The 60948-nt window shown below is 37.3% G+C and overlaps 7 protein-coding genes, 2 long non-coding RNA genes and 1 pseudogene across 12 annotated transcripts; 6 read left to right on the top strand and 4 right to left on the bottom strand.

Moving 5' to 3' along the window:
- The first annotated feature begins 3561 nt into the window (after positions 1-3561).
- Positions 3562-5708, top strand: LOC114825261 (dihydroceramide fatty acyl 2-hydroxylase FAH1-like). Its single transcript, XM_070821651.1, has 5 exons — positions 3562-3860; positions 4002-4094; positions 4223-4425; positions 5126-5231; positions 5586-5708. The coding sequence occupies exons 1-5, from the start codon at positions 3807-3809 to the stop codon at positions 5706-5708; spliced, it is 579 nt and encodes a 192-aa protein (XP_070677752.1). The 5' UTR covers positions 3562-3806.
- A 627-nt stretch (positions 5709-6335) lies between these two features.
- Positions 6336-6830, top strand: LOC139196260 (uncharacterized). Its single transcript, XM_070821940.1, has 2 exons — positions 6336-6527; positions 6651-6830. Exons 1-2 carry the CDS (start codon positions 6336-6338, stop codon positions 6828-6830), a joined length of 372 nt encoding a protein of 123 aa, XP_070678041.1.
- Positions 6831-7405: 575 nt separating this feature from the next.
- Positions 7406-10629, top strand: LOC103412368 (dihydroceramide fatty acyl 2-hydroxylase FAH1-like). Of its 2 annotated transcripts, none has more exons than XM_029103034.2 (7): positions 7406-7709; positions 8629-8695; positions 8997-9089; positions 9220-9416; positions 9528-9633; positions 9970-10116; positions 10307-10629. In XM_029103034.2, exons 2-7 carry the CDS (start codon positions 8645-8647, stop codon positions 10424-10426), a joined length of 714 nt encoding a protein of 237 aa, XP_028958867.1. In that variant the 5' UTR covers positions 7406-7709; positions 8629-8644; the 3' UTR covers positions 10427-10629. The 2 variants fall into 2 exon arrangements, with proteins under 2 accessions (XP_028958867.1, XP_028958866.1); XM_029103033.2 differs by having other exon boundaries at positions 8626-8695.
- A 1252-nt stretch (positions 10630-11881) lies between these two features.
- Positions 11882-18498, top strand: LOC114824992 (uncharacterized). Of its 2 annotated transcripts, XM_070822747.1 has the most exons (9): positions 11978-12117; positions 12195-12250; positions 12356-12470; positions 12904-14408; positions 15054-16411; positions 16576-16703; positions 16813-17453; positions 17590-17702; positions 17862-18498. In XM_070822747.1, exons 2-9 carry the CDS (start codon positions 12197-12199, stop codon positions 18193-18195), a joined length of 4248 nt encoding a protein of 1415 aa, XP_070678848.1. In that variant the 5' UTR covers positions 11978-12117; positions 12195-12196; the 3' UTR covers positions 18196-18498. The 2 variants fall into 2 exon arrangements, with proteins under 2 accessions (XP_028958865.1, XP_070678848.1); XM_029103032.2 differs by having other exon boundaries at positions 11882-12250.
- Positions 18499-19674: 1176 nt separating this feature from the next.
- On the bottom strand, positions 19675-20235 carry LOC114825169 (berberine bridge enzyme-like 22). The gene has a single exon (XM_029103563.1). The coding sequence runs from the start codon at positions 20233-20235 to the stop codon at positions 19675-19677; it is 561 nt and encodes a 186-aa protein (XP_028959396.1).
- Positions 20236-22916: 2681 nt separating this feature from the next.
- Positions 22917-25447, top strand: LOC139196550 (uncharacterized). Its single transcript, XR_011581593.1, has 5 exons — positions 22917-23131; positions 23215-23374; positions 23480-23548; positions 24247-24305; positions 25317-25447. It is a non-coding gene; the product is annotated as an uncharacterized lncRNA (long non-coding RNA).
- Positions 25448-29244: 3797 nt separating this feature from the next.
- On the top strand, positions 29245-31904 carry LOC139196551 (uncharacterized). Of its 2 annotated transcripts, XR_011581594.1 has the most exons (5): positions 29245-29440; positions 29524-29683; positions 29789-29857; positions 30556-30614; positions 31626-31904. It is a non-coding gene; the product is annotated as an uncharacterized lncRNA (long non-coding RNA). The 2 variants fall into 2 exon arrangements; XR_011581595.1 differs by lacking the exon at positions 29789-29857 and having other exon boundaries at positions 29252-29440.
- Positions 31905-32589: 685 nt separating this feature from the next.
- Positions 32590-34167, bottom strand: LOC103455007 (tetrahydroberberine oxidase-like). Its single transcript, XM_029103562.2, has one exon. The coding sequence runs from the start codon at positions 34165-34167 to the stop codon at positions 32590-32592; it is 1578 nt and encodes a 525-aa protein (XP_028959395.2).
- Positions 34168-34836: 669 nt separating this feature from the next.
- On the bottom strand, positions 34837-36518 carry LOC103415167 (berberine bridge enzyme-like 26; annotated as a pseudogene).
- A 7484-nt stretch (positions 36519-44002) lies between these two features.
- LOC103455003 (monolignol oxidoreductase AtBBE-like 15) lies at positions 44003-46067 on the bottom strand. The gene has a single exon (XM_017337189.3). It carries the CDS (start codon positions 45863-45865, stop codon positions 44279-44281), a length of 1587 nt encoding a protein of 528 aa, XP_017192678.2. The 5' UTR covers positions 45866-46067; the 3' UTR covers positions 44003-44278.
- Positions 46068-60948: the final 14881 nt, after the last annotated feature.

The following is a 60948-nucleotide window of genomic DNA, read 5'->3' as shown; positions in this document are numbered from 1 at the left end:
ATCCACCTTGTTCCCAAACATGTGCAAAGTTACAAGTCCTTGTGATGTTTGTCATTTTTCTAAGTTTACTAGATTACCATTTACTTCCTCTTTGTCTAGGGCTAGTAATCCTTTTGAAATCGTGCATTCCGATGTTTAGAGACCAATTCTAGAGTCTTTTGATGGATACAGATATTTTGTAACTTTTGTGGATGATTTCACAAGGATTACTTGGTTGCATATTTTGAAATGTAAAAGTGAAGTGATGGAAATTTTTCAAGATTTTCATAGACTTGTGGCCACCCAATTTGCTTCAAAAATTCATATATTACGATCGGATAATGACACATAATATATGTCTCATAACATGTCACACTACTTGAGCACGCATGGTATATTACACCAAACAAGCTGTGTTGGAACACCTCAACAAAATGGGGTGGCCGAGAGGAAGAATAGAGATCTACTTGAGAAGACTAGAGCTCTTATATTTCACATGAATGTGCCTAAGAAGTTTTGGTTTCAAGGAGTTCTTACTGCGGCATATATCATCAATAGATTGCCTAGTAAAGTGTTGAATTTTAAATCACCTTATGAGGTCTTGAAAAATAGAAAGATCAACTTTTCCCATTTGAGAGTCTTTGGGTGTACATGATTTGTTCACATTCAAGCTCAAAATCGTGACAAGCTAGACCCAAGGGCTGCCAAATGTGTCTTTCTAGGTTATTCATCTACCCAAAAAGGTTACAAGTGCTATAATTCAACAACTAGAAAAATGGTTGTTTCAAGGGATGTTAAATTTGAAGAACATGTTCCTTACTTCTCACAATCACTGGATTACTCTAGACATGGGGAGAATTTGATGGACTTATTTCCTTTTCCATATCCAAACGGAGAAGATGCAACATGCACTCCTAGTGATCATGTGCCGGATGATGTTAATCTTCACTCGGTGGAACATCTTGAAGATGAAACCCCTTCCTCATCGGAGATTCACACTGCACCCTCCAGTGATCATTCCAACCATGATGTTGTTCAAATACCTGTAGTTCAATCTCTTACAGTTCGTCGCAATCCTGCACGAGAGAGGAAACTTCCATCTAAGTTGCATGATTATGTGACCTACACTGCCAGGTATCCCGTGACTGATGTTATTGACTATAGCAAAGTCTCATCTTCTTTTGCTACATTCCTAAGTGTCATTAATGAAGCTCGAGAACCTCAAAGTTTTCAAGAAGCCAATCTTCACAGTGAGTGGAGAAATGCTATGGCAGAAGAGCTTCAAGCCCTCCATGAAAATAACACATGGACTATAGTGAAACTTCCAAAAGGAAAGAAGGCAGTGGGGAGTCGTTGGGTGTACAAAACTAAATTTCATTCAGATGGCACAATCGAAAGGAATAAGGCTCACTTGGTTGCTCGAGGTTTTACACAAACCTATGGCGTCGATTATAAAGAGACATTTGCTCCGGTGGCAAAAATGAACACTGTTAGAGTATTGTTGTCGGTTGCAATTAACAATGCATGGCCTCTCTTTCAAATGGATGTTAAAAATGCTTTCCTGCATGGTAAACTTGAAGAAGAGGTTTACATGAAGTTACCCCCTGGTCATCCTCAATCAAACAATCCAGAAATGGTGTGTAAACTCCATAAATCCATTTATGGTCTCAAGCAAAGTCCACGTGCATGGTATGCCAAGCTCAGTCATGTTCTGGAAAGGGTTGGTTTTTGTCGAAGTATTGCGGATTCTTCCCTATTTGTTCGTTCCAGCTCAGTGGGTAAACTAGTTGTGCTTATTTATGTTGATGATCTAATTATGACAGATGATAATATGTCAGAGATTAATGCTCTTAAACAGTATCTCAACAACAAGTTTGCTATCAAGGATCTTGGCATTCTCAAATACTTTCTGGGCATCGAGATGGCACACTCTCACAAGGGTTTCTTCCTCAAGCAACGCAAGTATGTCATGGATCTTCTTCACGAAGCAAAAATGACAGATTGCAAGCCTGCTCGTACCCCATTGGATAACAACTTTAAGCTAAAAACTCACGGTGATCCAGTTCCCAATTTAAGTTACTATCAAAGAATGGTTGGCAAACTCATTTATCTGACTATCACACGTCCTGATATATCATATACCGTCAGCATTGTTAGCCAGTTTATGCACTCTCCAAGCATGGATCATTTGAAGATTGTTCATTGTGTGCTACGTTATCTTAAGGGTTCCATTGGTAGAGGAATTCTTATGCGCAACAATAGTCACACTCAGATCTCAAGCTATACCGATGCTGACTGGGCAGGCAATTCTCTCGATCGCAAGTCTACCACTGGGTTTTGTACGTTTGTGGGAGGCAACCTAGTTACCTGGAAAAGCAAGAAACAAAGTGTTGTTGCACGCTCTAGTGCAGAGGCAAAGTATCGTGCTATGGCGTCGACTGCTTGTGAACTTATTTGGCTCAAAAGCCTTCTGTTGGCTTTAGGTTTTCCTCATCAACAACCCATGTCCCTACACTGTGATAATCAGGCCGCGATGCACATTGCATCGAATCCTGTATTCCATGAGCGAACTAAACATATTGAAGTTGATTGTCACTACGTCAGAAATCAAGTTCAGTCCAAGGTGATCGATACTCACTACACGTGCAGTCATGATCAACTTGCGGATATTTTCACAAAAGGATTAACCTCTGCTAATTTTCAGCGTCTTTTGTTCAAGCTTGGATCAATTAATCCCTTTGATCCAGCTTGAGGGGGAGTATTGGAAGAAAGAATGGCAACTAGGGTTAGGTTAGGTTGCATGTTCACCGTACAAAGGATTTTAGGGTGATAGATAGTGTTGTCAATTCCCTTGATTCAAGGGATGTGTCTTATTTGTCTTGTTGTCAATTCTCTTAATTCAAGGGATGTGTCTTATTTGTCTTGTTGTCAATTCCTTTAATTCAAGGGATGTGTCTTATTTGTTCTTTTTTTGTTAGCTTTAGACGTAAATTAAGGAGGGATAGATAGTCTTGTTTTCTTCCCTCTAGCACATATATATTTGCTATCTCTTGTACCTGATTGTCTCATGATGAATATACCATTCACAAAATTCAATAAATTCTTATCAACTTTTCAACTTTCTTAATGAGCCAAATCTGCAGATATGAAGCCAACATTTATATATATATATATGGATAGGGGAGCAAGACATTTCTTAATCAGCTTAAAAGGTTGGCTAGTAGCTTAATTTAGCTATTCCGTGAGCATATACATGGAGAGGGGTGCAAGACATTTCTTAATCAGCTCAAAACTTTGGCTAGTGGGCTAATATCATCTAGGGTCCGTGTGTTTATGTATATATGGAGAGAGATGAGTTACATATCTTAATCATGAGCTCAAAACGGTCATCAAGTGAGAAGCAAATTGCGCTAGAGGTAGAGTACGTACTGATCTTCATGGATTAGAGAAAGAGAGAGAGAGAGTGAGAGAGTGAGAGAGTGATTAAGATGTGTTTTATTGGGTATACCTGTATCTGAGGTGATACTCTCACGAATACTATTCTTGTATAAGGTCGGCTCTTATCAAACTACGCTGGTTTCGGTTTTATTTCTCGATTACTCATTTTCATACGACAAACATTTGTGTCAATCTCTCTTAGAAACATAAGGTACATGATGAGAGAAGAAATGAGAGAAGAAAAAGAATAGGAAAGAAAAATCAACAACATTAATAAGAATATAGTGTAATTACGGGGACATGGTAGTATTCTTTCCTATATATTTACTTCTGGTTTTGATTTGATTTGATTTTATTTTGTGACTCCAGTTACATAAGAAGGTACAAAGATGGTAGATGACTACTCTTTTACTGTGGACTTGAATAAGCCTATTGTCTTCCAGGTTACATATCTAATTACTCTTTGCTTTAATTAGCATGGATTTTTTCTTATAGTGTTAACACTCCTTCTACTTGTTTTTTCCTAATTACTTCTGGTTTTAAATGATTTAACTTCTTACAGCGTTTTGGAACTAATTTTACAGGTTGGCCATCTTGGGGAAGCTTACTATGAATGGGTTCATCAACCTATTATTGACAAGGAATGCCCCAGATTCTTTGCAAATGACTTTTTTGAGGTATTAGTTTAATCAAGATCATATAATATGGACTTTAAACTTGCAATTATTCCATTATTTTATCAAGTTTTAGAATGCAAATCTTGGTAAAACTTCTCTACTAAATATCATCAACCTGAAATTGACAGCTTTTGACCCGCACAGCATGGTGGGTGGTTCCAGTTGTTTGGCTGCCTGTAGCATCCTGGTTTATTTCCAATTCTTCTCGAATGGGGCTTACTGATCATCCCGATCAGCTTGTTTTAACTGTGGTTAGTGGCATCTTTGTTTGGACCTTGGTGGAGTACATCCTTCATCGCTTCCTTTTCCACATGAAAACAAGAAGCTACTGGTTGGTTTTTGTATCCCTCCCTTCATTCATCCATGCGATCAACATAATAAAACTATTTGTACGATATTAAGTGACTGCATATTTAAACTTATTACAAACTCTTTAATAGGCTTATTCATTCAAATTAAAGCAAATCCATGCAAACTACATATAGACCTATTATACTCTTTGTGGGTTTCATTTTTATTAAAGATCGATGTTAAGTAGGTCAGTTATGATGATATTAGCATCTCTATACTTTTTGAATATATAAATGTGTTTGTACGTTCTAATCATAGAGCGACTGTTAGAAGTTAAAATGGTAGTTTGAAAATAGCTATGTACACTCATAGTTGGAGTGATAGAAGTTAAACTAACCAAACCCTAGATGCATCTGCATGAGTCTCATTTTGATTATAGAGAGATTGACGACAAATGCTTAATTGAGATGGTAGCTATTAACTACATTAGAAGAGACATGAAACTATCCAAATTACAGAAAAGAGGAAGATGAAGATTCAGAAGGAAATCAAAGCTTGTAATGATAGTTACAGAAAATAAAAGAGAATTTACAATTTATACTAGCCTACGAAGTAAATAACTCTAACCTTCGAACAAACTATTCCTAGACCAATCTCCACCATTCAATCATTAATCAATCTCCACCATAGATCTGTTAATAGTAGCAGCACTCAGTTTCTTAATCACTTTTAATTTGTAGGCGAAATACCATTCATTATGCTATACATGGCTACCATCACAAGTACCCTAAGGATGCAATGCGACTTGTTATGCCCCCTCCAGCTGCCGCTGCTCTAAGTGTTCCGGTATGTTCCATCACCCACTCCCTTGTAATTAGCGCTTCTCTCCTCAACTTAATCAACGTGTATGTATTCTATTGCATGGTCTGCTCGTGTCTGATAGTTTTGGTTACTGTTTAAGGTTTTATCACCTCCATCAGTAGCTCCTGCTTTGTTTGGAGGCGCTGTGTTGGGATATATAGCATATGATCTCACTCACTATTACCCGCACCATGGAAAGCCTTCTAAAAAATCTACTCTAAAACTCAAGGTAATTAATCATTTTCTGAGGCTGTTTTATTTTCTATTTCATTAATTAATAATCCTCTCTTGATTTAACTCTAAAACTCAAGGTAATTAATCATTTTCTGTGATTAACAGAGGTATCACTTGAACCATCACTTCAGAATTCAAAGCAAGGGATTTGGGGTCACTTCCTCCTTATGGGACTATGTTTTTGGAACAGTTCCTTCCACAAAAGCTGCCGAGAAAAAACAGAACTAATTAGGCCATCCTAACCGATGGCTGGCCAGATGGCCCGTTTTAGCCTTTGTCCCCCCAAGATTCTCCAAGATATTAATATTTTAATGAACAGTACATGACCATATTTGTCTCCATCTCCAACCGAGGGCCAGAGGGCCAGAGAGCTCGTTTTAGCCCTTTCATAAAAAACCGTCTCCAAGCGAGGGCCAAAGGGCCATAGGACCAAACATAATTTATTATTTAAAAACTACAACTTAAATTCAAATCCAATGGCTAAGTGACGTCAGCTAGCTGTTGGATTTGAATTTTTTTTTGCTATAAATAGGGTGGATATTGGGATATAATTCACACAACTTTGAATTCAATCTATTTAAATTCAATCTCTTTCAATTCAAGTTTGCAATGAATTCCAACTTTGGATCCTCTTCAGATTCCAACTGGGGGTCCTCATCCAATTCCAAAAGAGAAGCAAAATGGGCGCAAATGAGACGAGAAGATGAGGAGTCTGATGAAGAAGTTCAAGTAAGGCACAACAAACAAAACATAGCAGCAGCCATGGCTGCGGCCATGGTGTGTCAGCCAACTGAGGAACAACCTCAATGAGGTGGCTCTATTGTTAGTCGCTTTTACAAATCACGAAACAGAGCGATGACGCATGCCAATCTGATGAACAACTACTTCGACCCCAACTCGGTGTACACAAAAGAGGATTTCAGACGTCGCTTCCGGATGAGGCGTCATGTCTTCGAGCGTTTACTTTGTGATGTCCAGCAGGTCAATCCGTACTTTCGACAGAAGCAGGACAGAACAGGCCGCCCTAGTTTCTCACCTCATCAGAAGGTTACTGTTGCACTCTGAATGATGGCCTATGGCTCCCCAGCTGATTCGATTGATGAAACCCATGGTATGTCTGAGTCTACATGCCTTGATACTCTTCAAGAATTTTGTGACACAATTGTTCAGCTTTACAAAGACGAGTACCTCCGCGAGCCAAATCAAGAAGATCTGAATCAGCTCCTTCGCAAAGCTGAAGACTGTGGGTTTCTGGGCATGATAGGGTCATTAGACTACATGCATTGGGATTGGAAGAAATGTCCCACTGGATGGCAAGGAGGCTTTAGCGGAAAAATTTACATTATATGATCATCATCATGACAACCTATGTTAATGATACAACATATCATTATATTATTAGTACGAAATGTTAGTGTAGTGATGCACCCGCCAAAATTGAAAACCCTCCCTATAGTCATCATATGATGAGTAGAGAGAATCTCTAGTCACAGTTGGGAGAAAACGATAGACATTTTTTTTTATAAACAAAAAAAATGTGGGAAGTTTCGGGTTTGATGTTCCGAGCTGGTAAGTCTGTTTGACTGTGATCATAGATAAGGTGAAATTTTCCATAACCTCTTCAAACAAAAAAAGAATGGATATCCGTAGTTTAACATAAGTTGTTTTTTTATTTTTCTTGAAAAGGACGATAGACATGTGGCTTAACCATTAGTTAACCAAAACAGTTGGCGCCGATTGGCAGTTGATGCAGACCAATGGGAACGATTGCCCTTCTCCTACAAAAATATCTCATGTGCCCAAAATGCCCGAAAGCCCCAACCAAATTCCCCTAATTAACAAAGTTACCATAGCGGGACCCACAAGACCGTTTTTTACCCACACACTCCGCTGTAAAAAGAAAGTTGTTAACACAAACTTGAAACAGTGCCAGACTGGCCACACAGTTAGAAACTTGGAATCCAACGTGAGGATCGCTGGCTGATTCTCTGACGCCCGTATAAAACCGACGGCCCAGATCTTCCCATCTCGTAAAATCATCCGTCACCGTTCGACTTGAATTCCACAAAAACGGAGAGAGAGACTCAGATTTTCCTCTGCCGCTGCACCAACGCTGAAACCTCTTCTAGTGGTGGTGCGGGCGGTTCACATTCTAGAGGGCGAGAGGAACGAAAGGGTGTTCGTGTTCTGTTGTTCTCTTGCATTGGATCCGACCCGGGTTCTCAATAGGTTAGCCATTTGCTCTCCCTCGTCTGATTTTTTTTATTTTTTTATTTTTTGTGCGATTTGTAGATCTGGGTCTGTTTGTTTTTCGTGTTTTGGTTTGGAAAATTGTGGCTTTTGGGGTTTGATTTGTGGGTTTTGAATCTGGGTTGGATACGTGCATTGTGTGTTTTCTTTTTCTTGTCGAACAGTGTGATTTGTTTTGATTTTATGATGCAAAATGCTGTTTGGTTGGTGAAAAATTCTGAGAAAAAGAGGAAGAAATCATGGGGTTTGAGACTAAAGCATTAGTCTTGAGTACTCTTGAGACTGTTTGATATTGTGTGGGGCCGTTATTTGCAGAGTGAGATTATCTGGGATTGATCTGTTTGGTAGCTGGGAAAGTAGAGGGGAAAGGGGAAAGCTAATAAAGTTTTTGTCTTTAAGAAAAAAAAAAATGGATCTCTTATGAATTGATTAATTGCGAACGAGCATCTGTGTGGAAATTTCTTTCATGCATTTTGTTCTGGATACCCTGGCTCGCTTTGTTGTCAAGATTCGTCGTTTTTTCTCATGGATGCATGTTAAAATTGATTTGAAGAAAATTCGAGGTTTAGATCATTCGCGATTTACATCAATTCGGCAGTAAATCCATTTTTGTTGGTGATGCTTGTTACTGCTTCAGCTTGATAAGTTTAACTTTTGAGGAAGTTAAAGAGAACTATCCTTTAACTTGTTATTGTCAGTCAGACTCGGTCCATAAGATTAAACTAGAGATGATATTATAATCAGATATAGTATCATATACCAACCCATCGCATGTTACAATTTTTTTAATATTAATATCTGAATCCTTACGCTGCTGTCATTAGATCTTTTTGGTTCTTGCGCCTTATAAATCCGCATCATTGAACTTAACGTATTAGTTTTGATGTTTCTCCAGCAGTGTTATACGTAACAAGATGGTTGCGCAGGACTTCCAAGTTGATTTGAATAAAGCCCTCGTGTTTCAGGTAAGGCTCCCAGTGTTTTTGTTTTTTATTCTTTTATGTGAGCCAATTATGTGCGCTAGATTGCTCCATTTGGATCCGAGGCTCTAAACATTTCTTGACCCACTTTGAAGATCTTCAGTCTCTTTGCACGGGGACATTTACTGCTTATATTTGGCACCTCCTTTTCCTTCTCTGAAACTTCATAGCATGTTATTTTATTTTTTATAAATATTTGATCTTGTCGCCTGTCTCACTATATTGTATTTGATGATTGTATTGAATTTTATTGTTGTAACTTTTAGCTTTTTACAATCTTTCACAGGTTGGCCATCTTGGAGAAGCATACCAAGAGTGGGTTCACCAGCCGATTGTCAGCAAGGAAGGCCCTCGATTTTTTGAAAGTGAATTTTGGGAGGTACTGCCTCCTCTTGTTAATCCATTACAATTTAGTTTTCATATACTCTTATGGTTGCACAATGCACGTGCACCTAGATTGTGTGACTTTGCGGAGCTCCACTTCTGACTCTATTTTCTAATTGAAACAGTTCTTAACCCGCACTGTGTGGTGGGCAGTTCCTGTCATATGGCTACCAGTTGTGTTTTATGCCATCTCAGTGTCTGTACGGATGGGCCATACATTCCCTGAAGTTGCTCTGACAGTTGTTGCTGGCATTTTTGTCTGGACATTGATGGAATACACGTTGCACCGCTTTCTTTTCCACATTGAAACAAAGAGCTACTGGTTTGTTTCTTACAACTCTTTCTCCCACTGTTGATGTTCTTGTTTACGTATATACCATATTGTTTGAATTTCTCTGAGACTAATGCACTTGTTTTGCTGAAACTGCTTCAGGGGGAACACTTTACATTATCTTCTTCACGGCTGCCACCATAAGCACCCAATGGACGGCCTGCGACTTGTTTTCCCTCCTGCTGCGACAGCTATTTTATGCATTCCAGTATGTCTATTCTTCCATGTCCCTTCTTGTCCTGCCACGTTATCATTATGTTTTGTTTAAGAATACTGTGGCTAATGATTATTCTGGGTCAAATTACTTATTTTTGTAATGGAAAGCAAAATTACATGTCCTAGGGCCATGACACATTGCCTTGAATTTGATTAGATAGGATAGCTGAGTTACTGTTCTGGGTATTAAGATTGCATAATTGTCATCTTGAGGTTTACTTAGACGGACCCTAACATAATTACTATTGCATCAATTTGTCTAGGATCGTTTTATATGAAAAGAAAAAAGTTCATTACCAATCGTAACTCTATTGTCATTTGTTGCCAGTTCTGGAACTTGGTGAAGCTGATGTCTTCTCCTACTTTTGCTCCTGCTTTGTTTGGAGGCGGTTTATTGGGCTATGTGATGTATGATTGCACCCATTACTATCTTCATCACGGTCAGCCAACAAGTGAGGTACCCCGAAATCTGAAGGTAAAGATCGGTACACCTTTCATCCTTGCAAGAATTTTACCCTTTTAGACCTAAACCTCTGTTTGCGTTATGGTCATCATAAGAAATTACAAATCTTTTACGCTAGAGCATCTGAAAAAACAGAAAGTTTCTGCATTCGGGAACTAGTCATTGCTGACGAGAATAACATGGGCTTTGCTTGTTTTTGCAGAGATACCACTTGAATCATCACTTCAGGATCCAAGATAAGGGCTTCGGAATAACTTCAAGCATATGGGACAGGGTGTTCGGAACACTTCCACAACCGAAGGCAGCCAAGAAAGTTTGTTAGGATAAGCAGGTGAAGGGGAATTTCGACATTAATCTTGTTTATTTTTGCTGTCTCCTAAATTTGTTGTACGCATGATTTATTTACGTCTTCGGGGTGGCATGGCATGGCATGTGGATGGAGGTGTCAATTTTGGTGGTGCTGTCTTGTATAAATTAACATGATTATTGTCCATTGCTTGGTTTATGGAAGGAGACTTTATCCTAGTTGTCTACGTTGCCTTGGCTCTCAAGCTATCTTCTTGCATGTTTTCCTAGTGGACTTTTTCAAAGTTTGCAATCAATCCCAAGTATTATTCTACCTCGTTTGTTGACTTTAGCTAAAGCTTTGAGATTGTTAATTGTATGGTCCCAACTTAGAGAGAATTACAATCGAGAATATATTCTCGTGTGTTACGACATTCATAATTATTGATCAAAAAACAAAATCCGTCATGACATACTTGGTGACGCTACAGATTTTCATCTTAAGTAAATAAGATGCAATTCTCAATTAGTCTCCCACGATGCTGGAATGAGGGGATAATTGTGGTTCGGCACTAGTTATCCTTCTAAAAAAAAATTGGCATTGCTTTCAAATTTGGAGCAAAGTCGAGAATGTCAATTCATGTAGAATTTTGGCATCACCTTGAGCCATATATATTTTTGTAAAAACAATCCACCTGAGAATTTTGATACCTTCTTTGAAGATGTTCTTATTCTCTATTTATGCTAAGTAAACATGCCATTGAATGTCTCAATTACAATAACGAAAATAAGCTTCAAAATGTGTACTAGAAAAAAAAAGTTCATTGAAAGGACAATACTAGAAAAAAAACAGTCCACCTGAGAAATTCAGGAGTTATAGCATGGAACGTGGCGCGTTCATGGTCTTGACCAGCCAACGCTCATTTCCATACGTAATGACATGAACCAATAATACTGCAACACTTGTCCCCCTAATTTTGAAATATATCTCCACCAGGTCCACTCATATTCGACTTTGCATCCCGTATTGGGCTGGGCTGATTGCTGGTTTGAAATGGACTTGGATTTGATTTTGGGCTGATACCAGAATGAAGTTTGGTCCAAGACCTTTCGTCAATTTGGGGTTCTTTAAATTTTTAACTTACATTTTCTAGTGATCCACACACACAGTGAGAATTTATTTATTTAAATATATTTTTTTTAAAACGATATTATTTACATTAAGATAATAATATAGACTCAATTTGACAATATGCAAGTATAATATGATTCATGTTTACGAGAATCGAATTTAAGATCTTTTACGTAAATATCACTAAATCGTAGTACTAAATGACAAATAAATTAAAAAAATACAAATAATAATAAATACGCTTTTCTTTTTACCTCCAACTCTCCAGGACATGTTTTTTAATTTTATCCTGTAGTTCTGTTTGATTTATTTAATTTGTGAAAAGTACTTTAAAAAAAAAAAAGATCTCGTGGGGTTTAAGGATCCGATTAGGAACCGGATTTACCGACCCAAAACCATTTAGGGTTCCTCTCTCTCACTGCCGGTATTTCAAAAGTCAGTTGTGAATGCTAGTAACATAGGCGGTTGCGTTCTCTTCTTATTCAGATTCTCGCTCTCTTTTGTATTGAGAGATTCATCAACGATTTGGGGATCTAGGGTTTTTACTGCTTGTTAATGGGCCACTTCAACTCCTTCATCCCACTGCAATAGAACCAGTACGACTCTCTCTCTCAATTCGTTAACTTTTCCCCTCTCATTTCGAAAGCTTTTTGCCTTGCCGACATGATTGCAGCAATGGCGGCAGACGTGCCAGTGAATGCCCAGGTGGTCAATTCGTGCTGTGCTACGGTAAAGATTTCAAATTTTCAATTTTTTATTTAGTTTTCAAAATTTTCAATTTATTAAATTGGTATTCGATTTCATTGTTCACCCAATTTTATGCTTGCTATGCAGTGGAAACAGAAGTACTCGAAGCTCGAAAAGGGACGGAATGCACTGCGGGAAGCTGTGCACTTACTTCAACAGGAGGTTGAAAGAGCTCAAGCCGAGAATTCCAATCTCAAGACAGGTAAATTTTTTAGGATCCTTCAGACATTAAAAATTTAGTATTGTTAAATAAGCTGTTGAAATGTTAATACTTTCTTAACATGGGTCACTTGGATTGTGGATTTGATAACGAGTTTCATGACTGAAGCTCCTTTCGGGTAGATGTAAATTGGGTACCTGTTTGGTTTATGTTGAAAAGTTTTAAAGTTTAGTTATTTGTCAAAGCAGTTTATGGTTTTTGGAGTTCTCTACCTGTTAGATTTGTATGTTTCACGTTAAACACTATGGTTCTCTCTTGTGTCGAAATTTAGAACCAGATGCAAAACTAGGTTACTTAAATGAACTCTCAGTCAATATGCAATGTTAGTTTGTATATAGTTATGATAGAGAGTGTGGTGATAACTTTTCCAAGTGACTAACCTCCTTTTCTTGCTTTTGTAACTCTGTACTTTCAGCACTCGAGGAAGAACGATCACGGGCAGATATTGAGAAAGAGGAGAAAGAGAAAGCATCTGCTGCTGGGTTATCTTTGGAGAAAGAAATTTCTAGGTTGAAATCTGAGATTTCCGTAAAGCCGAGAGGAAATGTAGATGCCCAATATAAAGGTGAAATAAACCTTCTCAAAGCACAAGTTTCTGACCGGGACAAGGAAATTAATTGTCTCAAGGATCTTATTGAGAGAGAGAAGAAAAGGGAAGACTCAGCAAGTAAGAATGCCCATGTTGAGAAAGAGGAGAAAGTAAAGGAAACTGCTGCTAGGGCATCTCTGGAGAACGAAATTTCTGAGTTGAAATCTGAGATATATTCTCTAAAGCAGAGAGGAAATGCAGATGGTCAAGATAAAAGTGAAGTAAACCTGCTTAAAGCTCAACTTGATGACTATGAAAAGAAAATTAATCAACTCAAGAAGCTTATCGAGAGAGAGAAGAAAAGGGCAGACTCAGCAAGCAAGAATGTAGAAGTGGAGAAGAAGAAAGCTTCCGAAGCACGAAAATCTGCTAAAGCTGAAAAAAGTAAGACTGATGACGAAAGGAAGCGTGCCAATATTGAAAGAGAGAAGGCTGAGAATTATGGGCTTCAGTTGGAGGTACTGAAGAAAGAAGCTCATAAAGTAAATTCTGATCTGGCTTCTGAGACATTGAAGCTTGTTGAGGCGAACCGGAAGCTTGAGGGAGAAAAACAGAAGGTGGTCAAGGAGAGAGAGATTGCAAATTCAGAGAAGGCCAAGGCTGATGAACACAGGAAGTTTGCTGAAGCCAATAGGAAGATGACTATGGAAGAAAAACATCGTGCTGAACGTTTATCTATGGACCTGGTAGAGAGTAGGAAAAGGGTTGATGAGTTACAGAAAGAGATAAATGAAATTAGGCCTTTAAGAGAATTGGATGAGGCTCCAAACGCACAATCGTTTAACAATAGAAGTGGTGTAGCTTTCCAAGAGAGTAAATCAGATGAATTGAAATTGGTTTTGGAGCATCCAAATTTTGAGGAACTGAACAAAAGGTATGAAATTGAAAAACAGAAGGTAATCAAGGAGAAAAAACGGGCAGAATCAGAGAGGGTGAAAGCTGAAAAGCAGAAAAAGCTTGTGGAAGTGAATTGGAAGAAGGTGATGGAAGAAAAATCTCGTGCTGATCATCTGTCTAGACAGTTGGAAGATGCTAAGAAGAAGATTGAGGAATTATCCTCCAGAAAATTAATTGATGCATCGGCTGTCGAACTTCGAAAAGATAAGGTTGATGAAAGTGCAAAAGTGAAACACTTGAAGAAACAACTTAAGTTTGAGAAAAAGCAAAGAAATCATGCTAATGAAGTGGTCAAGCTGGAAAGAAGTCGGAACAGCATCTTGCAACAGGAACTAGGTCGCATGGAAGTGGAGTTTGATCAATTTTCACAGCGCCTGGGTATGCTAAATAAGGCTTTTTCTCATAGTGCTGAAGGTACAGATGACCTAAAAAAGGTTCGTTTTTTTCAGTCTAATCTCTAGTGCTACCATATTTCAATTTGATTTTGTAGATAATAACTTAGTATTGTTAGCTTTCATGATATTGGTTAGGAATCTAAACTTGGAGCAAAACATGCGTGTTTTAGGATTTGCTATAGCTACTGTTGATTTATTTTCTTTTTTTCAGTCGTCGTTGATGACAAATGAACCTTATTCATCTGATGGCTCTTAGTGTTGTAATCTGGTGGGTAGAGAATAAGTGTGCTCATTATTCTACTTTGATGCTTGGAAAGTTCTAGACTAATACCATAATAACACTAATATGGTTTAAAAATAGGTGTCTTAAGTTGGTGAGTCATTTGTTTGAACTCCACCCTCCAGCCCTGAAACATTTCTTCTACCTATTGTACTAGTCTAGTTGTAGTTTTGTGTCAAATAGTCATGTTTCCTTGTACATGTGACTTAAGTCAGTTAGCCTTTCAAATATTTAGTTTTGCTTCTAATGCATGGATTTTGATTGAATGTTTATGGGGATGTCTTGTCTTTAATAAGCACAATTTTTCTTTCTTGGCTTTTACATTATTTACCCCAATGTTATCAGTAGTTTCACAACATTGTAGTCTTGTTCTGTTTACTGAAATGGGCTTGTGCAATTTGTAGATGAACCTTCAAAGTGGAGTTAAGCGTCTCAAGCCTGGTTGCCCAGTTTTGGATGCAAGAGAAGCCACACAACATACTGCACCGTTTCTTCTTTTATCTGGAGGAAACTGCACTGATTCTATTTCAGGTATTGATTCTATACTGGAGTCTCCAGTCAGAGGCTCTAACCGAAAAATGTTACAGAGTTCTGCAATACATTCCAATAGGGAATCTTTTTCTGATAGACAGTTGGTGGGCTCACAGGAAAAATTGGTTGAGGAGAATGTGCAACCAACAATATCCAACTTATCTGCTGAGGTTACCAAAATAAATTGCAATGAAAATGCTGCTGTGGTTGCCGAAAACAGTGTCAGAAGTCCTTTTAGAACTGATGGGGTTGGAAAAGTTAATGAGCATAGCAGGAAAAGAAAGAGGATACTTCATGTGGTTGAATCAATTGAGGATTTATATACAGAGGGTAAGAAGTTGCACATGCGGATAGAGGAAAACCTTTCTGTCATGCATTGTTTGTTGAACAAGCAAATGGAAAAACATTATGAAGAAGGGAGATATCTGCTTCCTAGTCTGCAGGGTAATGCAATGCACGGAAAGCTATATAAAAAGGGAAATGAAGGTATTGAAGATAAACTGGCAAGGCAGAAGTATGCTGACAGTGATGAGCAAAAGATGGCCAATAAATTTGAAAATGAAGTCTTTGGATATGCAAGTATCTGCAGACAAGTTCCATCAAATGCTAATGAGCTGATAGGGGTTGCTCAAGCAATCAGAGAAGCTGCTACAAGTGATTTTGAAACGTTGGCAAGTTTTGATGAAGTAACCGATGGGAACTACCTGAAACTGTTAGACTTGGACAATGCTTCTGATGAGGAATGCTACAGGATGGCTATGGAAGTGCCACTGTCTCCTACACTTCCCGAGATTGACGTTCAAGGTCTTGAAGCATCTGGTGCAGATAATCTTAAACCTTCATCAAAGGAATCCTACTGTGAAGGATCATCAAGTAAAGAAGAAAAACAGTCACCCTCTTATGGAGTTGAAGTTGATGCTGTTGACATACTAGGGAAGAGCGGGGATGTTTTTGGTAATTCTGTTACGACGACAAAAGCTCGTGATCTCAAGGACTCTGGTACTCAACTGATGTCTGATGCTCCGCTTGCAAGAAATGTGGAGGCTGTGTTCCCCCTTGGAAGTGAACTTGGATATCTGGTGTTATCTAATTTTAAGGACAGTAGCAGCATTTCTAGGATATGTTATGCCTTCAGAGGTTGTATTACACGGTACCCTTTAATTACTCACACAGATTGGAGGGTGCGAGAAATTCTGCTTGCTCTCAAGACTGAAGAAAAACTATTACCCAAGTAAATACTCACTCTCTCTCTCTCCCTCTCTGTTTTTCAGTCCTTATATTGATCTAATCTTGTTTTATTTTCGAACTGCCAGTTGGTTTAGATAATGTGGTCTTGTGCTTAGTATACTAGTGGATATATGTGCTAATTGATTTATTTTTGGTGATCCTGTATAGGGAAAAGGTTTGCATATTCTTTTCATTGTTGCTGCTTAACTTCTCCACTGCTGCTCTGATTAAATTTGGGAGCTTGAATCGGACTTCAAACCCCTGCTTGGATTCTTATGTTCGACACATGTGCTCAGGTTTGTTGTTTTTTTTTCCTTGATCATGTTATGTCATAATTTAGAAAAACATTATTAGTTTCATCCTCCATTTTGGTATTAAACTTATTGTTTTTTTTCTGTTGTGCAGTGATGTCTGATTGGGAGGGGAGAAGCATATTTGCAGAATTTGGTAGTTTGGAGGAATCACTTAGTATCATGGAGGATTCCCTAATAAATGGAAGATTTGTGGTGTGTAAGGATTATTCTTCAGAGACCTTGGTTGATGGGGTTCATGTATCCTCTCGACCAGCATCAGCCGATGAGTTGGTAGCAGGGAGCATTGTTTTAGCATCAATATGTGCAGCACTTGACCACACTGGTTTTATTTGCGAAATGTCCTACAACATTTTGCAGACTAGCAGGTCCAATCATTCATTGGTTCTGAGTATCCTGCATGTTTTTGCTTATCTGGGAGGAGAGAAGTTTCTTAACTTTGGCAATTCTAATTTAGTGATTATCATGAAATCTATAGTTACACATCTCGAGGGAGTAAGCTCATCAGATACTGCTAGTTCTTTTATTCCATCTGTGAGCAACTCTCGAATTATGTTCAGTCCATGTGTCAAATGCCCATTCTCTGAGGATTCTGTCTCTGTCGACGCTGCTACATCATTGCTTTTAGAAAGGCTCCAAATGAATGCTTCTGTTCAACCAAACACTTGTACCAGTTTCATGCTTTGCGATCTCAGCAACCTCCTATCATTGGTGGAGTTGGTTGCAATCATTATGGTATGTTTGAATCCCTTCTGAGTTTAGAATTTTCTCAACTCGCCGTTATCTTTCCAATTTTGATAATTTATTGGTTCAAATGGTTATCAGGTACTAATTTTTGGACTTGCCGCTTGTTTTTCTCTTTTGAATGCAGAGTTGGGAATGGACAAGTGCCAATATTATCCCTCGGCTATTGAAAGTTATGGAATCATGCATGGCTGAGAATGTGATTACTGGAATTGTTGTTCTCCTTGGTCAGCTTGGGAGGTATGCCTTTGATTAATTTGCCTTGCATTTTTCTTTTTCTTTTATTTTTTTCGCTGGAATTATTGTTTCTTTACTTTCTTCTAATCTTTATATTAGGCCAAATGTCATAATGCTACTTGTGCCAGGACTTGAGTTTAACGATATGTTACTCAATTTCAGGATCGGAGTTAATGCCCTTGGATATGGAGATAAAGAAGTTGAATTCTTGAGGGGGGAATTATCTGCATTTTTATGTAGGGACTCTGCAACAAGTGTCGGCCTTCCTACTCAAATTGCCACTGTCACGGCATTGTTGGGGCTTCTCTCTTCTGATTTCAAAACAATTATTCAGAATAATGCAATCTCAGCAGCCATTGGAAGTCAGTTCGGTCCTGCTGAGTCTATAAGAAAGTGGTTTTCTTTGCTGCCGAAGAAGCAACAAGATTTTTCATTCGGCCTTCTGCAAACAGCGGGTATGGAACCTGAGCCTGAGATACCGTGTTGCAAAACTTGATGTGGTCGCAAGGGTTTTCTGATGTGTTGTTGAAATGTACACGCAAATTTTTTAAAGGTTCGTTTAAATTTTCATCTTCTCATTGGGGAGAATTGAGATTAATCGGGAGTAGGAAATTTTGTTGATTTGCACCCCCGAGTAGGGTGGAGAAATTGAAGATTCAGTGACATCCAACGTGAATGCGTTTTTGTTATTTTCACGGAAGAAGTTTGCAAGTTTCTGAGCCGGTTATTGTGATGGAATGAATGTAAATTTTGTTTTGAAACCATTGCATCAGATGAGTAAATTTTTGTTGAGCTTTAACCTTTCCTGCAAATACATTACTTCAATTCTTGATCAACTTACAATGTTGTTCTGCACAAAGTGAAACTTAATAGCCACATCTTAAAATACAGAAGAGAGCAGATCGAAAATGTCTTTGGACAAAAGGACTATTTTAACAATTTGAAGTGAAGAGGTAACATAGTTACCAATTCCCAACACATGGATTGTTATACCATGCACTTGGTATTTTCAGTATGACACAATAGTTTTAGTTACAAAACTTAATTATACGAAATACTTTGGAAATTATTTAATAACGATAAAACTTGCAAATATTTTATAATGTTTCAGCGTACGACAAGCACATGATGAATAATAGACGGAAAGTGTGGTCAAGTATCCAATGGCCATGTTTTAGCATACAACATGCACATGATGGTTTCACTTGTACATACGAGAAAACCCCAAAAATATATATTTTAAGAGTTTGCTTGGTAAAGGAAAAGGAAAAAGAAAACCACTTTGTTAGGGGTTTATATCAAAATTGAGCACCAAAACAAGGGAGGCTCAAAGCTCAAGCGGTGTGGGAAGAACCTTCTCGTGTCTCTTTCTTCCAATTTCTCTTTTGACACGTCGATACAACAAAACAACAAAGCTTCCTCTCTTTGCACAATCAAAGTTGAAAAGTCATGTGGTATGAAAGCTTATACCAGCTGGTAATCCTTCACTCTAGGAAATCTTAAAAGGCTTATGCTGCTTGGTAAGAAAACATTAACTTTTCTAATTGCTAGCTTTTCACATGCTGGTTAATCCATACATTACCCTAGAAAATATCTGGTGATAGGCATTTCTTACTGAAGTTGTTTGGCCTGTTATCTGCATATGAAAGGCTCATATGAAAAAGCACTTAACTTCTTCATAGATAAGATACCAAACCAGAAGAAACATTTTGTTTCAAACCTCTGTGATTGGAAACAAAGAAGGAAGAGGAGGAATGCTTTGTTCATTTCTGAAGAAGTTATCTGGATCAACCTTGCTCTTCACTTGTGCCAGCCTCTTGAAGTTACCCTTGAAGTACCTTGTTCTCCAAGCACTTGCCACCAAGAAGCTTGTGTTGTCTTCCTTGTTGGCACCCAGATCAAGATCCTTGTAATGTACTGTATGTTGAACAAATTACCTTTTCTGTGAGGAAATGGAGTTTCATATTCTGAAATCTCATTCATTCTTCCACCATATGGATCCAAAATCATGTACACATTTTGTTCCTGCTGAAACCTCTCCCAAATCCCTTGGAGTCCCGGTTCGGGTATTGGGTTCTTCACAAAGTCGGATTTGGCTTTGAAATTCATCTTCCAGAGGGGATTTTTGGATAGCAATGAATCGAGCATCTACGACATTATCAGCTGCCAGGCCGTGCTTCCTGATTAGGATTCCAAACCCACCTCCACTCAAGTGCCCTCCAATACCAACAGTAGGGCACAATCCTCCTGAAAATCCATGGACCCAACTTTTCTTGGCAATGCTATAATAAAGCTCACCAAGTGTGGCTCCTGACTGAGCCCAAGCTGTCTCATCTGCAAGGTTGACCTCAATGTACCGGAGATTGATCAAGTCAATGATGATAAATGGGGTTTTGCAGAGGTAAGATGGGCCTTCATAATCATGTCCTCCACTTCTAACCCTGACTTGCAAGCCAAGTTTCTTGCTGCAAAGAACAGCTGCTTGGATTTCAGACTCATGGAAAGGTCTGACAAGGCTATTTAAATGTGGAGTCATTGACCCTAACATATGATACAATGTTGAAATTTTTGTATGAAAGTGTAATTTATAATTAATTTTTTTATAATCTGCAAAAATATCAAGCTATAGTTTGCTGATATGTAAAAAAATTAAGCATATAGAGGCTAAGGATTGTCCTCATTTTTGGTCACTTAAGCACTAGTAGAAAGAGTCAACTGAATTCATTCTTATTAATGAAGTAGAAGACGTAGCCAATTCCACTTGGTGCAACATTGGCACAACATATGGGCTAATGCACGTGGGACTTCCGTATGCTCTGAGTTCTGCATGGTTGCAATGTGTGGTCGAACTACATATTCCACCTGCCAACTTACAAAGCTCCATCTAGAACTAGATCTTCACATATACCTTTAATGAACCGACTGGCTCTTCTCTTTGACATTATCAAACGTGATGTGGCAGCTGATTTGCATGCCACATTACTTAATTAAATGTTTCAAGAACACACCTAAAAGGGGCACTCGATACAAGGGGTTGATTGTTGTCCACATTACTGATCCACTGGTTTTTATGTTTCTCATTGTTCTTCTAAGTCGTAAACATCTTCGTGGAAGTGCCACATAGGTTTTTTCTGGGATTCTTCTTTTGAATTATTTTGGATATAAGGAAGCTTCGCTGCGTTTGTAGTTTGAAGATGATTTATTACGATAATCGTCATGTATTATCGGAAAGTTTGAGACTCGTTATTCCAGTCATCAAGAAAATTAGCAGTTTTACTTGACATTATTAAGAGTTTCGTACAGGAAAGACTTCTAACTACATCAGAGATCATAACATATAACTTAAGTTATGATTATAAGAGGTTGTTATCTCATCATTATTTTAAGGGTTCTTTAGAAAAAGACCTTTGAAACTCCTATTTTCCAAACAAAAACCCACATAATATTAAACATCCAAATAAAACCCAAATTTCAAATAGAGTACCATGTAGACAAATATGTAACCAATTATTATCACATATTTACAACTTATGCCACAAAACTCTAATTATGTCAATAAATATTATTACTCACCCTAATTATGATTAGCAATTAACCCCATATGGAAATTTTACCTTTCTTGTATGATAAATATTAGGAATATATATATATATATATACACATGCATACATTTAGTCATGTTCATAAACAATTATGGGCACATTTTTCGTATGGAAAAAAAAAAATCCTTTGTACAATTAGTTATTTTGCATCAAATAATAATATTATTTGATAAAAACAACAAAGAACCAATTAATATTCTTTTATGTTGTAGGTAAATTATTTTACCTAGATTATTACATACATTAGGCATTTTTTGTTTGTTATCATATATGCTTGTTAAAAATAATTTATCTATATTTATATGTAAAATATAAGAAAATTAATTTTGAATCAAATAGCATTTATTTTGTAGGTAAATTAAAATAGTAGCTCCATTATTTTGGTAAAGTTAAATAGTGCCTAAATTATTTCGTAAAAACTAAACCAAGACAAATTATTTCCATTAAAATAAAACAGTACATATTCGACAAAAAAAATAAAAAATAAAACAGTAGATGCATTATTTTCTTATAAGATTAAACAATAGGTAAATTATATTGTAGGTACATTATGTTTGTAATATAAAAAAAAATTGAAGTTCATAAACAAAAAGTAGTAGATATTTTATTTTTTAATCAAATTTCCTTATTTTAGGTGAATTATTTTCATGTATTATTATGTATATTGGGCACATTTTACTACTAATATATATGTGTGCAATAATTTACCTATATTATTATATAAAATATGGATGAATTTATTTTGAATCAAATAACATTTTTTATTTTATAAGTTTTTTTTTTTTTTTTTTTGAGTTGAAACGATAGCAATTTTATTAATGTCAAGAAGACGACATACAATCATCCAAGAGGGTACCCTAGAGTTAATTATTTTGCGTGTATCATTACATATATAGGGCAAATTTATTACTAATACACATGTCCAAATAATTTACCTATATTTTTTAAATATAGGTAAATTATTTCATAGTGCTCTTTCAGATTTTCATTTGGTAAGAAAATGACAAGATTAAATTAAAATTGTCTAATTTTATGCAAATTTAAAAAAAAATTACAAAATCTTAAGGAAAGTATAACATTATTAGTTCTTTTTTACCTTAACATACAATTTGTTTTGATATATTAATGCAATGATTATAAACATTAATACATTTTTTTCATTAATCTCTCCCTTCAAATCTGCATAGAATTAAATGTCTACATCAAAACTGTAATTAGGGGTATTTTAGGCATCTGAAAAATGAAAAATGTGTAAAGGCATACAAAATTAATGAATTTGCTTATGTGGAGCCTAGTCATTGGGTTTTATTCAAATAAAAAGACTATGTCGGATTTTATGTAAAGAAACTTGAGTTTCAGGGACTAAAGTTATATTTTCAGTTATTTTAATCCTATCATTAGGCTTTGCTAGGTCTGAGAACTGGCTTGGGCCTTATTAATGCCCTCTCGGCCCAATAAAGTAACTCAAGAGTCAAAACAGGAATATCCGATACGCAGCCGCAGGTCCAATATGTCACAGCCCGTCCCGGAATTTTAATTCCGAGGACATGAAAAGATGAAAATGCCCTTAAACGGGACTAAGGGGCGAAAATTTAACAATTTGGATTGAGTTGGACACGTGGGATCCCCACATCCCTCAAAACCTTCCCCAATTCCCGTACCTTGTCTCTCTATCTCTCTTCCCTCACGACTCTCTCTCACTCTCAGTTCTCTCTCTTCCTCTCCGACGCTCAACCTCACCCAAAACCACCTAAAACATAAACAAACGTCCAAGATAAGACCACATTTGGACTCCTGGAACTTCCACGATCACGTAGACATCAATTTCAGGTAAGTTTTGCTTCGAAAAACCCTAGTTTCAAAGTTCCCGTGAAATGGTACTGTTCATGATCTTCTAAATGACTACGTTTTAGGCTAAAACAAGATCACAGCGGGCTTAGTGAGGTCCCAAGGAAGCTCGGAGTGCTTCGTTGGAAGTTTTTGGACGTAAGAACACGGAGATTGACAAGTTCAAAGTTTGGCCGGAGCTTTCGAGGAATTTTCCGGCGAATCCCCGGCGAGTTAGGAGTCGAGGTAGGTATCTATCTCTTCGTCTCGTCAAGTACTACAACTTTCCTTTTTGTTTCACTCAATTTCGTTGAGTATTGAAGAAGTTATACTCATTTGAAAAATACCCAGTTTCCGGCGACCTCCGAGGCTTTCGAGGCATTTTCCGGCCAAAATACGGCGAACTAGGTGTTGTGCAAGGTACCATTCTCTTTGTCTCTTCAAGGGCTACAACTTTCGTTTTTGAATCACTTGATTTCGTTGAGAAATGACAAAGTTATGGCAATTTGAAAAACTGCCCGGAAAACGGCCGCCGGAAAAACCAGTCCGGCGACCCAAGGAAGAAGAAGGTGCTACAGTAAAAATAAAAAATAAAAATAAAATTATTTTAAAAATATGTCGACGTCCGTGACGTCGAGTAGATCACTGTGGTATATTCATATACCTAAATTGAACACCGTATGAGAAAGTTATTGAGGATTGTTGGTTAGGTGTTCAAATAACGTTTTATAATTTTCACATTTAGGTGAAAATGTGAATTGACGATCCGACCGTTGGATCGTCACCAAACTTTGATACGTTGCAATACGTAATATTTGAGGATTATTGGAACTTACAGATTGGGAATCCGATTTGCGGATCTTCCGGAATTGGAATTGTAAGTCCATAATATAAAATGTTAACCGTCACTTAGTTTTGGAAATTGACGGAGATCCGACCGTTGGATGGTAATGAAATTTTAGGATGTTGTCCTAGAGGTATAATGTGGACCTCTGGAAGTTATGGATTTAAAATCTGAGGGGTGGATCTTCCGGATCAATTTACGTAGTGACGTATTTTATATAAGTTATATATTTTATCGATATGAATTCTGAGGTTGGAATTGATTATTGTTTTAGGCGCCGATCGTCATGACGCCTTGGCGTATTGTGCTAGGGAGTTGTAGGGCGAACTCCAGGTGAGTGGGCAGTTTTGTTTTCCGTATATATATATATATACTTGACGTTTCCCAGAAATTGAATTGAAATGAAAATATGTTTAAAATGAAATGCATATGAGTTATGTGGAAAAACGGGAAGTGAAATACCATGCATAGAATTGATATGAAAAGTATATAGAAATGTGAGTTGAAATGCCATGCATGAATTAATATATGATGCATATGTATGAATTGGTGCGGTGGACGCACAAGTAAGAATTGATTTATGATGCATATGTATGAATTGGTGCGGTATATGCATGAATTGGTGCGGTGGACGCACAAGTAAGAATTGATTTATGATGCATATGTATGAAATGGTGCGGTGGACGCACAGGTGAGTATTTAATTACTGTTATGATGATGATGATATATATTGAGCTCAAATCCTGCACCATGGTTTAGTGCTTATAGTATTCACCGCATCGCACGCTCGCCTTGGATCCAAGTAGATGCTAGTCGTACAGTCCACGCGGAGTGGGTACGACAGACCAGTCGCGAGAGTGTTAGTGAGATTCCGACTGGTGGGTGACCTTAGATTATGTGCACAGATGATTTATGAGAAGCACTAGAGCGTAACTTGCGTGCAGAAGGCCGGACGGGTCACAGAGGTGACTCCGATAGAGTGATAATGATAGATTTTGAGCTCTAGGTTCAACCGTACAGGGCTATTAGAGGGCCTACGGTTGATTACTTTCTTGCACCTGATATGATTATGTTGATGCATTCATACCTTATTAATGTTGAGATGATGTGGCATGGCATAATTAATATGAGAAATGTTGAGATGATGTGGCATGGCATAACTGATATGAAAAATGTTGAAAAAGTGAAATGAAGTATTGAGAATATATATGTATATTTATATTTTACATTTCTGGGAAAGTATACAGGTTTTACGGAGAGGGGTTACAACGTTTTGAGAAATGTTTGGATTTGGAAAAGAATTGTTTTACTGACCCACTCAATTTTGGTTTTGCGCCCCTCCAGGTTCAGGAATCACAAAGGTGTGGTGACTACGAGGAATACAGCGGGGTTCTGACAGATTGGACAAAATTAGGACTCACCTTCGGGTGTATCAACTTATAAATTGTATAATTAAAGCTTCCGTACTGTGCAAATGGTTACATCACTCTCACGTGACGGCCAGCATGCCCTCCTTCGGGACGGGGTGTGTCAGTTGGTATCAGAGCATGGTTGCAATCTTGGACATTTTGAGAAGTTCTAGTGAATTCTGTCAGAACTACACCGCCTCGTAGCAAACCACGTAGTTAGAGGAACTTAGTCTCCCTAATTTAGCGGTTTTGGGGGAAACTATTACTATGGTGATTCAGTCTATTGTCTAAAGGGACATTTTAAGACGGGTTATGAGTTGAATTTGAATCACCTTATGGAATGATCAACCTGAGGGAACGAAGTGACGGATTAACCAATTGGAAAAGATGTTTCGGAATATGCAAGTTAAAGGAAATTTCCTTCTGACAGGTGGGTCGAGACGACTACCTGGTTTTGGGTATGAAATTGTATCCTGGTGGAAACAGGAATGTTAATTGTTGTCACCAGAGGAATCAGCCGATTTAAAATTTTTTAAGGAAAAGTTTATCCCTCCGGCATTTATCGATGGTAGTAAGCAAGAGTTTGCAAATGTGAATCAAGGAAGTTGACGATAAAGTTAATGATTCGTCATATCAAGGATATAGAAAGATTCAGAGCTTCGAAAGAAGTGAAGCTAGAGTTAATTCTTCCAGCTGAGGTTTTAATGTCGCTGGTCAGAGTAAAAGTGATGGATATACTGGTAATCCCAGATATTTGAGACAAGGTGTCTCGAGTAAAGGAAATGTACCTTGTGCAGCAGGTACAAAATTAACACTTTGGGAAATGTGAAATTAATGAATGTGTTTATGTGAACAGAGGGGACACAGAATTGTGAATCGTCCCTAGAATCAGTTGTACTCAATAATTTTCCATGATATCATAGTGTCGATTCAGCAGAGTTATGGACTTAGTAGTTTGGTCGGATTGACCGTGAGTACAGAGAGATTTAATGAGTTATATGTTCAGCTGTACAGACCATGAGAAGTGGATTCGATTGACACATGAGAAATTAGTGAGTTATAGGCTCGGCCGTACCGACCACGCGGAGTGGATCCGGCCGACGTATTATTGAGATAAGAGTTGAATCAGCCGTATTGGTCATTCTAGTTGACTTCGGCTGATATATTTCTTATTATGTATGTTATTACCTTGAGAGTAGTAAATAAATGTAGTTGAGATGAGTGTATGTATTTTGCATTGAGTGACAAAATAGTAATGTTATATCTTTGAGAGTGGTTGCCTACTTATCGAGACAACGATGATTTATCAGTATTGCGGGCTGCAGACCGTAATATTAATAACTCATTCGTGGATTCGTTAAGCAAGCAACCCGGTAGATTATTTTATGTTAGTAATGTACTTATTTGGAATGCTTAATAATAATAAAATATATATTGTATCAGTTAATTCTGTTCCATTAGATTGGTTGGTTATAATTGTGACAAGACGAAATGTTATGGGAAACCAGTACTTTCCATCGATCTGGATGAACAGAGATTACTTTTGTAAGTATGCAAAATGGATTGAGTCAGGCTGTTATGTATGCTGTGAGAGCAAAGAGATTGTTTTCGAAAGGCTGTCAAAAATACTTAGCTCATGTGGTGCTAAATGATGTTGTTTGGAGTAGTGTGAATAATGTCGAAAGAGTTAGACTTTTCTTGATGTCTTCCTTGAAAGTATACCTGGATTGCCTTCAGGCAGAGATATGAGGTTCATTATTGATTTGTTGCCAGGTATAAATTTATATTGGAGATTAGTTCAAGATGAGTTAAGGGAATTGGAAATTCAGTTGAAAGAATTGGTTGATAAAAGTTTCATTCAACCTAGTACAACACTTTTGAGGAGCCCCAGTTTGTTGGTGAGGAAGAAAATGGATCTTGAGACTGTTCATTGATTATAGACAATGGAGTCGGGTAACGATTGAGAACCGTTATCCATGGTGATGTACTGATGTTTATTTAACCAGCTCAGAAGTAATTGCGAAGATTCAAAGATTGAATTGAGGTATGGTTATTACCAATTAAAGATTATGAGCGACGTTGTTCTTAAGATTGTTTTATGAACTATGGTGAGGCTATATGGATACTCATGCTGTTTTATGAGTTATTGGATGAAGTATTCCAATAATGCCTTGATAAATAGATATCATTTTCATTGAAGATATTCTGGCATATTCTGAGCCAGAGCAGAGCATGTAAACGTATTAAGTCGGTGGAATAAAGATTGGAAGAATGTCGATTGTATGCTAAGTGTAGCAAATGCTAAAGTTAGATGAATCAGGTGGCATTCTAAGATTTGTTATATATTCTTAAGGTATTCAAGTGAATCCTTAAAAGATAGCAGAAATTGAGAATTTGGAACAACCACGAGTCGTAATTGAGATTTGGAATTTCTTAGCTTACCAGGCTATTTTGGATGGTTGTGAAAGAATTTTTAGTCATTGCTTTGTCATTGACGAGACTGTTGAGAAAAGAGGTCATGTATGAGTGGGAAGGAAATTGTGAGCAAAGGATTCAACAACTAAAGTATTTCCTCACTCATGCACGTATTTTAGTAATCCCAGAGAATAGTGGTAATCATAAATTTTTAGTGATGTTTCTTGAATGGTATTGGAGGCATGTTGATGCAAATGTTAGGGTGATTGTATATGTTTCACGACAAATGGAACCTCATGAGATGAATTACCCTACTGGTGATTTGGAAGTCACGATTATCATCCTTGCTGTGAAGTTATGGAGACATTATATGTTGATAAGAATGCAAGATTTTTTTTTTACGAATCCAAAAAGTCTTCAATATCCATTACTTGGAAGGATTTTGATATGAGGCAACAAGGGTGGATTGAATTACTTAGTGATTATGATTGTACGATCAGGGCGATCGTGAATTGTTGTAACTGAAGCACTTGATAAGAAGACTGCAGTAAGAATTAATATCTGGTACGCTTGCCATGGTTATCTTCTTGTGGATTGGAAACCAACTAAAGTAAAGTTAAGAATGAGTACATGATTCGTGAATCAAATGGTATGTGGATACAAGAAAACAAAAAGTATGTGCCTAATGCTGAGGATTTGAAGCAAGCAAATATTGGACGAAGTTCACTGTTCAACTTCTGCAATATTCCAAAAGTAATAAGATTTATCATACCATTCGACAGTTTTATTTGGTCAGCAGATTGAGGCAGAAAGAGATAAACCTTTGGATTGAGATAACTATTTTCTGTTTCGCAGTGGAAATGGAAAGATATTACTTTGGATTATGTGTACAAGTTTCCTTGTACATAGGATGGTTATGATCGAATTTGAAGTGATAGTTGATCAATGTACCAAGTTAGTACAATTACTCCAGTGCTGAGTAATAACTTTTTCCCAGACAGGGCAACGGTACTTAATGTATTTTGTGTTCGATGCGTTGTCACTAAGTGACAGAGTCGTCTCATGGAATTATGGTGCAACTATTGAGAATTAAATTGGATTCGACTTGATAAGGAACCAAGGACGACTTTGGATTGGAAAAAGAAGGTCCTGAGAATTAAGACAGAGTAAGTAGTAAAAGCTTTGTGAAGGAAATCATTCAGTCGAAAAGTATGTGGGAGAAAGAGAATCGGATGAGAAAGATTTACCCGAAGCTATTGTTGGAGTATGGTTGATTTAGTTGGTTGCTGGAATTTCGGGGACGAACTTCTATAAGGAGGGAAGATTGTCACAGCCCGTCCCGGAATTTTAATTCCGAGGACATGAAAAGATGAAAATGCCCTTAAACGGGACTAAGGGGCGAAAATTTAACAATTTGGATTGAGTTGGACACGTGGGATCCCCACATCCCTCAAAACCTTCCCCAATTCCCGTACCTTGTCTCTCTATCTCTCTTCCCTCACGACTCTCTCTCACTCTCAGTTCTCTCTCTTCCTCTCCGACGCTCAACCTCACCCAAAACCACCTAAAACATAAACAAACGTCCAAGATAAGACCACATTTGGACTCCTGGAACTTCCACGATCACGTAGACATCAATTTCAGGTAAGTTTTGCTTCGAAAAACCCTAGTTTCAAAGTTCCCGTGAAATGGTACTGTTCATGATCTTCTAAATGACTACGTTTTAGGCTAAAACAAGATCACAGCGGGCTTAGTGAGGTCCCAAGGAAGCTCGGAGTGCTTCGTTGGAAGTTTTTGGACGTAAGAACACGGAGATTGACAAGTTCAAAGTTTGGCCGGAGCTTTCGAGGAATTTTCCGGCGAATCCCTGGCGAGTTAGGAGTCGAGGTAGGTATCTATCTCTTCGTCTCGTCAAGTACTACAACTTTCCTTTTTGTTTCACTCAATTTCGTTGAGTATTGAAGAAGTTATACTCATTTGAAAAATACCCAGTTTCCGGCGACCTCCGAGGCTTTCGAGGCATTTTCCGGCCAAAATACGGCGAACTAGGTGTTGTGCAAGGCACCATTCTCTTTGTCTCTTCAAGGGCTACAACTTTCGTTTTTGAATCACTTGATTTCGTTGAGAAATGACAAAGTTATGGCAATTTGAAAAACTGCCCGGAAAACGGCCGCCGGAAAAACCAGTCCGGCGACCCAAGGAAGAAGAAGGTGCTACAGTAAAAATAAAAAATAAAAATAAAATTATTTTAAAAATATGTCGACGTCCGTGACGTCGAGTAGATCACTGTGGTATATTCATATACCTAAATTGAACACCGTATGAGAAAGTTATTGAGGATTGTTGGTTAGGTGTTCAAATAACGTTTTATAATTTTCACATTTAGGTGAAAATGTGAATTGACGATCCGACCGTTGGATCGTCACCAAACTTTGATACGTTGCAATACGTAATATTTGAGGATTATTGGAACTTACAGATTGGGAATCCGATTTGCGGATCTTCCGGAATTGGAATTGTAAGTCCATAATATAAAATGTTAACCGTCACTTAGTTTTGGAAATTGACGGAGATCCGACCGTTGGATGGTAATGAAATTTTAGGATGTTGTCCTAGAGGTATAATGTGGACCTCTGGAAGTTATGGATTTAAAATCTGAGGGGTGGATCTTCCGGATCAATTTACGTAGTGACGTATTTTATATAAGTTATATATTTTATCGATATGAATTCTGAGGTTGGAATTGATTATTGTTTTAGGCGCCGATCGTCATGACGCCTTGGCGTATTGTGCTAGGGAGTTGTAGGGCGAACTCCAGGTGAGTGGGCAGTTTTGTTTTCCGTATATATATATATATACTTGACGTTTCCCAGAAATTGAATTGAAATGAAAATATGTTTAAAATGAAATGCATATGAGTTATGTGGAAAAACGGGAAGTGAAATACCATGCATAGAATTGATATGAAAAGTATATAGAAATGTGAGTTGAAATGCCATGCATGAATTAATATATGATGCATATGTATGAATTGGTGCGGTGGATGCACAAGTAAGAATTGATTTATGATGCATATGTATGAATTGGTGCGGTATATGCATGAATTGGTGCGGTGGACGCACAAGTAAGAATTGATTTATGATGCATATGTATGAAATGGTGCGGTGGACGCACAGGTGAGTATTTAATTACTGTTATGATGATGATGATATATATTGAGCTCAAATCCTGCACCATGGTTTAGTGCTTATAGTATTCACCGCATCGCACGCTCGCCTTGGATCCAAGTAGATGCTAGTCGTACAGTCCACGCGGAGTGGGTACGACAGACCAGTCGCGAGAGTGTTAGTGAGATTCCGACTGGTGGGTGACCTTAGATAATGTGCACAGATGATTTATGAGAAGCACTAGAGCGTAACTTGCGTGCAGAAGGCCGGACGGGTCACAGAGGTGACTCCGGTAGAGTGATAATGATAGATTTTGAGCTCTAGGTTCAACCGTACAGGGCTATTAGAGGGCCTACGGTTGATTACTTTCTTGCACCTGATATGATTATGTTGATGCATTCATACCTTATTAATGTTGAGATGATGTGGCATGGCATAATTAATATGAGAAATGTTGAGATGATGTGGCATGGCATAACTGATATGAAAAATGTTGAAAAAGTGAAATGAAGTATTGAGAATATATATGTATATTTATATTTTACATTTCTGGGAAAGTATACAGGTTTTACGGAGAGGGGTTACAACGTTTTGAGAAATGTTTGGATTTGGAAAAGAATTGTTTTACTGACCCACTCAATTTTGGTTTTGCGCCCCTCCAGGTTCAGGAATCACAAAGGTGTGGTGACTACGAGGAATACAGCGGGGTTCTGACAGATTGGACAAAATTAGGACTCACCTTCGGGTGTATCAACTTATAAATTGTATAATTAAAGCTTCCGTACTGTGCAAATGGTTACGTCACTCTCACGTGACGGCCAGCATGCCCTCCTTCGGGACGGGGTGTGTCACAATATATATATATATATATATATTTTGTCAAACTATAAATTTTATTAGATTAAATGTTAGATTAATTATCTACAGAGTTTGAACCCACACGTCATACAAGAGCTCAATACATTTTCACTAATGTGGTAAATGACCACTTGCCACAAAAATACTTCCTTGGGTGGGCGAGTTTATGGACACCAAGGGGGGTGTGTTTTCTGGTGGTTACCCCAATAACGAATCGGAAATAACCAATCAAACTTAACCCCCTAAATTAAGCACACATCATCCCAAGCTTGTGTTTTTATGAGACTTGTCCCTCTATTTACGATTAACAAATTTTTATTATCTGAACATCATAAGTGTAATGTTCATTCTGTTTATCATCATCTAAATATTATACCTGCAACAAATTATTGAATTTAGAGATCGTTTAGTCATCTGTGTATGTTAATAAATCAATGGTTTTGGTAATAAGTATCATCCTCATGATAAACCATCCACTTGTTTTATGCATATGAATAGTTAAAAGAATTATTTTTTGCCTATTTAGATAATGATAAAGAAATTGAACAGTTATGATTATGATGTTTAGACGGTAAAGGTTCGTTATCAAAGGAGGGCACACGCATTATGCTATTAGGAAACTTGTCAACTTGATTCTAAAATTCAACTCTTAAATTGGGCATTCGTATTTGATTATCAATAATACTAGCTTATCTATTTAAGAAAAGAAAAAGAAAGATGGACGGTTATATTAAAATTTGTCAATTTGATTCTAAAATCCAACAACTCTTAAATTGGTACAAAATTTTGCTCGCTTTTGAAGAAATTTTCGTAATCAACCTCACCCTTTATCTTAGCTAATCGCTCAAAATTTCGTTTGAAATACTTTTCACCCCAAACCTTAGCTTCCTCCAAAGTTCCCTTGATATTTCTTCCAATGTCCAAATCCCTGTAGTTAATATATGCAGCCCTAGGGTTTTTAGTCACAAATGGAGCCATGAAATTGTAAACCCTATTGATCCCCTCCAAATGCTTCTTCTCAGCCAAAGCTCCCCCCTCAAACCACTTAGTGAAGTACTGAATGTTGTACAAGACTCCAGCTCTATGTGGAAACGGAGTAAAATCTTCTGGAATCTCAGCCATTTGTCCACCATACGGATCCCAAATCATTATACCAGGAACGTCACCATCTTGCATCACCTTCCATATGGCTTCTAAGTGCTTTTCTGAGATAGGTTTTGTCACAAAATCACTTTTGGCTTTGAAGAAGCCCTTTTGGACATGGTTTCTGTCCAACAAAAGCTCTAATGGCTGTCCGGGATCCTCACCATTGATGTAGAAAATAGATTGAATCCAGCTTATTTCCTTGCAGTCCTCAGGTTTCAAACCCAACTCAGGAAAGCTCTTTTGCATCAAGGGGACTAGTTGATCAGTGGTGCCAAGAAACAAGGCATTGAAATTGGCCTGGATTGTTTTCCCACCTTGTGAACCTTTTCCCACAAAAAGAATGACTCTTATGAACAGATCTTTATGAAACTTGGGAGCAATGGCTTGCCACTTGTGAACCAATTTGGTTGCCTTTTGTTCTAGGGTTCTGGGGATTGTGAAAACCGTGACCTTCGGGGGGACCGGAGCCAACTTGATCTTCCATTCAAGTACAACTCCAAAGCTTGCAGCTCCACCTCCTCTAATGGCCCAAAATAAGTCCTCCCCCATCGATTGTCTGTCAACAACAGCTCCGTCTGCTGTGACCACGATTGCATCCACAGCATTGTCACTTGAAAGCCCAAATTTCCTCATCAATACGCCCTGCCCTCCGCCGCTGATATGTCCACCAACACCAATAGTAGGGCAAACACCGGCTGTGAAACCAAGTTTGCCTCTACTCTCGTTGGCAACATGGTAGTAAAGCTCACCAAGTGTTGCACCGGATTGAACCCATGCAGTGCGTTTTCCTCTGTTGACTTTAACCTTATTAAGCTTGACGAGATCGATGATGATGAAGGGTACATCTGCCTTGTAAGAGAGGGCCTCATAGTCGTGACCCCCGCTTCGAATCCTAACCTGCAGACGATGTATTTTACTACAAATGATGGCAGCTTGCACGTGTTCGTATAGATACGGTGTGATGATGTATAGAAGCTTCTGATTCGTGCTGTTGAATCTGAGGTTTTGGATGGAGGACTCAAAGACGGATGAAAATGAAGGGGAATGAGTATCGAGCAAAAATGTGCTTACGTTGGTTGAAGATTCTTTCGAATGGAAGCTAAAGCAACTATCAAAATTCAATTCATGGATGAGGTTATATCTTGCAGAAGAAACTGAGAAGAAGAGAGAAACTACTGCAAATGTTAGAAGGTGAGGCATTTTTGCTTCCCACTCCAATATTGCTTCTGTTGGCTGCTTAATTTAAACTTTAATTTCTCTCTTAAAATCTGTAAAGAATTTTGTAACTGGAAACAAATTAAAGCACATTGAAACTGAAAGCTCAATAAATTTCCTTAATAATGATATCGGTTATAAATAAAGAATTGTGCTTTTGTGTTTATAGAATGTTTCGAGTACATTTTCTTGAAACACAATCAATGGTCAGCGTTATCCAAAAAAAAAAAAGAGTCAATGGTCAGTTAGCAAGTTGACCAAAGGAAAACTAAAAAAGAAGTATAACTTTTGTTACGACCCTTTGAATTAGTTGAAGTAAAAACCTTTGTGAGCTTGAGGGTGCCTATATTATGTTGAGAATTATTATCAAATTAGTTGATTAGTATAATTTGTAAATTCTTTTTCACATAACTTAACTTGAGCAAAAGTGTGTTTGCACACTGCCTAACCAACTAGTCTAACCCATGTTTACGGGCTAAGCCATTGAAAAGAACTACTATTTAAGTTATTTGCTAGAATAAATCCATTAATCCATAGTGCATATTAGTTGCATTACCTTTTCTATAGTAGCTGAATGTTGAGACTAGAGACAAAAGAGACTGCTTTGAAATTTTTATTGTTGCACAAAATTGGTTAAACAGTAAGCTTAAAAAAGGCACACCAATCAAACCAATTAAATGCTTAATACGCTGCAAAAATCAGTCTAGCTCCTGGCTCTAGTAATGGCCTCGAGTTCATGGAAGAGGCGGAATGCTCTGCTCATGCCGGAAGAAGTTATCAGGATCAACTTTGGTCTTAATTTTTACCAATCTGTTAAAGTTGCTCTTGAAATACCTGTAACCCCAAGAACTTGCTTCAATAAAGCTCGTGTTGCTCTTCTTGTTACTCCCCAAATCAAGATCCCTATAATTCACATATGCCTGCCTTGGAAACATTGTGACATAAGGACCCATGTAAATGTAAAGTTTCCTAACCAATCCATGTGCTTTGACTCATTATCTCCAGCTTGCCATACAGTCGCGTACTGAATTTTAAAAAGAACTTTCCGATGGGGAAAAGGGATTGCGCTTTCAGAAATCTTGCTCATCATTCCCCCATATGGGTTCAAAATCATCAGTGGAGAGGGCTCTTCCAGCAACCTCTTCCATAGCCCCTTAAGCGCAATTTCTGGTATCGGATTCTTGACAAAGTCTGACTTGGCTTTGAAGTAGACCTTGGGTAGGGTAGCTTTTCCTTCAAGCAAAATCTCAGTAGGGGTTCCACTTGGGTACCCAGCTATATATAGCACCGATTCAATCCAACTTGTTTTAGTACAATCTTTTCTTGTCAAACCCAATTCAGGGAAGCTTTTTTGCATGACATTAAGTAATCTTTTAGAATCTCCCAGAAAATGAGCTTGGTAAACAGTTGTGACAGTTTTACTGGCAGTAATGGTATCATTGGATACTTGTAAGAGAACTCTGATAAAGAGATCTTCATCAAGAAACGGAGCTACATGTTGCCATCTATGGAGGAGCTTTGTGGCACCTTGTTCCAAGGTCTTGGCAACTGAAAAAACTGTCACATTTGCTGGAACTGAAACCAACTTTATCTTCCACCAAAGGATGATTCCAAAGCTTGCTCCTCCACCTCCTCTTATTGCCCAAAACAAGTCCTCTCCCATTGCTTTTCGATCAAGAATTTGCCCATTAACGTCTATGATTCGTGCATCAATGGCGTTATCAGCACCAAGGCCATATTTTCTCATCATGGAACCATATGCACCTCCAGTTATATGCCCGCCAATGCCTAGACTCGTGCAAAGCCCGGCAGGGTAGCCATGAGTTTGGCTTTTCTCTGCGATTCTGTAGTAGACTTCACCAATGGAGGTGCCGGCTTGAATCCATGCAGTGTTGGATTTGATATCAACATTGACCGATCGAAGTTTAGCAAGGTCTATAACAATGAAAGGTGTTTCAATTTGGGATACATAAGAGAGGCCTTCAAAATCATGCCCTCCACTTCGGACCCTGAGATGTATTCGAAGCTTTTTCGAGCAAATGACAGCAGCTTGAACTTGCGAATCATGCAGTGGTGTGAAAATAAACTCTGGCTTCGGCACTGAATGGACCAAGTACCTGAGGTTTTGTGCCGAAGATTCAAGAACAGATGTGAAGCTAGAATTTTTTGGAGTGAAAAAGGTGGTAGAGAATGGAATAGAAGTCTTAGATTTATGTGACAGGCATTGGATAAAATTAACTTGTGTTGATAGTGGAGGATGTGCCCACAAAGCTGATGGCAAAAGAAAAAGAAAAATTGAAGAAATTGAAAAGATCGGAAGCATTTTTTTTGGCTTGTTTTACTTTCTTTGCTGGTGTTGAGAAAATGTCCTAGTTCCTTTGTTGCTTTATAGAAGCAAGAAGGGAAGTTTTAATTAAGGCTGTGGCGCAAGCAGTTCCGGCTTATCCTATGAATCTCTTCAAGTTTCCTAAGACTTTTTGCAACGATCTGGATGCTTTGATATCCAAGTTTTGGTGGGGGCAAAAAGAAGGGGAGAACCGGATTCACTGGGTTTCTAAGGAACAATTGGGGAAATCGAAAGAAGATGGTGGGCTTGGCTTGAGGTGCTTCACGGAGTTCAACAACGCTCTTCTGGCGAAACAGTGTTGGCGGTTGTTATTGGAACCAACCTCTTTGTGGGCGTTGGTCATTAAAGGCCGATACTTCCCTAACTGTTCTTTCTTCGACGCAAAGAGGGGTGGAAGAGCTTCATGGGCATGGTCAAGCCTACTGGTTGGTAGAGAAATACTTCGGGGTGGTGCTCACTGGCAGATAATGAATGGAAATGATGTCAGGGTCTGGGTGGATAGATGGCTGCCATCTATTCCTTCTGGACACCCATCTCCCTTGGATTCAGTTCCTGTTTCTTTAAACCTCAGGGTGAATTCTTTGTTAAGCACTGATAATGGTAGCTGGGAGATTGACTTCCTTAAACCCTTTCTGTTGGAGGAGGAGCTCAAGGCAATTTACGAGACACATTCGGGTGATCCGAATTTGAAAGACAGATTAGTGTGGCCTTCTGTGAAGAATGGAATCTATTCTGTCAAATCCGGATATCATTGGGCTATGACCAGGAATCTACAGCAACGTACTGGAAACCATCACCGATCTGCCCTCATCCCAAAACGAGTTTGGAAGTGTGTTTGGAAGCTTGAGGTTCAGCCAAAAATAAGATCATTCATGTGGAAGACCTTACATGAGGCAGTGGCCACGAAAGTAAATTTGTTTATGCGTCGATCTTCGTCGTCAACAATCTGCCCTATTTGCAATAGGCATGAGGAATCTTTGATACATCTTTTTCTCCAATGCTCGTGGGTTAAGGAGGTATGGCTTGGGGGAAGGTTAACGAGAGGCTTGTGGAGGGGTGCGGTTACAAATTGGGCTAATTGGTTGGGTGATATTGTTGGTTCAGTTAATGGGCAAATAAGTGTGCGGCACAACTTGCTTTCATATGTTGCTACAACATGTTGGTTTATATGGAAGGCAAGATGCAATTTTCTCTTCAATCAACAACCCATCGTACCTCGACAGATCATCGCGGTCATCACCCAGTCGGTGGCTGCCTTCAAGGAATACACTCAGGCCACGGTAAGTTGTTTGCCTATATCTGTCAATGGTTCGGCTTCTGATGTCCTGTGGTCTCCTCCTTGTGTGGGTTTTATCAAAATTAACGTGGATGCAAGCTGGTTAAGGAGTGGAGATGCAGGATTTGTGGGGGTGGTGGCTCGGGACGATGCGGACAGGTTTGTGGCAGCGATCAGGAGGAGGGTCACGGCCTCTTCAGTGGCAGTGGCAGAAGCTTTGGCAGTGCTGCATGGGTGTGAGTTGGGAAGAAGTATGAGATGGAATTTTGTCATCGTGGAATCTGACTCAATGGATTCCATTTCCTGTATTCGAGACTTGGATACGAGGGGCAGCTGGGAAGCTTTCCCAATTTTAGCGCGATGCAAAAGGTTGGGGGAGGCTTTTAATGACTGCCGCTGGTCTTGGGTTCCAAGATCGGCCAATAAGGCTGCGGATCATCTGGCGTTGTGGCAAAGTAGGGAGGTATGTGACAATATTTGGGTCAATAGACCCCCATCCTCCCTTGTTCATGTTCTGTGTAATGATGGCCTCCCTTGTCCCCATTAATTTCTTCCTGGCAGTATGAGGAGTGACATTTTTAGCATTTGGTGCGATGTCGTCTTTACCTCTTTGTACTGCTTTTCCTTAGTTGTTGCTGCTTGCTTTTGCCTCGGGGTAGGCTTCTTTGTATCTTTGGCATCTTTGCCCGGTTGTTATTGATTCCTGTTCGCCAAAAAAAAAAGAAGGCCTCTCACTCTCAGTGAGCTAATGCAGACGTAGTCTGCTATATTAATTTACATTGTTTTCATATTACCTAACATGACCTAAATCATTATAGTTATCTACTCCCTCTTCCTCCAAATAGAAGAATTTTCCATTGTGCCCGGAATAAGGGTGGTACACCACATGTTTTTATATAAGTGGTGAGAAATTTTATTTTTTAAGTTATTAACTTTTTAACACATATATCCCACAATTTTTATAATGACACATGGTATACCATCTCGTGTTCCGATCATACTAAAACATCTCTCCTCTAAATGGACCTAAATCATTAGGCCGGCCTCATCTTCATTCATGACCGGCCACAACGTCCTGTTGGCATTCGAAAAATCGAAGTTCGCATGATTTGTATTTCCAGAATTAGAATCCTTTCAGCAGTTTATTAGCAAGTTGCCCAACGACTACAGTAGTATGAACTTTATTTATAATTAGACCTTTAAATCAATCAGTTAAAGTAGCATGAACACAACTAGTGGAGTCAAGAAAAATAATTTAATTGGTAATGCTAGGGAGTTCAAATTTTTCAAACCAAATTTGTATATCAATGATGCGGTTGTAGTTGATTAGATTATTAATTAAGTATCGATTAACTTGCTTATTTCTTATTGGTGACATGTCATTTGGTTTGCAAATTTGATTTAAAAAATTGATATCTCTACCATTATCTGATATATAAAGCCAATAGAAAATGTGAATAGTGATTTTGGTGTCACGAAGTTTCAACAAAAAAAATTTGGACAAAAATGTTCCCAAGACAAAAAACTTCAAAGTCATCCCAAAATAATGCATCAAATAAGATAGAAGCATTTTCATCATTTTAATAGTGTTTTTTTAATAATTAATTTTTTGTACAGTTTTTTTATTTTTATTTTTTCATAATTAGTTCATCACAATAGACTAGCAATAATGTGATTCAATTTCTCTATTTTTAAATACGTTTAAAACATCTTAAGATACATGTAATGCAAAAAAAAAATGACAAAAATAAGCAGTGCACACCCTTATATAATTTTAGCAATTAAATTAAATAAATAAATAAAGTCACATCTTTTGAAAATTCTTCATGTATATGGCAGCTTATCATTTCTATTTTCTTCTCTCTCTTGATGTGGAGATAAATAGCATATATACAGGAGTTTGCTTCAACTGAGGGGACACCGTGATCATATATCAACAAGGAAATATCCGAATCTCAGTTGGCCTATCACTGAAGGTCGGAGCGGAGCTATTCACAGGCCTTAAAAGCCATCTACAACTGAAAAATATTGAACATAGTTATGTTCAAAATTATAATCTGTAAACAAATTATTTTTAAATCAAGTCATACTCATATATCATCTATAACTGAAAGGATTAAACATATTTTCCTCAAGAATTTATTAGTTTTAAGCTTATACTATAAATTTGTTAGTTAATTTAATTAAACTACTGTTATATGTTTTCAAATATAGTTGTTGAATTTAAATCAATTATTGTTATTCTGTTATGTGTTTTTAAGTAATGATCTGGTGGATTCCATAGAATTATAACTCAGTCATCAATTAGGAATGAGTTTTTCAATAAATTAATTATTTTTTTACTTTTAAACCTTTAACTCTCCTTTTTTTTGTTTTTGTTTTTGTTTTTGGGGACCAATGTGACTTCATTAACAACCCAACAACTTTCAAAATAGGAGGCTCAATTACAAGACCAGCACAAAATAAAAATAAGGCCTTCAAGCAAAACAAAGTCCAAACAGAGAATTGGGCCCAAATAAGAAAACAAAAAAAAGACAGCAAGCCGAAGCAGCCAGCTCCACAATTGCCATCGACCGGAATCCACCATTGTGGATGGGCAAATACCCATCGGTTATTGGTAACTACGGTTACCCGTCCATTTAAATTTTACGGTTACGGTTATGGGTAACTGTTTAGATAAATAAACGGTTATGGGTATAACCGTTTACCCCTCAAAATTTAAATGAGCAGTTATGAGTATTAACCGCGGTTATAAACGCGTAACCGTTTACCCATTTATTTTATATATGTAAAATTAACACAAACCATGTTCGGATGTTCCCTATCGGGCAAAACTAAGATCAAAGCTATTGATTATAGTGCATGATTTTTGTAGCTAATATAATATAGTTTTCCTTAATCACTTTAAATTTCATGATCCATTATATATATTATGTTAATACTTTACATTCTGAGTTAAATAACCCAAGAATACTGTCTTTTAACAGTTTTCGTATCCCAAGAATACTTAGCAAATTTTATATTATCTTTATTGTTAACAGTTAAAAATATTGTCCGTAAACTATTATTTCAATTATTTGAATGATATAAAGACTTAAAAAATTAAAATGCGGAATTGTACGATGAATGTACCTATAACGGTGGTTTAATTGTTAGAAAAAGAAAATTATGACAAATTTTTCTTTTTTAATTTTCAAGTTGTTAAAAAAACGCGTAGACGGGGAAAAAGGAGTAAATGGTAAAAAAAAAAAAGATAAACGGGTTAAAAATGATAAATAGGTAAACGGGTACTAAACGGTTACGGTGGGTACACGGTTATGAGTATGGTTGATCATTTATAAACAGTTATGGGTATAAGTATAACCGTTTAGGCAATTACCCAACGGGTAAACGGTTATACTGGTATGAGAATAAACAGTTATGAATAAATAACCGCAGTTACCCGCCCGCCATAACCATTGCCCATCCCTACCCACAACTGCCTCCATCAAGCACCAACTAGATCTGAGCCACATATTAAAGGAAACCAGAGGGAAGGAGATCCCACCAATAACAATGCCAATAAAGGCATACACATGGAAATGTGGTGGTGTTTCCATCTAAGCCATAGCCGTATGCACATTCCGAGAGGTCACGACAAGTCGCGTGAAGAAAAGTGGCATGCAGAGCCCAAATTGAGCGAGACAGAGGAAGGATAGAGCAATGATTGATGGATATGATGGTGAAGGAAGAGAAATAAGGATGTGAAGGGGAAACTGAGATTGGAATAAGAGGGGATCAAAGCTAGGAGTGCAAGTAGATTGGGCCGAAACAACGGGGACAAAACGTAGGCCAACGATCATGCAGAAAATAAAAGAAAAAACAGAGAAACAGGAGATAGCCACCGACCTTGGACACAGCCAGGGCCAGTGACGGAAGAGGGAGGAAGCAGTTAAAAACAAACTCTCACAAGGGGAGAAGGAACTCTTATGAAGAGGAGAGAAGTCATGGAATAACTTTGGATAAACTTTAACTCTCTTTATTTGAGATGATCTAAGTAAACCTTTGGCTCCCTCCTTTTCTACTGGAATTGGATCCCTTCCGGATCCTTTAAAACTAAGCCCACTAATTAATGAATCCGGACCGTTGAAATTTGATTCAACGACTACAAATAAGGGGTCCCTCTAAAGTTATAATAATTGTAGTTGGATCAAATTTCAACGGTCCAAATTCATTGATTAGTGAGCTCAATTTTGATGGATTCAAAAGGAATCCGGTTCCTTTTTTATTAACCCTTTCCATAGATTGAAGCTCAATTATTTGACTCCCAACTACTTCAATAATTTTAAGCTTGTGGCTCCCAACTCTTTTCATAGATTTAACCTCAATAATTTGACCCCCAACAACTTAAATTATTTTAAGGTTGTGGCCCCAAACATTGAGGATATGTGTCTCCACGTACTCCTCTCCATCGTGCATGAGAAAATTAAAATTAGGGCGGATATACATCAAATCAGATTACTTTCGAAATTATGCACAGAAAAATAAAATAAAAGACTGATTAGCAGAGAGTAGTCTAAATTGCTTTCAAAATTGAGTGGGACAGTGTCTACCGATCAATCAGAGGACTTAATTTTTCTTATTTTATTATTTGATGGAATATTGGGATTGATGTTAGAAACTTAATTGGACTAAACTATCATTTAGTGAAGGATGAAATGTGTTTGGTAACAATACAATCTGATGTAAGTTGCATACGTGGAAAAACTGCTTCCTATAAGCAAGGATACGTGGATAACATGCAGCAAATGATAACTGCTTATCCATTACTCGGTGAAAACTGCCGGTAACAGCAGGTAACTGATTTCCACGATAGATGGAAATTAGATGAGGCCTGTGTCTATATAATCCAATTCCCTGCTTGTGAAGAATTGTTCTGTGAATGAGGGTTCTATCACCTTTGGAACATAAGGTCTTAAACAAGTAGAAGAATTGCATTTCCAACCAAAAGCATGGCTACTTCAGGTATCACACGTAGTTGAATATATGTAATCTGGGATACTTGTTAATATTATATACTCCTAGTTTTCCAACATGAATTAGTTACAATAATTAACATTATATTTTATTTAGAGAATAGTTATTTAGCAATTAAGCATGAGTTTATTTGATTTTGCATGACGCGGGCTTTGAGTTTTAAGCAACGTGTTTCACGAGCTTTAAAGCAGACCTCACCCAGTTCACTTTTTTGAAGACTCTCCCAGACTCAAGACTGAATCTCCTCTCCTCAATCCTCCCTTTCGTCTTATTTAATTTCCATATCCACTATCCAGTGACATTCTTTGTTATTTGTTAATTTCGTATTTTGTCCAACCAGCAGCCGGCCAACAATTCCAGGGTGCAATGATACAAGTTACACCATATGTTCCACATTTACATAAGCAGAGTTTAGCCAAGTCAGCCGATATTCCTTCTAGTTTTGTTCCTATTCTGCAGCAGGTATTTTCTCTCCTCATAATCTCTTTGTACTTCTCTCATATCCTATTTGAACGGTTATGGTTAAGCCACATCAATATTTTGTATTGATTTTTTTATAGAAACAATAAGAAAAAAAATATATATGAAAGGAGGGGAATGAAGAAAATGAGAATAGGAAGGAAAATAATCTTACTCCAAACTGCTTAGTCTTTTGTAGTATCGTTTACTGGTAAAATGTAATAGATTCACCCTACTATAAGTTTATTGTTTTGGGAAATGGTTTATGCTTGTCTTTTAGCAAACACTAATCTTCATCAAAGATAGAATCTCTTATTCATTATTTAAATTTTTATTTATATAACACATTTAAATTCGGATAGCAACTTTGGGGTTCCTCATTGGCTGTACTTGCATCCCAAAAGGAATAGTGTTGGGCTGATCATATTGTCTGGTGTAACGATGTATTGGATCTTTACATTCGTGTTGTTGAACCTGAGGTTTGCTTTCACTGCAAATGCTTCTACGAGCTGCTTTATATATACTTCAATTTCTCTCTTAAAATCTACCAACAATTAGTAACAGAAAGCTAATCGCAAAGTGGTAAATATATGATTTTCCTCATTTACCCACTACGTCCCACATTCAAACTCTCTCGTCTCCTCTTACTCTAACTTAGAATAGTAATATTGCTTGTAATAAAAGAAAAAATAAAGAAAAGTAACTACAAGTAAATTAAAGCATATAGAAACTGAAATTTCCCATTTCTTCATTAATGATCAGTCTGAAAAGGAAAGATCAAAAGTTGTTACAACCCTTGGAATCAATTAAGCAAAACTCAAAAGTTTTTTTCTTTTTTTGACAAAAAAAAAAATTAAGCAAAGCAGATTATTATTCTTTAAACTATTTTATTTCATTGTATAAAATTGGTTAAACAGTAAGCTTAAACAAAACACACTAATCAAACCGGCCGAAGCCTTAACCTCCTGCAAAAAACAATCTATAGCTCCTAGCGATCTCTAGTAACGGCCTCGTGGAAGAGGCGGGATGCTCTGCTCATGCCGGAAGAAGTTTTGAGGATCGGCTTTGGTCTTTATTTTAACCAGTCTATTAAAATTGTCCTTGAAATACCTGTAACCCCAAGAACTTGCTTTAATGAAACTTGAGCTACTCTTCTTGTTAGTCCCCAAATCAAGATCCCTATAATTCACATATGCCTGCCTTGGAAACTTTGTGACATAAGAACCCATGTAATTGTAAAGCTTCCTAATCCAATCCATATGCTGTGCCTCGTTATCTCCAGCTTGCCATAAAGTCACGTACTGAATTTTGAAGAGAACATTTCTGTGAGGAAAAGCTATTGCGCTTTCGGAAATCCTGCTCATCATTCCGCCATACGGATTCAAAATCATCAGAGGAGAGGATTCTTGTAGTATCATCTTCCACAGCCCCTCAAGCCCCTTTTCTGGAATCGGGGTCTTGACAAAGTCTGATTTGGCTTTGAAGTAGCCCTTGGGCATGGAGGATTTTCCTTGAAGCAAAACTTCAGGAGGAGTTGTACTTGGGTAACCTGCTATGTACATCACTGATTTGATCCAGCTCATTTCGGTACAATCCTTTCGTGTCAAACCCAATTCGGGGAAGCTTTTTTGCATGACGTTGAGTAATCTATCAACACCTCCAAGAAATTGAGCTTGGTAAAGAGTTGTGACAGATGTATTGCCAGTTTTGCTGATGAGAACTCTGATGAAGAGAGCATCATCAATCAGTGGAGCTACCTGTTGCCATCTATAGAGGAGCTTTGTGGCGCCTTGTTCCAAGGTCTTAGGAACCGCAAAACCAGTCACGGTTGCTGGAACTGGAACCAACTTTACCTTCCACCAAAGGATGATACCGAAACTTGCTCCTCCACCTCCTCTAATTGCCCAAAACAGATCCTCTCCCATTGCTTTTCGATCAAGAATCTTCCCGTTAAAGTCTATGATTCGAGCATCCACAGCGTTATCAGCACCAAGGCCATATTTCCTCAACATGGAGCCATATGCACCACCAGTTATGTGCCCACCAACGCCTAGACTCGTGCAGAGTCCGGCAGGAAAGCCAAGAGTCTTGCTTTTCTCTGCAATTCTGTAGTAGAGTTCGCCAATGGTGGCACCGGCTTGAACCCATGCAGTGTTGGATTTGATATCAACACTGATGGTTCGAAGCTTTGCGAGGTCTACGACAAGGAAAGGTGTTTCGATTTGGGAGACATAGGAGAGGCCTTCGTAATCATGGCCTCCACTTCGGACCCTGAGATGGATTCGAAGCTTTTTCGCGCAAATGACAGCAGCTTGCACATGAGAATCATGCACCGGTGTGAAAATAAACTCCGGCTTTGGCACTGAGGAGACCAAGTACCGGAGGTTTTGTGCAGAAGACTCAAGAACAGCGGTGAAGCTAGAATTTTTCGGAGTGAGAAAGTCTGAAGAGAATGGAATGGGAGTCTTAGAATAACGTGAGAGGCATTGGATAAAATTTTCTTGTGTTGAAGGTGGAGGATGCGCCCAGGAAGCTGATAGCACAAGGAAAAGATAAAGAGAAAAAATTGAAAACATTGGAAGCATTATGTTGGCTGGTTTAAAGGCTCTTTGGTGGTGCTGAGGAAGTAGACGAGTGTCTCGTGTAGCTTTATAGAAGCTTGAACCAACGTATGTTCCTTTTATTTTTTATTTTTATTTTTTTTGGGAAAAGACACCAACGTATGTTTGAGCTAATGCAAACATCACCTTTGTCAATTTGAGATACATTATTGATATATCAGAAATTTCCTGTGCAAGATGTTCATCCTGTATTAAGAGGCAATAGGCAATTCAATCCCTCAAATGAATAGTAAATGTTTTTAATGAACCATAATTATCTAAATGCATCACCCTTAAACTAAATAGCCCAGACAATTCGTATTAAAATATTATTTTTAATAAAATAATAATAAATAATTTTTTAATAATTTTTATAATTTTTTAATAGTAACTGACGTCAACGTGAAGTCAGCGTGATAGCACATAACCCAGGGATTAAGTTAGGCAATTCTGGCCTAGAGGGGCTCCCCCATAGCCTAGTAGACTTAGGAGGACTGGAGGAGATTCTGGAGAGAGAAGGGGGAGGGGTGAAGGATTTAATCCACTATCCCTTAGGAGATAGTATCACGCTGAAATTACTCTAAAGTACAAATTTGTATCAATAATAGCGATACTGTGTTGATAATCTTTTTGACATGTTATTCATAATTGACGGCGTCAAACACCTTACTAATATGATATCAAAAATTTGTTCAAGAGAACAAGAAGTTGATCCCTAGCCTAATAGCTCAAAGTTTTGGGGTCCATTGTATACTTCCCCAAGTGCAGGTTTATTAGCTCCGTTTCCCACAACTTGAGCTTTCTGGGTTCAGTTATCATTTGTCAATGTGGTGTTTACTCCGAAGCACTATAGAAAAACCCGTTTAGATCATCTTGGTCAATGACTCACATCATACGCTCCCCTTCCACAGTCAACTGTCAACCAAAGCCACGGTCCATATCACTCGCTCATTGCGGCGTGGTGAACGGTGTATGTATGCAGTATGCTGTATAAATAAGACGAGTAATGTTATTCATATCATGTTTTTATACCACATTTCTATATCATCTTAGGTGACATCTGATGTGGATAGCCGTATCATTTGAAAAATTTATAAAACCCAAGGAAATGAAGGAGAAAGACTCCTTGTATATCACAATCATAATTTAATTAACTAGTTTTTCTTAATTATTAGTTTATTAAATAATGAACTAAATTTAAAAATACGATTAATTCAAATGATGTGGTTGTCTATATCAAATGTCACCTAAAATGATATAAAAATATAATACAAAAACATGGTATGAATAACATTACTCAAATACGACTCCAAAACTCGATGTGAAGTGGAATATAGACTTTGATGTATCTAACGCTCATTTTTCCACCACCAATACATGCATGATTAGGCCTGTCAACATTTCCAGCCTTATGGGTTTAGTCAAAAAGTCAGTTTTGAGTAATCAAATTAGGCTAATTCCAACTTCATTATTTCCGTGTAGTTTTCAGGGTCTAGATATCCAACTGAGGAATCTTCTTTCCACAATTAGAATTCTAAAAATCCAACTGAGGAAATAAAAAAGCTGTACATTTAGAATTAAAAAAAAATGAAAAAAATGCCTTATTGTAATCACAAAAAACAATCATGCATACGCGTTTCATTGTGCATTCGATCTCTACCGATTTTACTATCTCTAATAATTATTTAACCTTTTAAAATTATCGTTCTACTAAAAAATAAAAATAAAAAAAACAGGCCCCAGTGCCCAACTACCATCTGCAATAGGTTTCAAGCCTCTTTGAGGCATTTCAGCTAGGCCTGGCAAACGGGTCGTGTCAGTCGTGTTCGTGTAACACCTGTTATCTTAACGGGTCGTGTCGTGTCACACCTGTTATCTTAACGGGTAAAGTGACCCGACCCGTTATGACCCGTTAAGAAAAATATATTTTTTTTCTTAAATTTGCACATACCACACATTGTCACATAAATATTACTTCACAACATTAAAACACATTTGTCGCTTAAGTATTACATCTACACTAAAAAATAAGAGCCTCATAAAAAATACACTACTAATCTATTACAAATATTAAATGTGTAAGGATATGCAAAATGAAAGCGTTTTCGTTTTCAAGGTTGTGAAGCCTTTCTCAAAAGTTTAAACCTTGCCAATGGAACTCAAAGCTTCTGAAAGTGACCCACTAGTGTGTTTATTTGTACTTTCATTAAATATAACATAAGATTTTGTGGTATCCACTAGTGTAAATATTTTAAATTGAAGATCTAATTCAATCATTGTATTCATATAGGGTCAAGGAGTGTAGTTGTAAAAAATCATCGAAATCGGAGTTAAAATAACCGTTAAATTGTGATTTTTCGTTTATAACCGTCGAAAAGTTTTGTCCCGTTACTTAATCTTTAAATGTTTGTTTTTTGCAATTTTTGGCGTATGTGATCTCGAAGCATATACAAATAAGTATGACGGTTAGATCGTTGAAACTAGTTTCGTAGAATGCGTATCCCATCAAAACAATAGATTCACTAACACTTAAAAGTTTATTCTTACTTTCATTAAGTATAACATAAGATTTTGTGGTATCCACTAGTGTAAATATTTTAAATTGAAGATCGAATTCATTCATTGTATTCATATAGGGTCAAGGAGTGTAGCTGTAAAAAATCATCAAAATCGGAGTTAAAATAACCGTTAAATTGTGATTTTTCATTTATAACCGTCGAAAAGTTTTGTCTTGTTACTTGATCTCTGAATGTTTGTTTTTTGGAATTTTTGGCATATGCAATCTCGAAGTATATACAAACATGTTTGACGGTTGGATCGTTGAAACTAGTTTCGTAGAATACGTATCCCATCAAAACAATAGATTCACTAACACTTAAGAGTTTATTCATACTTTCATCAAGTATAACATAAGATTTTGTGGTATCCACTAGTGTAAATATTTTAAATTGAAGATCGAATTTATTCATTGTATTTATATAGGGTCAAGGAGTGTAGCTGTAAAAAATCATCAAAATCGGAGTTAAAATAACCGTTAAATTGTGATTTTTCGTTTATAACCGTCGAAAAGTTTTGTCCCGTTACTTGATCTCTGAATGTTTGTTTTTTGCAATTTTTGGCATATGCGATCTCGAAGCATATACAAACAAGTTTGACGGTTGGATCGTTGAAACTAGTTTCACAAAATGCGTATCTCATCAAAACAATAGATTCACTAACACTAAAGAGTTTATTCATATTTTTGCCAAGTATAACATAAGATTTTGTGGTATCCACTAGTGTAAATATTTTAAATTGAAGATCGAATTCATTAATTGTATTCATATAGGGTCAAGGAGTGTAGCTGTAAAAAAATTTCAAAATTGGAGTTAAAATAACCGTTAAATCGTGATTTTTCGTTTATAACCGTCAAAAAGTTTTGTCCTGTTGCTTGATCTTTGAATGTTTGTTTTTTGCAATTTTTGACGTATGTTATCTCGAAGTATATACAAACATGTTTGACGGTTGGATTATTGAAATTAGTTTCGTAGAATGCGTATCCCATCAAAACAATAGATTCACTAACACTTAAGAGTTTATTCATACTTTCATCAAGTATAACATAAGATTTTGTGGTATCCACTAGTATAAATATTTTAAATTGAAGATCGAATTCATTCATTGTATTCATATAGGGTCAAGGAGTGTAGATGTAAAAAATCATCAAAATCAGAATTAAAATAACCGTTAAATCATGATTTTTCATTTATAACTGTCGAAAAGTTTTGTCCCGTTACTTGATCTCTGAATGTTTGTTTTTTGTAATTTTTGGCGTATGCGATCTCGAAGCATATGCAAACAAGTTTGACGGTTGAATCGTTGAAATTAGTTTCGCAAAATGCGTATCTCATCAAAACAATAGATTCACTAACACTTAAGAGTTTATTCATATTTTCATTAAGTATAACATAAGATTTTGTGGTGTCCACTAGTGTAAATATTTAAATTGAAGATCGAATTCATTCATTGTATTCATATAGGATCAAGGACTGTAGCTGTAAAAAATTATCAAAATTGGAGTTAAAATAACCGTTAAATCGTGATTTTTCGTTTATAACCGTCGAAAAGTTTTGTCCCGTTACTTGATCTCTGAATGTTTGTTTTTTGCAATTTTTGGCGTATGTGATCTCGAAGTATATACAAACATGTTTGACGGTTGGATCGTTGAAACTAATTTCGTAGAATGCGTATCCCATCAAAACAATTGATTCACTAACACTTAAGAGTTTCTTCATACTTTGATCAAGTATAACATAAGATTTTGTGGTATCCACTAGTGTAAATATTTTAAATTGAAGATCGAATTCATTCATTGTATTCATATAGGGTCAAGGAGTGTAGTTGTAAAAAATCATCAAAATCAGAGTTAAAATAACCGTTAAATCGTGAATTTTCGTTTATAATCGTCGGAAAGTTTTCTTTCGTTACTTGATCTGTGAATGTTTTTTTTTGCAATGTTTTGCTGATGCGATCTCGAAGCATATACAAACAAGTTTGACGGTTAGATTGTTGAAATTAGTTTCGTATAATTCGTATCCGATGAAGTTCAATGGTGTGTGTGTATGTATATATTTATTTATTTATTAAGTAGATTTAAATCTATTTATTTTGTATGTATAATTATTATAGTTTTTAGGGGTATAAAATTTAATATATATATATATATATATATATATAAATATAACTATTATAGTTAATATTTTGGGGGTATAATTATTATAGTATATATAATTATTATAATTATTATAGTTAATTTAATATATATATATATAATTATTATAGTATTTTTTTAGGGTTATAAAATTATTAAATTAATATTCTGCTTATCGTGTATCGTGTTAACCACGTGTATACCCGAACCAACCCCGTTATCTTAACAGGTGCTTATCAGGTTACCCGATAACGACCCGTTTCATTATCGTGTCGACCCGAACACCTGTTAATTTCATTTCATGTTGTATCAGGTTATCGAATCGTGTCAGGAATTGCCAGGCCTAATTTCAGCACACGCTTTCCGCCACCTTGTTGAGAACCGTCAACTTAGGAGCAACTGGTGACCAACTTGAATAGGTAAGTGGATATTTCATTGAGCACAATTTTCGAGTCGTGGAAAGACGACAACTTTATTGAATTTTAGCTGTATAAATTTGTAATTAAGTTTTACTTATGCTTTAGGATTTGACATTTTCTTATACGCGTGGTGCTTTTTACACTTTTGTTTTCTCTTTTTATTTATTTATAATTTCTTATTTCTTTATGACTTCTAATTCTCTTTTAATTTATTGAAAACACTTGAAAATCAAGAAGGAATGCATAAATTGAAATAAAAAGAAAATATGTCTTTTTGGTCCAAAAAAATTTGCCAAAATCACTAATTTTTTTTTTTTAAAACCTCGGTGGTATTTTACCAGAGAATCGAACCTAAGACCTCTCACTTTCAAATAAAAAGGAATACCACTACACCGAAGTACATTGTTATTTTAATCTTTACATCTATAAGACAAGTCCATTGTTCTCAAACCATTATAATTGAGTGACAAAAATGCCCTTCTGTCCTTAACGAGTGAAATACTAGAAACCCTAAGTCGAACATGATTGGAGTTTTTGTTGCATGGCAGTTTGTAGATTCAGATTTTACGTTGCAGTTTTTGTTTTGTTATTGTCAAAATAGTTACATTCAATAGATTTAAGTATGATAGTTTTGTTAAGTTTGTTGGCCACGGGTCTGTGTCAATTCTTTTGCAATTAAATTTTTATTCCCCTTTTTAAATACATACATATAGGGTTAGAATCTGATGACACACAATTTGTTACCAATTTTGTAGGGCCCTCTTCCTGATAAATTTTGGCAATTCGAACAGTCTTTTATTTCAATTCATCATTAATAAATCATCCTTGCAAACTTACCTTGGGCTACGGACGGTGAGACCAAGAGACTTTGACAATTTTATTCAATCTACATAAAATCTTCTAACAAAGACTTTCAATTTCCTTCTCACTTTTGGTTTGAAGTTTTATTTGATTTTAGTTTTGGGACTAGTCAATAGGCTTTATTCTTTCTTGACCTTTTACGTCAAATAAGGCAAGTCCATCCATGGTTCTCGAACCCTTATAATTGAGTGACAAAATTACAATGAGTGAAATTTTAGTAACTCTAAGTCGAACATGATTGAAGTTTCTGTTGCATCGCAGTTTGCAAATTTAGACTTTACATTGCAGTTTTTGTTTTGTTATTGTCAAATTAGTTACATTTAATAGATTTTGGTATGATGATTATTATTGGCGAAGCCAAGAATGTTGGGGGAGGGGTGAAGCGTAAAAGGATTTTTTTTTTTTTAGAAAGTAGACAATCCAACCTTTTTAGAGTAGATAATTTTAATATCGTTCATAATTTATTAATATAAACAAGTTACAATAGTAGATAATATTAATGTCGTTTATAATTTATCTATGAGGCTACTGCTTAGTGCATTTGCTGGTTCTCCAGTTATATAACATAGTAAAATGGCATCTGAAAACCTTAATCCTCATAACACAATAACGCCCTTCGTCCTCTAAAAACCTTATTCCTAATAACAAAATCCTCATTACCTATGTCATGGAGGTGGCAAAATAAATTCTAACACTATTAAGGAGATATATCTCTCTCAAGATTTTAGGCTCACAAGTTGGTGATAGGAGCATATTTATGTGACTTAGTTAGCTTGTTTCTTAGCATTTATGTTGTTAGTTCGTAGTTATTTTAGTATTTTAAGTTATTTTCGTGTGTTTGTAGGTCCAAAAGGTTAATGTGGCAAAGAAGTGCATTTTGGAGCATTTTTGGGCATGGAATGGATAGCATATGCTTGGAGCAAAATGAATTGACGAAATTTGAAGTTTGTGCATCATCCTCTTCTTATAAATAACCATTTTAGCACACTCATTTCACCCAACACATTCACCGACCACTACATCCACTCATTTCACCAAACACATCCATTCTCCAAACATCTATCCACTACACCCATTACATCCACTCATTACCAAACACTCATCCACTACACCCATTACATCCACTCATTACCACAACCCACTACACCCATTACATCCACTCATTACCAAACATCCACCCACTACACCCATTACATCCACTTATTACCAAACACTACTCATTACCAAACACTCATTCACTACACCCATTACATCAACTCATTACCAAACACTCATTCACTACACCCATTACATCCACTCATTACCACAACACTCACCCACTACACCCATTACATACACTCATTACAACTCCATACACTCCTCTCCCTAGCCTATAAATACATCCACCCTTCACCATAATTTGGGGGGCCATCATCCAAAGACACCACATCATCTACACAACTCTCCACCCTTCACCATAACTCACCTATATCCATCCACCACCACAAGAGACCATCCATTCACCACTCACACCTTGGTGCCGCATATTTGCAAGGAAGGAGGATTGCTTGGAGTTGTGCTAGTCATTCAATTTGGATTGCTAGAGCAGTCTAGGTGTATTCTACTTTGGTTTTCATTGTTTAATTTCAATTGTTTCTGTTTAATTGCAAGTATGAGGAACTAAACCTCTTTTGGCTAGAGGAGAATTCAAAACCATGAATATATTTGCAATATGAATTGATTTCTTCCAATTGTGATTTGATAAGTTGTGATTGCAATTCAATTATCTATTTTATTCATAACGGATTTGTGTATGTTTATTAAGGATGCATACTTATTTTTCATGCATGAATTTGATGCTAGGATATAAATAAGTTTCACCTAATCGTTACAAGTTTATATTCATGAGTAGTGAAGGTTGTTTATCACAATCGCGTTAATTCAATTCTTGGCAATTGTATCATGCATTCATAGTTATAATTGTCTCGTCAACACTTATGATTTTCATTGAACGTAATGATCTTTGATTGTATCTCTATTATGCATTCATATAGAGGACTTTTAGAGAATGATTTGGGTTGTCGCATGCATTCATCCAATTCAATGAGTAAAGGAAAATCTGAGGGTTAATTTGCACATCACGGTTAATCTGGGGTGTTGAGCATCATAGTTTATTGAAAAGCAATTGGAAATCAATTCATATACAAGTGTGTCATGTGTGAAGAATGGATCTCTAACTAATCCATCCATCATCTTATTTCTTAAATTCGTTTTACAATCTGCCTAGTTTTATAATTTGTTTTTTTGTTTCAAATTCATTAAAACTAAAATCCCCCTTTTACTTTCTTGTTTCAAAGTGTTTAAAATCTGTTTTGTTTGTGTTTTAGAGTGTTTTGAGTCAAGTCAAAACCCAAATTTCGTCCAAAGTTGTGTTAGAGTCAGAAACTGCCTAGTTTGTGTTTTTAGGTAGTTTTGAGTGTTTTAAAGTTGTTTTGAGTCTTGTGAATCTGTTTTGAGTCCTTTAAGTCTATTCAAATGTTTTTAACTTTGTTTTTATGTTTTTAAGTTAGTTTAGAGGTTTTAGCAAGCCCTTCTAATCCCCGGTTTAGAACGATCTCTACTTGCATTATTACTGCAATTTGACAACAAGAGGGTTTAATTTGAGTGCTTAACTTTCATCGCATCAAATTTTGGCGCCGTTGCCGGGGATTAGCAACTTTGCTAATCCCCCGTTGTTACTTTTTCATGTTTTTTTTGTTTTAGTTACTGACTTTGTTTCTATTTGTGTCTTTTATTTTTACTTATGATATTTGATTTAGTTTTGTTTCCTTGATTTCAAGTACTAGAGAAGTAAGACATGGATTTTGCTACCATTCAAGCTCAATTGGCGAAACTTACTTCTCAATTGTCACAATATGCCGAAAGGACCACAATGCAAAGTGTCCTTACAGATGGTGTGTCCTATGGGCAAGGATATCCAACTCGTCAATGTTCTCAATTCGCTGCGAATGAAGATGGTTGGGGTTATCAAGGCCATAGCCAATCAGGGGACAACATGTTTTCCAACGCTTACAATTCGAATTGGAGAGATTATTCAGATTACATGTGTGGAGAACCGCAACAATTCCAACAAGATGGATATTGGCAGTAAGAAGAGGAGTTCTATCACTGGCCATATGAACCATCACATCCACCACAACAATCTGCCCAATTCAATTCAGGTACATCTTTGGATAATGATATGTTTAATAAGTTACTCACCTCTTTGAACCAGGATGTAGAAAACCGAAACGAAAAGGTGCAAAATCAAGCCAAGAAGACGGGCGAATTGGAAAAGCAATTTGGGCAAATTATGGAGTTCACAGCACAAATTCAAAAGCAAAGTGAATTCTGCAACTCAACTGTTGAAAATTTGAAGGAAGATTTTGAAATCCATGATGCTATCACTTTGGGAAGTGCTATGGAGGTTGGAGGTGAACCGAAGACATCCAAACCAAGCCAAAACATGGATGAACAGCTGCTGCTCGAAGAGGAGGAGAGTAACAAGACCACGGCAAGGGAAGAACCACCCTTGCCACAGCCCCATATGCCATCTATGCCATCCACTACAACCAAGGTAAGCCTAAATTCAATTTGTCTTGACCCCGTTTCACCAAATGTCCTTATTCCTTGCAGGATCATGCAATCCAAGGAAGAAGAATGTGAGAAAGGCATCTTCGAAACCTTCCCAAAGAAGTTGGATTTTATGACATAGGACAAGTCATAACTCTCAAAACACCAAATCTAGCCAAGTCCCATATCCCTGCAACCTTCAAAGATGTGGTGTTCGTAATTGAGTTTGTGTTGGAGCAAGCAAGTAAGCCATCTTTTCCAACTTCGATTTTAGTATATACTAACTTGTTGATTTTGATGATTCAGGCACCTACCCTAGAATTTAAACCATTGCCGGATCACGTCAAGTATCACCGTCCATTCAAGGATCAATTCCATGCTATGGGCCCTATCCAAGTTTAGAAGGAAGTATCGTTCGGCTAGAAGACGTTAAAGCAAGCGCTTCTTGGGAGGCAACCCATGTATTCAAATAAGGAAGATTTTTGAATTGCTCCACAATCAGTTTTGCGTTTCTCAAAACCTTCCCTTTTCTGTAGTTTTATTTTGCCATGATTGTCATTTTTATTTGTTGCTTGTTTAATTGTTTTTGGTGTGGGTTTATTTTTGAAACACTGACAGTTATGCAAGGTATTTTTACATTCATAAAAAAGAAAAGAACATTAAGCATATAAATACAAGAGGGAGCCTTCACAAAGGCTGCTTAGGAGAAGTCTCAGTAGTCGGCGGAGCCTCAGCAGTCGGCGGAACCCCAGAAGGATGAGGCATCGGAGGTTGATCATTTGGAACTTCATTATGTGGTACAGCCCTAGAAGACGATGACAAATGCTGTTGGAACAAACCCACAAACCTCTGATGATCAAGTAAAATCTGACCATCAGATTCCTGCATCTGGTCAATCTTCCTCTTCATGTTTGTAGCATAATTATGTGCGACCCTGTGCAACTGTTTATTCTCATGCTTAAGCCCTCTAATCTCCTGCTTGAGACTCATCACTTCAACCGCCAATGATTCAACTTGACGGGTTCGAGCAAATAGGCGTTGGGCCATATTAGGCACGAAACTTGCGCACTACACACTGAGAGCCAAATAATCCTTAACAGCCAACTCATCAGACCGTTTGGCAAGTAGTCTGTTATCTTTGGGAGTGACAAGGTTCCGGGCCACAACCGCAGCAATCATGTCATTCTTCATCACCGAATCCCCAACGGTAAGAGGACCGATAAGGGATATGAAGGATGAACGCCATATGTTGTCTGGAGAAGGCATGGCAACCTCTTCACCAAGGTTCAAGTCAAAACGACGGTCGGAAGGGCTAGACATTTTCAAAGGTGTTGAAGAAAGAAGAGGTTGGACAAGTCAAGATATTAGAAGTGCAAGAAGGGAGTTTATACAAGTGCAAATTCAAGTGTTCTTTGAAATGAACTGCGTGCCTCTATAAAAATCAACACTCGACGAGATTTCAGATATCGAAGAGGCAAACTCAGAATTCAAAGAGGCCAATTCAAAAATCGAAGAGGCGCTAGCTTTCTCAAAAGTTGGGCTTGCTCAGAAACCACGGGCCATCCTCTATTCCAGATTTGTCCGCACTCGTCACATGCAACCTCTGGACTCGACGGAGCTCAGAACTCGAAGAGGCAAGCTCATAAATCGCAAAGCCATCTGCTTTACCAGACGTGTCAGCATCTCTCACATGCACGCTCAGCTTTGCGGAAATCACGGGCAGTTTGTCGAAGCGCCGATTCCAGATATCGAAGAGGCATCTGCTTTATCCAGACGTGTCAGCATCTGTCACATGCACGCTCAGCTTTGCGAAAATCACAGGTAATCTGTCGAAGATTTCTGGTGAAGTAGAAAGCACGTGAAGTTTATTGTTCAATCATCCAACGGTTGCCGGCAAAGTGAAAGAATAGTACCGGTTATTATTTCCTATAAATGTCGACCTTCACCCTCCATAGTAAAGCAGACATACATAACCTTCCGTCATCTCCAAGAATGCCTTCCCAACGAAGCCTCTCGAGTCACTCAGTGTTCCTTATTCCTTGGGGTACCTCTGCAAACAACTCATCCAAAGCAAAAGTATTTCATATCATGAAGGTTGAAAGCAAGAGTATCTCATATCATGCTTTCTCCCTGTCATTCTCCTTGTTGTTGTTTTCATCTGCGAGACAAGGAGAAAGAGAGCAATCAGCCAGCACTTGGTATCAATCTTCCGATCTGAAACCGACTGCCTGGAACCCCTTCCTGATTACTTACCTAGCCCTGCTCTCGAGTACTCATCTTCAACATCTTATGCTTCCTTTTCGTCTACCACATCTGCTTGGGGAACAGATAAAGGAAGTGAAAATGATACCTCGAAGCATGTGGAGACAAGGTACTAATCCATCCTCAACTAGGGACAAGGAGAAAGAAAGCAAGAGGTGGGCACTTGGAAAGATTGAAGAAAGAAACAAACCAACACCTCTACCTCGTGCCTGCCTGCCGTGCAAAAGAAACAAGCAGAGAAGAATGTAGACTGCACAATCAAATCAACCCGGCAGAAGGAGTCTGATTTGAAACCAAGGAACTCTCATATCCCTCGCTCAGAATTCCAAACCAGTTCGAGATTAAAGCTGTGGAAAGATAACAAGATCATCTATCTCCAAAACCAGATTTGCGTTCTTAAACTCTACTCTGTCTAATTTTTACTTTGCCATACTTGTCATGTTTATTTGTTGTTTGTTTATTTGCTTGTTTTTGTGTGAGTATATGCTTGAAACATTGAGGACAATGTTTGATTTAAGTGTGAGGGGGTAACCAAGTTGTTTTGCATGAAATTCGTAGGAGTTTATCACCCATTACTTCTAGTGTTGTTCATTGCTGTTTTTAAGTGTTTTTAAGCTATTTTGGAGTGTTTCAGTGTGTTTTGACATAAAAATCCGAAAATCTCATAAAAATTTGAAAAATTGTTTTGAAAAACCTAAAAAGAGTTGTTTTTGTATGTTTATTTGTGTCTAAGGGTACCTTCCAACACAATTATGAGGATTTGGTTTTTAATTACATGACTGTTAAAAAGAGTTATAAACATGAATGAAAATTTGATTTACTCTTTGGTGTATGCTTGGTTGTGGTTATAATTTATGAATTCACATGCAATCATAAAGGAAAAAATCAATTTTTGTAACATGCTTGAAGGAAGGAACTCAAATGAACGCTACAACCTTGTGAGACTTGAGCTTAAACGTTTATTTGGAGAGTTAATAATCTGTGCACTATTGTTTTCTAAAGTTGTTGCATGATCTCATTATTCTTTGCTTGGTTGCTACTTAAAAGGCGTTTCATCATTTAGTTCCAAATGCTAGAACTCATGCCTATTTCATTCAAAGCATGCTATTGATTTGCATAACACATATTCAAGATGAAGTTGTGTAGTGACCACCACAGCCAAATTGACGTGCCCTATTTCATTATGTGTTTAAGTTTAACCCCGTTGAGCCTTTTGTAGCCTATGTTCTTTGTTAACCCACACTATCCTCACCTAACCTAGATTAGGACCATCCATACCCTAGTTCTTGAAGCATAGTAAAACATAATTTAGAAGGAATTCATTTTGTTGAACTTTTGCATAAAAACAAGTGTGGGGGAAGTGATTCTTGTGTGTGTGTGTGTGTGTGTGCCAAAGTCCTTAATAAGGCACGGGTAGAAAAGAAAAAGAAAAAAAGAAACATTCGTGGAAAATAGAATGAAAAGAAGAAAAGTTGTGAAAAGAGTGAAAAAGAGTTGAAAAATATGTGAAAAAAGAGCTCTAAAGTGTTGTTTGTTGAAGAAAGGGTCCAAAACATTGAATTCGGCCCTAAGTGTTGCTTGAATCTTCCCTTTGTGTTTAAAAGTTAATTTCTGCATTATTAAGTGAATTCCAAGTGTCTATTTCATTATTTTGCTTGCTATTGCTTTCAGAACGTTTGTTATCCTTATCATTTCTTTGTTAGCCATTACCCTTAAACCCCGTTACAACCCTTAACTTTATCTTGAGTGTTACGCGTTTCAATATGTGGAGTTTGGAATTGGTTTGAGCGTATGGTGTCACTGGTTCTTGCATCTAAGTAGTAGCATTCCATTCATGAGATCATATCTAAACATGCTGAATAACTCCAGAAAATTGCCCTATTTGTTATACATATATGTGAGTGTTCGTTTTCATGTTTACATCAATCTTCTCACATATAACTAGTGTAGGGTGTGTAGTAAGAAAATGTGTGTGAAAATAGATAGTATCTTGTAAGGAATTGAGTAAATTCTCTAAGGCATGTTACAACATTCAAAACATCGTTTTAATTGGTTAATTGTGAACTAGTAAGTGGTGACTCTAAGTATGTGCTCAAGTGTAAGGATGACAAAAAACTGTGGGAATGATGATTTTTAACATGTCATGTTTCATTAAAAATCCCTGAGGCAATTGTTGGAAGGTCTAGGTTGTGTTTTGTTTTGTTTTGTTTTGTTTGTTTTGTTTTGCTCGAGGACTAGCAAAAGCTAAGTGTGGGGGAATTTGATAGGAGCATATTTATGTGACTTAGTTAGCTTGTTTCTTGGCATTTATGTTGTTAGTTAGTAGTTATTTTAGTATTTTAAGCTATTTTCGTGTGTTTGTAGGTCCAAAGGGTTAATGTGGCAAAGAAGTGCATTTTGGAGCATTTTTGGGCATGAAATGGATAGTATACGCTTGGAGCAAAAGGAATGGACGAAATTTGAAGTTTGTGCATCATCCTTTCCCTATAAATAACCATTTTAGCACACTCATTTCACCCAACACATTCACCTACCACTACATCCACTCATTTCACCCAACACATCCATTCTCCAAACATCCATCCACTACACCCATTACATCCACTCATTACTAAACACTCATCCACTACACCCATTACATCCACCCACTACACCCATTACATCAACTCATTACCAAACACTCATCCACTACACCCATTACATCCACTCATTACCACAACCCACTACACCCATTACATCCACTCATTACCAAACATCCACCCACTACACCCATTACATCCACTTATTACCAAACACTACTCATTACCAAACACTCATCCACTACACCCATTTCATCCACTCATTACCAAACATTCATCCACTACACCCATTACATCCACTCATTACCAAACATCCACCCACTACACCCAATACATCCACCCTTCACCATAATTTGGGGGGCCATCATCCAAAGACACCACATCATCTACACAACTCTCCACCCTTCACCATAACTCACCTATATCCATCCACCACCACAAGAGACCATCCATTCACCACTCACACCTTGGTGCCGCATATTTGCAAGGAAGGATGATTGCTTGGAGTTATGCTAGTCATTCAATTTGGATTGCTGAAGCATTCTAGGTGTATTCTACTTTGGTTTTCATTGTTTAATTTCAATTGTTTCTGTTTAATTGCAAGTATGAGGAACTAAACCTCTTTTGGCTAGAGGAGAATTCAAAACCATGAATATATTTGCAATA

The sequence above is a fragment of the Malus domestica genome, chromosome 05, assembly GCF_042453785.1.
Source record: "Malus domestica chromosome 05, GDT2T_hap1".
NCBI classification, from domain to species: Eukaryota; Viridiplantae; Streptophyta; class Magnoliopsida; order Rosales; family Rosaceae; genus Malus; species Malus domestica.
Note: the sequence above shows the minus strand (reverse complement) of the source record. Positions and strands in the feature narration are given on the sequence as shown.

Coding starts and splice junctions, on each gene's coding strand:
- LOC114825261 (XM_070821651.1), top strand. CDS start 3,807: ATGGTAGATGACTACTCTTTTACTGTGGACTTGAATAAGCCTATTGTC. Junction 4,095..4,222: donor TTGCAAATGACTTTTTTGAG/GTATTAGTTTAA, acceptor TGAAATTGACAG/CTTTTGACCCGCACAGCATG. Junction 5,232..5,585: donor CCGCTGCTCTAAGTGTTCCG/GTATGTTCCATC, acceptor TGTGATTAACAG/AGGTATCACTTGAACCATCA.
- LOC139196260 (XM_070821940.1), top strand. CDS start 6,336: ATGACGCATGCCAATCTGATGAACAACTACTTCGACCCCAACTCGGTG. Junction 6,528..6,650: donor GTTTCTCACCTCATCAGAAG/GTTACTGTTGCA, acceptor ACAATTGTTCAG/CTTTACAAAGACGAGTACCT.
- LOC103412368 (XM_029103034.2), top strand. CDS start 8,645: ATGGTTGCGCAGGACTTCCAAGTTGATTTGAATAAAGCCCTCGTGTTT. Junction 9,090..9,219: donor TTGAAAGTGAATTTTGGGAG/GTACTGCCTCCT, acceptor TAATTGAAACAG/TTCTTAACCCGCACTGTGTG. Junction 9,417..9,527: donor ATTGAAACAAAGAGCTACTG/GTTTGTTTCTTA, acceptor AAACTGCTTCAG/GGGGAACACTTTACATTATC.
- LOC114824992 (XM_029103032.2), top strand. CDS start 12,185: ATGATTGCAGCAATGGCGGCAGACGTGCCAGTGAATGCCCAGGTGGTC. Junction 12,471..12,903: donor GAATTCCAATCTCAAGACAG/GTAAATTTTTTA, acceptor CTGTACTTTCAG/CACTCGAGGAAGAACGATCA. Junction 17,454..17,589: donor AGTTGGTTGCAATCATTATG/GTATGTTTGAAT, acceptor TTTTGAATGCAG/AGTTGGGAATGGACAAGTGC.
- LOC114825169 (XM_029103563.1), bottom strand. CDS start 20,235: ATGACTCCACATTTAAATAGCCTTGTCAGACCTTTCCATGAGTCTGAA.
- LOC103455007 (XM_029103562.2), bottom strand. CDS start 34,167: ATGCCTCACCTTCTAACATTTGCAGTAGTTTCTCTCTTCTTCTCAGTT.
- LOC103455003 (XM_017337189.3), bottom strand. CDS start 45,865: ATGCTTCCAATGTTTTCAATTTTTTCTCTTTATCTTTTCCTTGTGCTA.